General features: G+C 37.1%; 4 protein-coding genes and 1 non-coding gene across 5 annotated transcripts; 4 read left to right on the plus strand and 1 right to left on the minus strand.

Moving 5' to 3' along the window:
• Nucleotides 1-15,996: 15,996 nt before the first annotated feature.
• On the minus strand, nucleotides 15,997-16,944 carry OR5A1 (olfactory receptor family 5 subfamily A member 1). Its single transcript, XM_010956347.2, has one exon. The coding sequence runs from the start codon at nucleotides 16,942-16,944 to the stop codon at nucleotides 15,997-15,999; it is 948 nt and encodes a 315-aa protein (XP_010954649.1).
• A 2,982-nt stretch (nucleotides 16,945-19,926) lies between these two features.
• Nucleotides 19,927-32,322, plus strand: OR5A2 (olfactory receptor family 5 subfamily A member 2). Its single transcript, XM_010956346.3, is given in 5 exon segments — nucleotides 19,927-19,971; nucleotides 20,869-20,910; nucleotides 28,606-28,669; nucleotides 31,354-31,756; nucleotides 31,758-32,322. Coding segments are annotated over 5 exon segments (1,119 nt in total).
• A 2,830-nt stretch (nucleotides 32,323-35,152) lies between these two features.
• On the plus strand, nucleotides 35,153-48,646 carry LOC105070166 (olfactory receptor 5AN6-like). The gene is made up of 2 exons (XM_010956482.3): nucleotides 35,153-35,376; nucleotides 47,692-48,646. The coding sequence occupies exons 1-2, from the start codon at nucleotides 35,153-35,155 to the stop codon at nucleotides 48,644-48,646; spliced, it is 1,179 nt and encodes a 392-aa protein (XP_010954784.3).
• TRNAG-ACC (transfer RNA glycine (anticodon ACC)) lies at nucleotides 36,409-36,481 on the plus strand. Its single transcript has one exon. It is a non-coding gene; the product is annotated as a tRNA-Gly (tRNA).
• A 16,957-nt stretch (nucleotides 48,647-65,603) lies between the features above and the next one.
• Nucleotides 65,604-66,542, plus strand: LOC105070066 (olfactory receptor 5AN1-like). The gene has a single exon (XM_010956345.2). The coding sequence runs from the start codon at nucleotides 65,604-65,606 to the stop codon at nucleotides 66,540-66,542; it is 939 nt and encodes a 312-aa protein (XP_010954647.1).
• Nucleotides 66,543-72,089: the final 5,547 nt, after the last annotated feature.

Here is a 72,089-nt window from a genome sequence, read left to right on the forward strand (position 1 = left end):
TTTTATACAGGGGAGACCGAAGCTTAAAGCAGTTAGCGACTCGCTCACATTTGTGTATTTGCCAAGTTAATAAGTGGAAAATCAAGGATTCAAACCTGGGCAAAATTTCTGACTTGACAAGGACCCTTTCCCTGATCAAATTTCAGTTAGGCTCTTCTGAGCTCTCTTCTCAACCAGGTCTCGACCTTGGCCTTCCTTGTCTTTCATTGCAGAGGTCAGTTTTAGCAAGAGTCTTGCTAAATCAGGTTAGCCAGAAGCCCTTACTTTTGATTTCTGATCAAACTCCTTATTCCTGCCTTTGATATCCAACCACTTGTGTCTAAGTCTTTGGCTTAACTTTAGCAAAAATCCTTCTAAAGCAAGAATCCCCCCAACCTTGATATCTCCTCTTGGTAATTTTCCATCCACTGACCCCCTCACTCTGTTCACTGGCTATAAATCCTCACTCGTCCTTGTTGTATTTGGAATTGAGCTCAGTCTCTCTCCTCTACTGCAATAGTTTTGACCCTCAAGTCATGAATAAAATCTGTCTTGCCATTTTTAACAAGAGCCCAGTGAATAATTTTTTCTCTGAGTCTCCAGAGGTTTTTCCACTGTAGCACTCTGTCAGATCAGAGAGTCTGGGGCTTACTTTGGTTTATCAGAATTACAATGAGTAGATAAGGCTTAGTCAGTTAAGTCGCCTGCCTCCTCAATCCTCTTTTCCCTTAAAGGAAGAGACGAATCAGGCCCTCATAAGAACTCCCTGTACGTGGAGACACTTGGGCCTCATTTGGGCCCATGGGCTCCTGGTAGCGTGTGCAGCTGCAGTCATTGTCCAGAGCACATGAAAGTATCACAGACAAACTGATGATTAAAGCTTCAGGATCTCGGATGTGGCTTACCCCAACTCTCCCCACTTTAAAGGGGAACAGAGAAGAGTATTTATTTTTCCAGAATTAGTCTATGAATTGGTGAAAGATGGAGAATTAAAGAAAATTTCAAGTATTTTGGTGATTTTTTAATATTTTGGTCATGAGAACATGTAAGAGCTATGCAATATTTTTCACTATAGTCACACTGCTGTTCTACTGCGGATCTCCAGGACTTACTCATCCTGCACAACTGGACTTTGTACTCCTTGACCAATATCTGCCCCTTGCCCCATACTCCCAACCTCTGGCAATCACCATTCTACTCTTCTTCTGTAAGTGGAGGACATTTGTTAAGTGAAACAAGCCAGACACAGAAGGACAAATACTGCATGATCTCATTTATATGTAGCATCTAAAACAGTCAAACTCACAGAAAGATAGAGAATTTTGACCAGGTTTATTGAATTAAATTCCAACAACTTTCTCCTACTACTATATTACAGAAAAATAGTTTTTTTTTTTTTCAAATTAGATATCTGGTCACCAGAGTGCAAACTCCCTTTAATAAGAATATCTCTATGTCCAAGAATTCTCATCAACCAGATAATTTTAAAAAATTCAAATAGTTAAGGTGGTCAAAATCCAGTTCAACAATAGAAGGTAGACAGTTTTGTATTTGGAGCAATGGAATTAATATTTGAAGAAAATAGGATGAGAAAGAAGAGGTAAACTGGATAAAAAAAAGGACAGATCATTTTCTGTGAAGCAAAAGCATAGTAAAGCATCTTGCAAACAACCTATTTCTTGATGTTTCTTTTTTCAGCTCTGTTACAGTTGGGTGCATTTTATGGTTTAATCTGAGGAGTTAGGACATACAGAAAGCCTCCTAAATAAAAAGGTTTTCTTGATTTTCCTAGATTCCTAATGTTCTCACCATTAGAACAATTTAATTCCTGTGGAAAAGTGAATTTCCTTTAAGGGTTTAAAAAAAAATGTGATCCAATGGGAATCTCACTTAATAGCCTGGCATTCAGTGGCACATTACCTAGAACTGATTCCCATACAGTCTTTTTTTTTTTTTAAACTGCCACCTAGCAAATGACAGAAAGCTATGCAAATGGTACCCTATATTCGGACTTAAGTTACTGCCTTTTATCAAGGGTGTCTACAAAGAAGACCTTACCTCAGGACTGTATTGAGGGCAAGATTTATTCAGTTCCCCTTATTTGAGACCACAAGAGAAATGTTTATCCAAGACCCATGTGTTAAGGGACAGCTCCCCTGGGAAACCAGTAAGATTCCTCTTCTTAGGTAATGAGGACTACGTACTGGGCCATATCGCTTTGTTTTGTCCTTCATACACTCCAAAGTATAGATGTGGCTCAACTTCTTACTCCGTATTTTTTCAAGTGTTGTCTCGTAACAGTTTCTTACCTACATATTATTGCTTATTGTATGTGTTTTGTAGTTTTTGCTGTATGACCTTCCTGATCTTTTGTGGAATGTGATGGGTAAATACATTGGTAACTAAGGTAGAGACTGGTTTTCACAGGTATATGTCAATCAGGCAGGTCAAGAGTAAACACTGGTCGTGAAGGCTGGAGTGGAATGGGGCACTAGCCAGGAGCGCACAGCAGCCTTGGGAGACGGGGGTTGGAAGGGGAATTTGGAAACTAGAGGTCTGTGGGTGGCTTTGGGAGTCAGGCTTGTAGAACGTGCAGGAGGGGATGGGGCCACAAGTCATACATTGCCCTCTTCAGTTTGCCTAGTTGGGCCCTAATTACTACTTTCAAATAATGCTGCTCTCAACATTTTGCAAATGCATTTTCATGTACATCTGTGAGTCCAGACATGGGTCAAACGATGTGTTAATTTTCTAAATTTAAATGATAAACAAGGTATTGTAAAGAAACAAACCCATAGACATAGAATACAAACTTGTGGTTGCCAAGGGGGCAGGGGTGGGAAGAGATAGACTGGGATTTCAAAATTGTAGAATAGATAAACAAGATTATACTGTATAGCACAGGGAAATATACACAAGATCTTACGGTAGCTCACAGAGAAAGAAATGTGACAATGAATATATATATGTTCATATATAACTGAAAAATTGTGCTCTACTCTGGAATTTGACACAACATTGTAAAATGATTATAAATCAATAAAAAATGTTAAAAAAAAAGAAACAAACCTAATTCTAATTGCGTTTGAATATTTGATTACTTTTTATAGGTAATACCATGAGCTGAAACAAATAATAGTTTTTTTAAACTTCTCAACATGGAAGGCTGGAGATTTCGACAACTTATATAATATAAATCGCAAAAATAATTTAAAATATTAGAATAAAATTTAAGTAAATTTTTAAAAAATAATTTTGGGGTAGAGAAGAACTTTGTAGGCATTGCATGGAAGATTATTAGATTTGGCTAAATAGAAATATGAAACTTCCAGATTTCAGAAGTGTTTAAAATAAGTTTAAAACTAAAAATAAATGAAAAACTTGAGGAAATATTTGTAAAAAATATAAAATAAGCTTAATTTTTTGGTATCTAGAGAGCTCTTATCATTCAGTAAGAAGTGGATACTTGAAAACAAAAATGGGTCATGATTTACAGAGAAATTTAGCTGATCAGCCCACATGTGAAAAGGTGGCCACTCATACTATCAATCAAACGAATGCAAATTAAAATAATAATAGGATGTCACTTCTCATCTAGAAGATGGGCCAGTGATGAAAAAATCCATTACTGGCATAGATATGGGGAAAGAGACACCTCTATATGTAGTTGAGAGGAATGTACACAGGGACACACTTTCTAGAGTCATTCTGGAAATATGTGTCAAAACTTAAACAGTGCAAATCCTTGGCTCAGAAATTCCACTTTGGGAATTTATGCTAAAGAATCACTAAACCAATTGCTTAATGTCATAAATACAAAGAATGTTCATCACAGTATAGAAGAAATTAGAATTTAAATTAATGTCTGATTTATAAAATTGGTTCAGTAAGTTATGGTACAATAGAATGATTCAATATTTGCAGCCATTCAAATTGATAACATAGACCTTTATTCTTAGACATGGTAAGATTCCCTATTAGTAAAAGGTTGAAGCACTGGATATATCATATAATGTTATCATTGGAAAAAAACCTACATGTCTAGAAGAAATCTGGAAAGATGTATACTGTTACCTGTGGGTAACTGGATTTTGGTAATGTTACTTTAAAGAGATAATCTATTGTTTCCAATTTAAAAAAATGACTTTAAATGGCTTCTTATCTTGCTAATACATATAAAATAGTAAACAGCAAGTTCATATTGTATAGCACTGGAAACTATATTCACTATCTTATAGTAACCTATGATGAAAAAGAATATGAAAACAAATATATGTATGTTCATGTATGACTGAAGCATTGTGCTGTACACCAGAAATTGACACAACATTGTAAACTGACTACATTTCAATAAAATAAAGAATAAAAAAATCTTGAAAATCAGAAAAAACTCATACACATACTTGACAGCTTGAAGTAGATGATTTTCCCGTTAATTTGAGATATGATGTTACAATTTTTGTATTTTTCTTTTCCCTTTCTGTAAAATTGTCCTAAGAAAGATAACTTATTAAGGGAGGAGGTATAGGAGGGAAGACAGTTCTAATTATTCTTTTGGTATATTATGGTTCCCCAGGCGTTGGCTGGAGGCTTCCAGGAGAGACTCTGGGACCAGCCAAGTTAGAGCTCTGGAAAATGAGATCAAAGATACTTACTGTTGGCTTCTCTTTTGGATTAATATGGTTCCCCCTTGCTCTCCTGGTCAATCATCATGGAAGGTTTTGGACTCTCAGGCCCGATGTCAGGTCAAGATCAAATGGTGGCCTTTCTCTCTTGTAACTTCACGGTTGTATTATGGAATCTAGAGGCAGCTTGTTCAAAAGAGCACAGCCTTTGAACTCAGGCTCGAGTATTTTAAATTTTGGCTGTGTGTCCCCAAGCAGGTTAACCTTTATGCTCCTGGAAATCTCCTTCCATGAAACGGGGGGCACAAGGCTTACTGTGCAGTGGGGTTTATTTGAGATGGCCCAGCACTGTTTTATTGCCTGTTCTTACGTGTCTGTCTGTTTCTGCTTCTTCCTCCAAATGTGAACTCCTCAAAGACTGGGACTCTGTTTTGTCACCATTGTCTCCCCAGCTCCTACCGGGCTTGTATCAGCTATCCAGTAATTCTTTGTGAATAGAGGAATGAACAAGTGGACGGCCAGTGCCTGGTGGGCAGTCGTCACCCAACAAGGGCTTGTTCTCCTTTCCTCCGTCTCCGGGGTCATCTAGACTTCCCCCTCCTGCCCCCTATTCACTTTTGTTGCTGCATAAATCAATTAAATGACAATTCACACGGGAGCCTATTGGAAGCTTCAAAGCATTATCCAACATCATCATAATGCTAAAGTCGCTATAAAATTGTATTTCTCTCCCTGCTCCCAGCTTGCTTTTAATTTCTCTCTCTCTCTCTTTTTTTTTTTTTTAAAGAAAGAGGCTGTGCCAGTTACTTTCCTATACATTGTTGGTGCTCATTAAATGTTTATAGAATGAGTTTTAATATAAAACAATAATCTCATTTGAATGTGCCTTGAGAAGCCTAATAATTTACAGGAGAGAGCAGGAGATTGTAACCAGCTTAAGGATATCAGTCCTACAAGACGTATACTTCAAGAATTGCACGTGGATAGCTTACCTTTCAGGGGCTGAGACAGAACAATAATAAAATCATAAAATTGTGTGGGTGTTAAGCTGAATTTGCCTGCAACTGTGTCTTCAGGATGCCCTCACCTACCTTTGTGTTAGAAAGGTGAGCCCGCCAGGTCCCCCATCTTCACTGTTCTGCTCTTCTCTACTTGAACACAGGCACAATCTGCACTGCTCCCTTGGACACTGGATTGGAAGCCTAATAACATAATAATGAGCATAGGGAATAGGGTCAGATATTTGTATGAAAAAGTAATTTTCACTGGAGAAGCTGGCCATTGCAGATGCAATGGGAGTTATTAAAAAGTTACTAAGCAACATATATCTACATTCGAACTTTCTGATCTAACTTTTGTTATTGCTTTCTAGTTTAATTCCACTGTGGTCTCAGAGCATACTTTATATGATTTATGAATAAAATGCCTTATGGGCCAGAATGTGGTTTGTCCTGGTGAATGTTCCATGTGGGCTTGAGAAGAATGTGTATTATGTTATTGTTGGAGGAAATACTTAATAAATATCAATTAGGTCCAGTTGATACATGGTGCTATTTAATTCAACTGTACCCTTATTGATTTTCTGCCTATTGGATCTGTCAGTTAGTGATAGATGGGTGTTGAAGTCTCCAACTATGTAGTGAATTTGTCTGTTTCTCCTTGTATTTCTGTCCATTTTTGCCTGATGTATTTTGACACTCTGTTGTAGGGTGCATACACATTGTATGTTGTTACATATTATCGGATAACTGATCCCTTTAACATTATCATTATAAAGATCTCTCCTTATCTCTGATAATTGTCCTTATTCTAAAGTCTGCTTTATCTCAAACTAACATATATGCTCCAACTTTCCTTTGGTTTATCTTTCTCCATTGCATTACTTTTAGTCTATCTCTGTCTTTATGTTTAAAGTGGGCTTCTTATAGAAAACATATAGTTGGGTCTTAAAAAAAATCCACTCTGCAGTCTCTGTCTTTTATTTTTATTTATTTATTTTTATTTTGGATACTATTTTATTGGGCTATAATTGACATGTATCATTATATTAGTTTCAGGTGTACAAAATAATTATCTGTTACTTGTATGTATTGTGAAACAATCACCACAATAAGTCTAGTTGACACCTGTCACCATACATAGTTATGATTTTGTGTATGTGTGTGTGATGAGAACACTTGTCTTTTAATTGGCATATTTAGACTAGTTACATGATCAGGTGGCTTAAAAAAACTTTTTATTGCAAACTATAGCTCACTTTCAGCCGAGCAAGACATAATTATAGACCTTACCCTGTGTAACCGTCACCCAGACCAAGAAATGAAACACTGAAAAAAATCTTAGAGTGCTACACCCTTACCACCTCCCCACCCCCACTGGAGCTAATCACAATCCTGACTTTTATGATAATCATTTGCCTTTTAAAAGTATTTTAACAACTTATGCATCTATAAACAACATAGTTACTTTTGTCTGTTTTTGAACTTTATATGCATTCGATCATACTATAGGTATTATTTTGTGTCCAGCATCTTTCACTTCAGGTCAATCCCTTTTGTTGCCTGTAGCTGTAATTTGTTCACAATTGTCACTATGTGATACTCCATTGGGTAATGTAGCCCAGTCTTTATGAACATTTATATTGTTTCTTATTTGAAGTTTTTAGGAGCAGTGCAGTTGTGTTATCCAAGTTTTCCAAGAAGCAGACAGGGTTGAACATATAAGGATATTAGTAAAGGAAGTTCCTAAGAGAAGAACTGAGGAGGGAGTCAGAAATGACTGGAACTGATGTCAGTCCCCAATGCAAGCCTGATCCTAAGTGCAGACGAGACGGAAGGAAGACTGGGTGGAAGCCAAGACGTGTTTTGGCAGAAAGGGGTGCTAAGGGAGTGTAATGGTCTAAAGTTGAGTGGGCTTTGGAGACCAACATGGTACTTGTTTCTAGCTCTAACTACCAGTTACTGATTCTGTGACTTCGGGCTACAATTATTTCAACAAGTTACTTTTGAGGCTCAGCTTCTTTTGTTCAATGGGGATGATACTGCCTACCTCAGGGGGCTGTTGAGATGCGTGGTTCAGAGAATATATCTAAAGTTTATAACACAGTTCTAGGCACAAAGTGAGTGCTCACTTAAAGGGGCATATTAATGATGGTGACTTTTGGGCATGGGTGGATTATATGTCATGGAACTCCCTGTTGACATATGCTAAATACAGAAAAATCAAGTCCACTCTGAGAGGTACAGAGGTTCAGAAGAAGGCGGTTTTAAAGGTGATGTTGTGGGGATTTAGTCTTGAGGTTGGCGAGTCAATTCAAGGGGCTCTTTTTAATAATTCTTTTACTTTGTCCTTAAAAATTCAGTTTAGAGAGTAGCCTTGAGAAAGAACATCCAAAGTTTAAGGGTAAGCTTTCCTTAGTACCATAAATTTTATTTTCTATTGGACAAGTTGGCAGCAGAAGAAAAGGAGTAGAGAATATGCTACCCTGAATGTTGCTTTCAAAACAAATCAGAGTGATTTAGTATCGTCAGGGAATTTTGGGCTAATTTGAATCTCTGAACTCTTATTGCACAAGGTGTAGAGACTCCCTGAACCTAGAGAAGGGAATTCTTTCCTTGAGACATAGGAGAAAGCCCCTGCCCTCACCATAAAACAGAGAATTCAGTTTGCACACAGAACCACACAGAGACGGAAACCTAACACAAATTACACAAACTAATATATGTATAGAATTTAATTCCCACACCTATTTTGCAAAATAGATGTGATAATTAAATATTAATCAATTTAAAATTAGTAGTCTCCCCTTGGTAGAGTTAGAGAATGAAGACATAAGAGCATAAGTGATATCCATAACTTGTCAGAGTTAGCGACTTTTGGTTCTGGGATTAAAAACTTGATCATCCAAAAAAAATGCACCTTGCAGGTGACAGGAATGATTACATCAAACAGCACCTGTGAAGTGTCTGGCACAATGCTCTGTGAATTGCAGACAGTCAGGAAACGTTAATTCTTTTATGCATATTGTTGGGGAGTGATGGAAGGTATCTTGGGACTTGATGCTTCTTCAATTAGGTGGTAATACCAAAACCCATAGAATAGGTAAGATTTTACAGGTGTGCAGGACACAGACTGTTTTACACATATTACCTTATTTAATTAGTTCTTGCCACACATTTGTGGCCAACTTTGATCTTGACCATTTGGATTGCTGGTTTGGGTTTGACAGGTGTCTTGGCTGTGAGAGTGAAATGGCATAAATTGATAGCAACGTCCTGTAACCAGAGCTGAGTCAGACTGTGATGCTCATGACGGCTGTCTGTGGGTGCGCCCTCTTCTGGGCTGGAGCTTGTCCTCCTTCAGTGCTGCCTCTCCCTTTAACTTCTCGGGTGCTTAGAGAAGTGCCTAGTTTCCCTTTTGGACCCTTACTGTACAAATGACTGTAAAACTTAACGAGTGACCTCTTTTAAAAGGGAAAGTTTGGCATTTTGAAAGAGGACAAGACAAACTAACAGATGAGTTTCAGAGTCTGAGGCATTGGGATGCAAATAAGGGAAAGTTCAGAAGTTAGGGACCTCCTTGGTCCCTAAAATATACGTCACTTCGTATTTCTTTGAGGAGAGGTTGAGAGCAAGCAAACTCCTTGGAAACTTTTTCTTTTTAAATCTTTCTTCCTGGGGGCAAAGTTTCAAACATGGGTCAGGATGTCCATCAGAAGATGTCATCAGAGGAGTGGAAGCAGACAGGGGAGAATTTGGGTTGAGTTTATAGAAAGGCAGAAACACTAGAGAAAAGCTAAAGAAGTTCCTGCATCTGGCTCAGCCTTACAGTTCCTGGGGGCTCATAAATAAGACTGGATGGGACACACACACACACACACACACACGCATACACACACAGAGACACAGAGACACAGACACACACACGCATGAACACACACACACACACATGCACACACATATAGACACACACGCAGACACAGACACACACACATGCACACACAAACACACAAACAGAGGAGACACCAGTTGACTGTGGGCACCCTCTCCGTCCCTCCCTTCCTGACAGTCTGGTCCCCAGATACCTTGTATTTTGTTTTATTCTGCTTTGGATACAGTCTAATCAGGCACATGTAGCTCCGTCGGGTCCCCAAGTTGCTCTCTAATGAGAGAGAGAACTTCAAGCTTAGTCATCCATCCTCCCAGGGCAGGAAGTTCGTGTTTGTGGGTAGATACCTGAAGTGAGACAATGAAAGGAGACTGAAGAGAGACTGTAACCTCTAAGAGTCTCTTTTCTAGTGCCTGTTAACATCCACAGCTTTGGAGAGTAGACAAGGGATTTTCAAAGTCTATGGTTAGGGGTGCATTTGGGGAGCTGGTTCTCTCCATCCTTGCAGACGAATCATTACATTGAGTGTCTCTGTGAAGGAAAGATTTGCAAAATCCAAAATCCACAGCTTCATAAATTAATCGCTCTCTGGGGTGTAAGGGATTTATCCTCATTTAACTTTTCTAAAAGCAGAGGTAGTTAATCTCCAACCCAGTGGTCAGACCCTGAGATTCCCTAGGGTTGATCTAACTTGGGATTTTCTTTTGTGGTCGATGAGGAAAACACATAGGAGGGTCTGGAAGATACAACAAAGGATAAGTATCTGATCATTTAAAATCCTGCACTCTTCACCTCTGAATAACCCGTTAGCATAGAGAACCTCATTGCTTCAATTGTTTGCCAAGTGTTGCACTGGGCATTTTGCATATGTTAACATACTGAATCCTGCAAACAAACCACTTACAGATGATTTGATGGACACTAGCACTCATAAATTAGGGACACTTGGAATCACAGTCCTCAGATCATGAGCGCATACCCTCTACACAGCACACAGGCGAACTTTCCCTCAGGTGAGGGAGCAAAAAATTCACAGACTTTTCCTATAATAATCTAGTTTCATTTTATTTAATAAAAATTATTAAAAAAAAACCATATAGTATTATTTAGGGCATGAGTGGAGAGTATCTTTTCTAATGAGGAATCACATGCATATAAAAAACAATAGAGGAGGGTGCAGTTGTGTTATCACAAGCATCAGTTATAAGATAAATAAGTACAGGGAATGTAACATACAATATAATGACCGTAGTTAACACTGATGTATGGTGCATTTCAAAGAGGCTTAGAGAGTAGATCCTAAAAGTTGTCATCATGCAAAACTCTACATTTTTTTTCTTGTATCTATTTGAGATGATGGATGTTAACTAAACTTATTGTGGTGATCATTTCACAGTATATATAAGTCAAGTCAATATATGCTGTACGTCTTAAACATACAGTGCTGTATGTCAATTACATCTCAATTAAACTGAAACAAAAAGCAACGGAGGATGACAGACTCATAAAAATCTTCTTATTGGTTAGAGGCACCATTAATATTTTGTATATAAATATAAAATTGAATCAAAATACAATTTTATGATATTTTAAATTAAAATTTAATGTAAGAATTATGTAAATTAAATATTTAATATACATTTTAATTTAACATAAATTTAAAAATTTTAATTCACTTGCTTCATGAACAGAACATAGTTGTGGACTTCTATTAAATAGTTAAAATAAACAGTGAAAAGGTAGAGAAGGTTGATTTTGCTTTTAAATTTTTAATATTACTTTTCTAATGGAGGTCCTGGGGATTGAACCCAGGACCTCCTACATGCTGAGCTATACCCTCCCCCTAGAGAAGGCTGATTCTTGATTCATGTTATGACCAATGAAGGGAAAGAAAGGAATTTAGGTTAGAAAACAAGGTATGAATGTCAAAGGCTACAAGGATGTTTCCATTTTTAGTATCATGTATAGCACTGAGATGAACATACTTGGACACATATGCATATGCTACATTCTTAGCAGGACAAGAGCTAAGGCTTAAGCATGTACATTTAATGATTTTTGATGCATGTTGCCAAACTGACCTTCAGAAAGATGGTACAATTTATATTTTCAACAATTGTACATGAAGCAGCCTATTTTCCTGTATCTGAGCATTCAGTAGCATTCAATATTATTGCTACTTTGAACATTTGCCTTTTTAATAGAAAAAATTTCTCACTGTTCCATTTTCATTTCTTTGACTCTTAGTACAGTTGAGTATTTTCTCATCAGATTATTAGCTGTTATTATCTTTTTGTGTGTGTGAATTGCTTGATTATAACTGTGCCCATTTTTTTCTATTGGTTTATCTTTTCCAAATTTTGTTGGTAAGATGTGTGTGTGTGTGTATATGTATGTATATGTATACTATTGTCTACCATATGAGGTGTGCATATTTCCCTTGGTTAAACTTCTGTCCTTTAATTTTCCTTATGTTTTGTTTTCCAGGCAGATTTTTAACACTATTGCAGTTAAACTTGTCCTTTTTTTTCTTTGTGGTTTTGCTTTCCGCATTAAGTTTAGAAAAATCTTTTCTATTCCAAGGCTACACATATATTTGTCTATATTTTCTAATTGCCATGAAGCATTTTAACTTTTTAAAAAGCATATAACTGTTCACTTACTTGCAACTTGCTTTATTTTGTGCAGTGCATGTGTATTTGAAGTCACTTTGAAATATTTTGAAACAAGGAAGGGTAAAAGGAAAAAACCTTTTAAACTTTGCTTAAGAAGTTTATTTAAATGTGTTCTAGAAAGTGTTTCTGGCAAAACTGAGTTTGTGTATATTTTATAAAATCACTTTATTAACCAAGTTGCCAGCCTCTAATTTCTGAGGAGAAAGAGCTAAATTTTAGAGACAGAAGACTTCTTAGAGAGAGAAAGCTGATCTTTGCAGAGAATTTTGTTCTGGAAACAGTGGATTCATGTGATGCAATGGTCTCTTTTTCCTTGCTCAATCATTAGAGGGAAAGGAGGCAGAAGAAACCTCAGGGTGGGCTCACACATGTCTTCAGGCACAAACTGGGTTAGATCTCTCAGGTTAGGGAAATGGGTGCTTTGATGTCAGATGAAGCAAGACCATTAAAGCCAGAAATATGGTAATCTGCTTTTCACTGCAATTAACAATTCTGCGTGGGTTTTAAATAAATTATGCCTAGAGCTAGGAAAGATGGAAAGCCATTGAGGTTTGATGTATAGGGTGTTTTGTTTGTATGAATTCTCTGGTATTTGCTTTCTTTTTATCTATCTCTAACTGTCTATTATATCTGCAATGGAAAGTACTTATGCATTTTTGAATGTTATGATTAGCCATTTAATTAAAAGCTCCCTTACATTTATTTTTAGAGTATAGCAGATGGGAAAAGAGGTCTAACATTTTTCAGTCTCTCTTTTATTGAAACAAATCTATAAAAAGCCTTGTTAGCCATACCCCAAAGCGATATATAAACACTGTGCTCAACAAAAGCCAGAATTACTACGAACAGTGAACAGTTCATTTGTTAAACATATTTATTATGTGTCTACTACGTGCCAGACACTGTCTTAGGTTCTGGAAGAACAGCAGTGAACAAGAGTCACTCTGAGTCCTTAAGGAAGTGATAGTCGAGTGTAAGGTACAAGCTACATAATGAGAAGTCACAAACAGTAATGTTAGTGCATCAGCTGGGTAGATCATGATGGTTTGGGCTTGGGGAAGGGGTGGGCAGATCTTTATGGAGGAAGTGCTGTCTGAGCAGAGACCTGAAGTATGAGAAGCCATCAGGTAAGAGTATGGATGGAGGGAAGAGGATACTTCTTGTGCAAAGAGCTTGAGGGAAAAAAGTCAAGGGACAGCATGCTGCCCAGATCCCATAGTCCTGGGGCAGACGTAGTGAGGAGTGGGGGGGTTGGAGAGATACAGCAAAAAAAGCAAAAGGGACTTTGAAGTGCCTGTTAAAAAGTTTAACTTGGAGGCAATGGGAAACTCATGAATGTTCTTGAGAGCTGGCCTCACAAACTCAAATCAATAAAGTGACAACTAGTGTGAAAAGAGCTAAGTAGGCTGAATAGTTACTCCCCCCACCCCCCAAATGCCTATGTCCTAATTTCATGAACCTGCAAATAGATTACCTCTCAGGCAAGAGGGACTTTTCAGATGTGAGTCATGAGCCTTGAAATGAAGAGATGACCCTGGATTTTCAGGGTGGGTCCAATCCAGTCACAAGAGTCTTTTAAAAGTAGAGAACGTTTCTCAGCTGAGGGTAGATGTGACATCGCTGGCTTTGAAGATGGAGAGAGGGGGCTGTGAACCCAGGAATGTGGGTGGTTTCTAGAAGCTGGAAAAGACAAGGAAATGGATTCTATCCTAGAGCCTCCAGAAAGCAACACAGCCCGGCTGATAACTTGGTTTCAGCCCAGTGAGACCCCTACTAAACTTCTAATCTGCAGAACTGTGAGACTGTGAGATATTAAATTTATATGGTTTTAAGCCACTTACTTTGTGGTAATTGGTTGCCGCAGTGATAGTGAACTCATAAGCTCAGAGTCTTTAGATGGAACTGTGCAGAGGCCACTGTATTTTGTTTCTATGCGAAGCTCTCTTACGAGGTGAGGTGGAGGATCTTTGGTATATAAGCTGAGATGGGTTGGCAAATAAGGCAGATGAGGAAGAGCAAAGAGGTGTGTGTGTGTGTGTGTGTGTGTGTGTGTGTGTGTGTTTTAACTTAAAGAAGGAGAAGAAAGTAAAATGTGTTGATATCAAATAATTCATAGATTTCTTTTATGGTAAACTCATTCCATAATTTTTATAAACTGAATCACTTTCTTTAGGAGAAAAAATAATTTTACCTCATCAAACTTATTTATTTGGATGGGAATATGCCAGACTTCAAGCAGGTCAATTCAAAACTTCAAAGGAATAATCTAGCCTTCTGTCTCCTGCTGTGCTTGGTCAGTCTGTCCCCCCCATTAGATCTCACATCTGCAATAATCCCAAAGGCTTCCTCATATTATAGTCGTACAGCTGAGGAAACATAAAAATAGAAGTGTCCTGAACATAGCATCCATCATCCATTCTGATTATCAGAACTTCCAATACAGTGCCAGGTAGGTCCTAATATTCATAAAGGTAATCAGCAAAGGAATTTCAGAAAAAGTTACCCATTGGGTAATCCCATTGGGTATTATTTGTATGGGTCATTTTAAGTTTGCTTGACTTGAATGGGAATAAATTTAGGAGACTGAAGAACCCAAGAGACCTGAGACAGAGATCTTTTCTCCACTGTGCATCGTTTATGCTCTTCCAGATATGAAAGAAATAGTTAATTCATTTATATGAACAATGAAGTAAAGTCAAGTCCATATCCGATGTCTAACAGAAGGAAGAGAACATAGCTACAAAGGAATGAGAGAGGGCTTTATCAGCAGAAATGGTTGTCCTGGACAACTCCACTATAAGTGCCCTCCATGAAGGAGTAATGGCAGCCTGGGATATTCCTCCCTGAGATAAGGACAAATAATATTTAATGTGGGGCGGCAAGGGATAATCCATTCAGGTAAAGAAACAAGGAGCAATAGGTTCAAATAGAAGAGAGCAAGAGGAACTCAGAGTGTGATGATCAAAAGGCACTCAGAGATGTGAACTGGAGTAAAGGAATGGCATGGTTGAAATCAGGGAGGTAAAAAAAAGTAGGCAGTTCAGGTGACAGAGACTGGGAAGAGAACAGTATTGCTGTGATACCGTTGGACTCAAGTTTTCCAGGTCCCTCCAGGGGTGAGGTAGACATGGAGGCAAAGGGTAATGTCCTTCAGTATTTGTTTAACACATTATCCAGTAGCCATCATGGGAGGCCAACAGGGACAGCTCGGACGCTTAACGGAGTAGGCATCTGGGTTTGCAATTTACCTCAGCTGCACACAGTGCATCTTTTTGAATTCTTCCATATGCTAGTAATAAGCTCTTTGCACCTGGACAACTTCAGGCCTGTTTATTGTTGAGTATGGAAAGCAGCATTTGGGCAGAGCATGGGCTCTGGAGTCAGGAAGACCTGGGTCTGAATGGGAGCTCTGCCCCTTGCTTCCTGCATGACCCCAGGCAAGTCAGTTTTCCTTGCTGGGACCTTGTTTCCTCATCTGGAACATAGGGATAGTGCTACGTGCATCATAGCACTGCAGTCAGTATTTACTTAAATAACTTTTGTGCCTGGTACATATTAAGCACCCAATAAAAGGTGGTGGTTGTAATGCCAGTTGTGAGAATGTTATCCTGCGAAGTTTTTTTCTGAAGTAATCTCTCCCTGCTTTCGACTATCCATGGTGGGATCAGTAGACAGATGACCGTGAGGAATGGTGAGAGAATCCGGCAGGAGGAGCCTCCATTTTCAAAATGCACGCAGAACGTATCACTTACCTAAGCCAGAGGTGGAGGTAAATGCCTTGGTTCATTGAAGCCTCCAGGAGTTTGGAGAAATATGTTTTCAATCACGAGCTAGGAAAACACTTTCTTTTTCTCCAACACCTTCCACAGGGCATCTTTGATCTCTTTGTTCCTCAAACTGTAAATGAGCGGGTTCAGCATGGGGATCACCAGTGAATAGAACACAGAGACCACCTTGTCTCTGCCAAGCGAGTAGCTGGAGCTGGGTCTTAGGTACATGAAAAGGGCCGTCCCAAACAAGAGAGTCACCACCATCAGGTGTGAGGCACACGTGTTGAAGGCTTTCCTTCGGCCTTCCACTGAGCGGATCTTCAAGACGGCAGCCACTATGTAACTGTAGGAGATGAGGAGGATGAGGAAAGACGTGCCCCCAACGGAGACCACCACGAGGAAACTCACCACCTGACTGAGGAAAGTGTCAGAGCAAGAAAGTGCCAGGACTGGTGGGAGGTCACAGAAGAAATGGTTGATGACATTGGGTCCACAGAAGTGGAGCTGAAATATGGAGCTGGCCTGGACCAGGGAGCTCAGGAAGCCACCAACATAGGCCCCAACCACCATGCGTGTACAGAGGCCCTGGGACATGACCGCAGTGTAGAGCAGGGGGCTGGAGATGGCTGCGTATCGGTCGTATGCCATAGCAGTCAGGAGGAAGCATTCAGTTAGACCCATGCCGACAAAGAAAAAAAACTGAGCAGCACAGCCGAAGAATGATATGGTCTTCTGTTCCCGGAAGAAGTCGGTGAACATCTTGGGAGCCACGGCGGAAGAGTAGCAAATGTCGATGAAGGACAGGTTGCTGAGGAAGAAGTACATTGGTGTGTGTAGACGGATGTCACCTCTGATCAGAAAGATGAGGGCCAGGTTCCAGGTCAAGGTCACGAGATAGACACCCAGGAAGAGCACAAAGAGAGGGGCCTGGAGTTCCGGGTGGTCTGCAAATCCCAGGAGGATGAACATGGTCACTGACGAGCTGTTCCAGGCTTTAGTGGTGGGCATGTTTCCCGTGGACCACAAGGACAAGATGCAGACCTGGCATAATAATGATAACCCACAGTACAGGTGATGTCAAGAAATAATTACTAAATGCGTGGGAGGGAGGGCAGTGTGTTATGGAGGGTTACACCTTTATGCAAAGATTCTCTCTTCCTCTCAGAAGGTAAATGTCTTAAATATTTGCTTTCTAAACGCAGGATGGTGTGGTTGATCTGAGCTTAAACTTTGGATTCAGACTCCCTGTGGTCAACTCCTGTCTCCACCCTTTAGTAGCTGTGTCACTTTGGATGAGATATCTAACATCTCTAGGGTTCAATCTCCTTATCTTTAAAAAGGGTGACAACACCTATTCACTTTTTAAGTTTTAAGAATTAAATAAGGCAAAGTGTATAAGGTGACTGGCACATAGTAAGTCTGCAGTGAAAGTTATTATTCAGACAGTTTTGTGTGTCCCAGGTGAGTCACATTATGCCCTGAAATAATTATGTGTCTAATTTTATTTCAAGTTTCCGTATTGGAATGGAGAAACCAGCAGAGACCGGGTTCAGTCAGGTAGCTGTGAAATAATCAGTCAGGCATTTCGAATATTCTTAATCTATAGGATTAGGCCCGATCTGCATAGAAATGCCTTCATTGTCGAATATTAGACCTGAGTATACCAATGTGGTTGCGGTTTCAAATTTGTCTTCAGTCTGAGCTGTCAAAGCTTATTTATTAAGAATGTGGAGTCTGGATTTGGGCTGCCTGGATTCAATTCCCAGCTTTGTCACTTAATAGATGTGTGATCTTTGGAAGGTCACTTGAACTCTCTATGACTCCCTGTGAAATTAGAGATAATAATAGCACTTTGTTCTTAGGATCTAGCTATCATATCTATCACCTCTATCAATTAGCTATCTGTCTGTCTGTCTGTCTGTCTATATCTATCTATCTATCTACCTACCTACCTACCTAATTATCTACCATCTTCCCAACCTCCTTTAGGACATTCCTGGCCCACAGTAAGCACTCTACAAGTGTTTGTTGTTGCTATTGTTTAAAACCTAAATTACAAACTATCCTAAATCAAATTCTTAGAATTTTTGGTATATGAAGCATCTTTGACGATCAGGGACTGGATTCCACTCAATCTGCATCTGTAAGGATTCCCATCATCACCTCTCACGTCCACACTGTTTCAGTGCACGTAGCTCAGAGGAGAACTCTGCCGTCAGTAGCTCTCTGAAGCTGAGGTCCTGTCCCTGCAGGAGGCACTAGGAAGAGTGTGGTCAGAGGGCTTGGTGGCTCATGGTGAATGACTCGTAAACATTTGGAATATATCTTGATCCTTCTTCAGTTCTTGACCCCCAAATTGGGAAGTCAACAAAATTAAGTGTCTTTTAAGCTATGTTTTCAGCCTATTCTATCTACTTCTTAAAATATAGTAAATCCAACAAATTTTACTTTATTTTTCAGAAAGAAAATGTTATTTTATGAATTTAAAGCAATATGTGAGAACTGTAAAATGATTTGATCAGCAGACAACTGTGAAATATTAAGCCTAAAAATCACATGCAGTTCCTGCTTGATGTACAAAAAAACCCTGAAACTGGAAATTATGATGTTCCACCTCCTGAAATGAAGACTTAACATTTTGGTGTACCCCTTTCATGTGCAGGTATATGTGTATACGTGTGGGTGTTTGCATCATGGTACACATACTCTCTATAACTTACATATATGATAGAAACCATCCCAAGTTAGTAACTTGACGATTTGCAAAGTAACACTTTCTGTGTTTGTTTTGAATTTTTCTTGCTCAATTTAGGTGTGCTATCTCAATTTAATATCCCCAGTTTTTCATAAATCAATCCATATTTACTCACTGCTAGTCAAGTTCTCTTTGACTTTCTTAACTTTCTTCTCCGAACTTGCACAGAGAGAGGCCCTTGGAATTGGGGCTCATCCCTTCCCTCTTAATAGCGCCTGCTACAGATTTTTCAGCATTAAAACCCTCAAATTTGGATAGTGAGACAACATGAACCTTGTTTTAGCTGTAACCATGCCATCATTTGTGCAGGGTTTAGGAGGTCTCTTACAATCCCAATCTTACGAATATGGCTTTAAGTTTTATCCTATGTTCAGAGGTTATGTACCTGTTTGTGAAAGGTGTGTAGACTTCCTAGAATCAGGAGAAGATTCTTTCCCCTGGAAGAAAAGAAAAGGACCTGTAGCAAAATTTGGAGTAATCTGCTGCGGGCGTAGAGCCATGAGAAAGTGGATCTAAGCAAAAACAGCTCTGCTGGAGCCTTCGTCCCACTCTGTGCTGGTCAGCTATTTAATAAGGTAGGAACCCGAGGTCCGCGGCGTGGTTCAGGTTATTTGGAGCACCTATTCAGGCAAGCAGAAAGGGGAGTGGGATCAGGTAGTGGTTATGGTTCTGGACAGGTTTTAGGACAAGACTGGTTTTAATCTTGACTCTGCCACTTGCCAGTGGTGGGATGTTGGGCAACTCATTTAGCTGCTCTGAGTCTCAATTTCTCCATTTTCAAAATGCGGATAACAGTGACTACTTAACAGAGTTGTTTGAGGATCTCTTAAGGTAATGTGTGAAATGTTCATGGGTTTGAGATGCGGTATTTGCTTAATACATTGGGACTGTGATTGCTATCAGCAGTGAATATTCCTTAAAGAATTATTTATGGAACTCAGCTTTTTTTTTGGGAAACACTTCCTCATCATGTGATAGGTTAAATGTGCTTATCTTATGGAAATAAAGAGTTCACTGATGGACCACATAGGTTTATAAAAAGTATCCAGGGGTAAAGTTGAAAAATTTAATAATCTGGGGGTTTGATGTGCCAGCTGGAAGTCTGTTCTGAATGTTGCCACTAGAAGGGAAAATTTTCATATCTAAGAATGAAACGTCCCATCCCCAGGAGCAGACAGTGAAGCTGGGCAAGTTGAAACAAGAAGAAATGCTTCTCCAGGGTTTTATTCTCACATATGGATGCCCTGAATGTAATTCCAGAACGTTACCTGGAAGGTATCGTAAGGGTTGTGTGAAGCAGTTTACATGGCTGAACTCTGCTCACAAAGAGGTGCTTCTTCCCTTAAGAGAGGAAGGGAATCTCCATCATTCTTGCAGAAAACTCCAGGAGGCTCAGTTTGGTCTGAATCTGGAATCCCTATGATCCCATGGTATATGTGTAATCAACACCAGCCCTGTTTTACAGAGCTGAAGAAAGAGTTTGGGGGGACTGGATTCATAGATACTGGAGCTGCGTCTTTGTGAATAACACTAGCCTTCAAGGCTGTGGTGAAGATACAATGACACAGTAAAATTAAACACCTGGCACCTGGAAGACACTCAGAATTGATGGGACCTGGTAGAGTTGATTTATCAACCAAGTCATCTTTTATGACACAGCTTCAAGAAAGTGTTAAAATTTATAACCAAATATGCCTCATCTGAGCTTAACAGTTGCTGTTGGGGATGCAAGAAAAATGGAATAGTAACAAGGAAAGCCTCAGCCAAACTGTGGTTTTCTGTGATTTTCCTGATTTCACAGTACCTCGTGCTTTCACTGGGCAAGAGCCCAGTGCCTTTAAGGTCTTGCTCTTTTACGTCTATCAGCAGAATGTGCAAATGATTTCAAGTGAAAGTCACAAATGAATTAAAATGAAATGTACAAATGAAGTCAAAAGGTGCCAAGACTTAAATCCAAGAATTAAGATTCAGATGGAAAAATTCAAGCCATCAGTCAGAAAAAAGAAGGATTTCAGACATTAGAGGTCTCTGCAGTATTTGGAAAATCTGCTATGTACAGTCTGCCTCAATTACAGCCCTTCCAAATTGCTTTCATATCACTTACTTGTAATTGGGGCCATGTTCAAGGACACAGCAATTCCTTCAGAAATTTGACATCTTCTTGATTCTTTTCCTAGTTGCAAGATCTCACCATGGTTCAAGAGTCCATCAAAGGAGCAGTAAGGTAGAACCAAGATTGGGGCTGAATTTGGTGAAGGACAGGTAGAACTGAGAGGCATATGGGTAAAAACTGAAAGCCAGGGAACTTTTTCGTCATCTACACAGGTTTCTAGATCTAGGGTGCTCTATAAAATAATATTAATAGGGATGTGGAACAAAAAGTAAAAGACGAGTGACTGCACTCAGCCTTCCCTCTTGTTCTGCCTGTCATCTTGCTAGTGCATGTGTGGGGTTCTGCTTTTTAAGGCGTATAATCATGCTTCAGTACCTGCCTCCAGTCCCCAAGGCACTAACAAGTTTCAAGAGCAAGCTTGAGGCTGGTTTGTTCACCAAAGATAAAAATATCCACTTGTCACATAGGATGTGTGTTTGTGGGCAGAAAAGTAGAGGGAAAAGATATCCAGGGAGAGGAGGAAGAAGATATAATCTTTACGAAGCTCTTCCGGTATCAACTAATATCTGCATTTGGGGTGATTTTGGAAATATTTAAAAGCTGGGGTTGGGGCTGAATTTGAGAGTTTTCTTCTTTCTCCTTGGAGATGTTTTATTACACTTCCCCTTGAGGGTCTTTTTTTTCTTTTTTTCAAAGGGAATGGAATGTATCACCTAAACTTCACAGATTTGTAGTTAATTGATCTCTGGGGTAGTATGGAGAACACATATTCATATAAATGCTCTGAAGACCATGCTTATTAAGCTCTATCCCAATGGCCAGCTCCTCTGATCCCACAAGGCTAATCAAGATCTCTTCTGATTGTGCATGGTGAGCAAACTCAGGACAGCAGTGGAACACGTAGGCTGAGATACACACTCAGTAGGAGAAAACAAGGTTGCATACATATTTGTACATGTGATGGGTACACACAGTGTTTACACTTACTCTTTCCAGTCCTTCATAGAACTTCTTTGGCTTGAAGTACGTTAAAGAGTTGGAAACTCAATCTTATTATGCTCCTACTATGTGCTAAGCTATGTGCAAACTGTACTGGGCGGTTCATGTGTGTTAACTCACTAGATCCTCCAAACTTCCCCTTGAAGAGGAGGAAACTGAAATTTGGAGAAGTTAGATAAATTGCTAAAAATTTTATAGCTTGTAAAGGATTGGTTCCATATTTGAACCCATCAGAACGTGACATAAAACCCTGCATATGAATATATGATATATGCATATATTTTGGAACTCAGTTGCACATATATGTGTTGTTATGGTCAATCATACCCCTCAATTCATAAATCCATTCTCTTTCCACAGAAACCTACTATCTTCCTCCAAGAGAGAAACATTAGACACAGGGCTTTTCCCCCTAAAATTTTTCTTAACTTATTCTGATCAGAATGATGATGTAATATAAAGATGTAGGACTTTTATTTCACAGAATGCCATATCCAAATAAAAATTAATTTGAGACCAGACACCCAACCAAAGGGAAGCCATTAATTCACGTGTTTGTGGATGGTGGGAGAAAATAAAAAGTTTGATTCACCGTATTTCTGAAACTGAGAATTTTGAACTTTGATCTTTTAAAAAATAGCTACAGTAAAGAGTGGAAGATTGCTCCTAGACCCATGGCCAATTAAGGGAAGAAAGTTACCTAACCAGGCAGGGAAGGAATAGCTAGTCACAGGATGCCCAATTCACTTGGACCCTGCTTCTTTTAGCCTACAACTGATAAAAGGAGAGATACTCCACTATAGCAAAGGCCTAATTGCTTGTGTTAATAATAACCATGTTTTGGTGGAGCCATCTGTGACTGTCTCAAAGGGTGAGAGTCTATGAGTTCTAAAAAGGGTGGATCTGAGGTTTAGAAGGACCAAGAGAAATGCCTTTTTAACATAAGAGCACCAGTGAGCCGCTAGGAGTCAGCAGTACCCAGAGGAGCTTGTAGAGCATCACAAGGAGTCAAGAGGCAATCTGTCAGTGTCAAGCAGTTGTAAGGGAATCTCATGGTGATTTTCTCAGCGGCGTTAACCAAGAGGGCAGTGGCCACAATGGCACTAAGGCAATGGTCATATCCCTGTGCACAGGGTCCAGGTGCTGGCTATGACACCCTGTGGGTCAATGGTGGTTCCTGTGTGTTTAAGTGAGTACCCCAAGGTTCATTCCCTTCCTTTCTGTATTCAAAATAGGAAAAAAGGAATTTGATAATTGGGGGGCCCAAGGGCAGTTGGGTTCATCAAACTTTCCTTTAAGGTCTTGAAAATCACGTTGTCCTGTTCTTCCCATAAAACTGGCTTGAGGTTGTCACTGTTTACTAAAATGTACAGAAAGTTTTGCCTATGTTTGTTTAAACTTAGGTTTGGCCACGAGACAGAAGCTTGGCATCCAATTTCAGCAATAACCAAATAGCCCTGGCTATTATCACTTAGTCTTTGCTTCTGGGAAACTTAGGACACCATGAAGTCTATCTGGATCTAAGAGTAGCCCTTCTTCTGAGATAGCAGATGACCTAAATTTTGGGCAAATTGCAACTTTGGTGATCTTACGTCCCTTTGTGGCTGAAAGCGTTAGCAAGTGGATGCTGTCTTCCTGCAAGGAGGCTTGAGAAGGAGAGCACAGAAACAAATCATCCACACACTGTAACAAAGTAGAACCTCCAGGGAACTTCGTGGCGTCTAGATCAGCCTTCAGGATACGGGAGAGAGAAGGACTCTCAGTAAAACCCTGAGAACGTTGCTGAACGGGTGAATTGTTTTTCTTCCCAAGTGAGGGCAAAAAGCTATTGGCTAGCTTCATCAATCGAGACACTAAAGGATGCTCAGAATACATTAATTAGAGAAAACAATTTGCTTCTGGTGGGAATGGATGTTAGTAACGTATGAGTAGAGAATAGGGAAAGCAGGGTGTTGAGCGATAGCAATGTTGTTTATTGCCCAGAGATCCTGGACAAACCTCCACTCTTGACTGTTAAATTTTTTCACTGGTAAAATGAGTGTTACAGGGGCTGGTGCAAGGGATAATGAGGCCTTGAACCTTGTAATCTTCTAGTATGGGCTTCATGCCTTGAAGGACGTTTTTGCTTATAGGGTATTGATTAATTCTGAGAAAAGGCTTTGAAGAATCTATTTGAATCTTGATGGGAGGTGCACTGTGAATTTTGCCAACATCCATTGGAGATGTGCCCATAAGGAAGATGACAGTTGATTCAAAAGAGACAAATGATTAGTGTTTCCAGAATCAGTGCTACTATCCCAGATGGAAACAAATAAAAGATGTCAAAGGGTCATTTAACTTGTCTGATTGGTTACTTTGATCACTGTCATTAAATTCTACAGTTATTTCCTCCTTTTGGGAGAAAGAATTTCGAGCATCATCCTTCTTTAGGGAGTCTCAGCCTAATAAATGGTGGGGTGGATAAACTAAGGAGAAGAAGGTATGTGTCTCTCAAAGGGCATAAAGGAAAGGAAATAGGTTCAGAGACAGGAATCTCTTGAGGTTCATTAGAGATCCTCATGGTTTTACTACCCCAAGGCAGTGGCTGCTTTATTTTTTTAATTTTTAAATTTTTATATTGAAGTATAGTCAAGTTAGACTGTTGTGTTTGTTTCTGTTGTACAGCATAGTGATTCAGATGTCTGTATCTATCTATATCTACATATATTCCTTTTTGTATTCTTTTCCATTATAAGCTATAACAAGATGTTGAATGTTGTTCCCCGTGCTATGCCATAAGACCTTGTTGTTTATCTATTTTATATATAGTAGTTTGTATATGTTAATCCTAAACTGCCAATGTATCCCTCTCTCCATCTCCTCTCCTCACTTTGGTAACCATGTTTGTTTTCTATATCTGTGAGTCTGTTTCTGTTTTGTAAATAAGTTCATTTGTGTCATTTTTTTAAAGATTCCACACACAAGTGATATCATGTGCTGTTTTCTTTCTCTTTCTGGCTTATTTCGTTTAGTATGACAATCTCCAGGTCCATCCATGTTGCTGCAAATGGTGTTATTTTATTCTTTTTCATGCCAGAGTAGTATTCCATTCTATCTATCTATCTATCTATCTATCTATCTATCTATCTATCTATCTTCTTTATCCAGTCAGAACTTCTTTATCCAGTCATCTGTTGATGGACATTTAGGTTGTTTCCATGTTTTGGCTATTGTAAATAGTGCCACTATGAACATTGGGGTGAATGTATCTTTTTGAATTAGAGTTTCCTCGGGGTTGCTTTATAGTAGTGAGGTTGAGCACCAAGAATGTGGCTCTGGTGTCAGTTAGAACTTGAAAAGATACATCCCCAATCTGGAGACAAGTTTTTCCAAGCTGATTAAGAGGGAGGATTGGGAAGAAGCATGGCAATTCCTTGGAGCTTCAGCATTGAGAATTGGAAGGATGTTAGAAAGATTGGTTAAAGGACTGGATATACCTACAGAGATTAAATTTATAACAACATTTGCTCCCAATGTCCTAGAAGGGTTTTGGTTTCATTTAGGAGCCTTCATCTGCTGGAGTTGAAGACTAAGAATTTTGGCAGTCTTCCTTCGAGATGACTCATCTAGAGGATGAGAAAGCTGGTTTGCCAGATTAACTAAATCTGGAGTGGATGTATTTTCCCATTCCATCCATTTACTAGAAGGGAAAGGTTCTGGTTCAGCTCATTAGTAACCACAGATTTAAAAGCTACCTGGGTGGAATTGATACCTGAAGGAAGACCAGAGTTTTCTTTAAAAATAATCTGACGTTGATTGTAATAGTCATGCACAGGTTCATATTTTTATGTGCAAGCTGGATTTCATTCCAATCAACAGGTTGTTAATTAAAATTTTTGCTTCAACTTTCATTGTATCAATGGTTAAGGACATTTAAACTTTATTTTCAAGTCAACACATAATTTCCCAATGATTCCTTTTGAGTTTGTCTTCAAAGAGTGTCTAATTATTTTTTAATTCAAGTGTTTTCCAGAAGTATAATGTTCACATGGTTCATAAATAGTGTCCACAATAATATTAAGCTCAGAACAATAAAAAAAGACATAGGTGATTGTTTACAAAAAAATCACTATGCCAAGATTTTCTAAAAATGAGTCTTAAAAACTATATCCAACATTGTAAGTTTGAAATAAAACTTTAATTCAATATACTTACCCTAGTTAACAAGAATAAATCATATGGAAACTAACAAAAAAACTATGTCCAAATTAGTTGGCATTTTAAATAAAACATATAATTAGCTGATATTTAATGAAAACATATATAGTTAACTGGGAACAATAATAATATAGATTACTATGCATTTCTAATAAATCGGTACAAGAATATTATAGCTGAAAGTGTTTCTTCTGAGAATAATGGGAATTTAAAAATCAAAATTTTAACCTGTCCCATGTAACTAGTTCTTATATAATGGTTTTCATAGATGTTGTATATCATCTGATCCTCACATAACCTGACGATACTGATATAGTTTTGGAGCATCTCACAGATGAAGGAAGACCTTATATGAGATCAGCTGAAGTTCACAAAGCCACACAGATGAAAATAGACAGGATTCAAACCTATGACGTGAGTTAACATTACCAATTTTTTTAAACCTATGATGCCCGTTCTTCTAGACTCTCCTTCCTTATGTCATGATGCTTCTTTTTGAGAAGTAAAAAAAATCTGATTTGTTTAAAATGGTACTATGAATGTGAACTTGCAGCTTACCTGTTCTCAATTGCATCATCCTTATCAAAATATGTTTATTAGCATTATTCACTATTTACAATATGGTTGGTAAGTTGCCCATCGCCCCGGTTTCTGTTCTCTCCTCTGCTTTCTTTCCCAGAATTGAACTGCATAATAGTATTGAGTTCAGGTTCTTGAGGAGCTCTTGTTACAGTGCTAAGAGTGTGATGGGCATGTAATGTGTTTGAGGAAGATCAAAAGCTGAGTTCTCATGTGGATTTTAGTCCTCAGTCATCTTTTAAAACTGACCCTACAATTTAGGCATACTTCCACCAGGTGGCAGCAACATTCCATAGGGGGTCTAACCTAGTAGGCGTCTGTGAAAATAATGTTTTTTTAAAAATACAGTTATCTGAGTTGTAACCATGTTATTTGGGTGATTAAGGTCTTCTACTTTAGCTTTTTTTGTTTCAGAATGAAAAACTGAGGTCCAGAGAGGTCAAGAGCCTAATCTACCACTGTAGGTTGGGAATTGGAACTTAGTTTCTACAACTTCTATCTTAGGACTTCTCTCTTGCAAATACGTATATTTAAAGGATCTCTAAAACCTCTAAATGTACTTTAATCTTATACCTTATTTTGGAATGTTTGGTGAAAAGACTTTGAATCTGTGTAAGGTTAATGTTTTTACTCATCGCCCTTGGAAGGAATACAAACTGAGATAATTTTCAAACTCTAATTTGAGAATCAAGATTGTGTTTTAATTCCAAATACCTCTGGGTTTTTCTCTAGGCTTTGCCTTGAAGCAATTAAAGTAACCTTAATAAAACAGGTATGCTAAAATGTTAAACAAACATGAAAGCAAATCATATTTTAGGAGAAGTTGTCAGCAAACAAACTCTAAGATGCATAGAATCGTAGTGAGATAAATTTTGGGTGGAAGTTCAGAGAAATGTCTCTTAAATATTTGTAATTTTATATGGAGTTTATTTGCTTTTGTACTTTTTGATGTTCACTTGAATGGCGTTAAATTCTTAAACTTAATCATATTTGAAATTTGATATTTTAAAGTAAGGCTATGAAACATTTATGGTTATATCCAGGAGAGTTAAAAATAAGGTAACTATTTTTATAGAATAAGTTGACAGATGCATTGAGTGTCCTCACTCTACATTTTCCTGTCCAATGCAGACATTGCTAATTTATAATTTGCTTTTTATTCTTGAGCTTCTCAGTATGACTTTGTAGATAATCGTTATCACTATAATCAGAGTTGGCACGACAGATGACATCTATTACCATTCTATCAGCCTTCTCTAATCCCCTCAAAATGTATAGAGCATAATGAAGGGGTTATTTTCTAAGTTATCCCAGATCTTAACTCAGTATCAAAACTCGTTCAAAGTTAGTTGGGCTTGACTCTCCCAGCCTCAGGATCTCCTGGACCAGTTTATCCCCAAGCCTGGGGAAGAATGCTTCTCTTGGTAAGAACTTCTTGCCTTCTCTCCTTTGCAGTCTATTTTGGGAGTCATTTACTTTCTTCTTTCAGCCATCTCCATTGCTAAATTTCTTCCTCCGAATTCACCTATTACCATGTGTGTCAAGAATCTCAGTAATTATGTTCCTTCATATAGAAGATATTTCTGTCAGTTAATTTTTATTTTCAGACTGAAGATTGCTAACTTGATCGCCATGAAACAGATTAACTCCTTCTGTGTAAACTTTATTTCCATAGAAAAAGTTTCAAAAACCAGGAAATCATGGTCTCAAAATTTCAGACTTTCAGAGTTGAGGGGGGTCTTTAGAGAGTGAAGCCCAGCAGGGGTGGGGAGATGCTACTGACTCATCTGTAGAGACACATCCAGGTCTTGGCAATGCTGGGCACAGCACCCACCACATTAAAGAGTCAAGGAAGGAACTGTTTTCATTACAATGAAAATGAGTCACAGTAAAAAGTCAGATAGAAAGGAAAGAGCTCTTGTTCATGACCCTAGAGACAGTGAATGATGTTGTTAGTTAACGTTCATTGAGTGGTTTTTTTCACTAGGCTCTATGCTAAGGCTTTCTTATTTATGTCTCATTTCAGGATCACGACAACCTGTTTGAGATAAGTATTATTACACCGGCTTCACAAGTGAGGAAATCGATAGGTAAGAGATTTAAAAACTCGGTACATGTTTATATGAACAAAATGACAGAGCTAGAATTCAAACCCAACTCTCTCAGTTGGAAATTCATGTTTTTAAACACCATATTTTAGTATAAACTTAGGCCTGTTTGTGTGTGGTTTACTGCCAGCGAAGGGTCTCTTACAGTGGAAGGCTGCCCATCCACACAAAAGGAAGTCTTCCTGGACCTAGATCTGGGAAGGCTCACGGAGAATAAGGCAGAGGGCTGTAAATAAGACTCTGGCGTGGGTGGCTGGCCCTGTTCCCCATCACCCCAGAGAACAATCAGCGCTCAGAAAAATGTTTGTCTGTAATGACTGCTGGGCTTTTCCTTTGGACCCAGGAGTGCGCGACAAGGCAGCCACATGGAGGGAGAGCATGGCTACCCCTCCCCATTACAATAATGAACTCTCAAAGGCCATTTGAGACTTGGTAATAAAGGGGGTCTAGAAGCAGACATTACTATTTGTGTGAGGCCAAAGTATACAAAAAAATTTGATGGAACCAGAAACCAGACATAGAGCAGCGGGAAACACAGATGAATTAAAATTTCCAAAGATGTTGTTGGAGCAAAGCAACCAATAATTCTTCTTTAGCATCAGAACTCAGGACACTTCTGCATGAAATAATTCAGTAAATTTGCCTTCTTTCCTTCCACATCATTCATCCAACAAATGACAATTATAAATGTACAGCCTTTCCCATATTTTATCTGTGAAAGGGGCAGAGTACCTCTACCCACCTCCAGAGAGGATTAAATGAGTTAATATTAATCAAGTCCTTAGAACAGTGCCTGGTACTCAATAAACCCTAATAAGTGCTTGTGATTATATTACATATTACATAGTATATAATTAGCATTGAGCACTCACTATAAGCCAAACACTCTGCTAAGTTCTGTGGATAAGCAGTGAAGAAAATTCATTCATTAAACAAATATTTACTGTGCCAACATCACAGACACTCTTCTAGGGACTCAGGATAGATAAATAAACAGGACAGATAAAACACCCCGCCTGCCTTTGAGTAGCTTACATTCTGGTAGGGAAGATTTCGTTAAGATGAGAAACACCAAACTCATCCAATTTCCTCTTTGGTGGGATTAATAGATTGATGTCATAGTGGAGAGTTGTCTTGGCTCTTCTTGGTTTTGGCTGATCCATCAGTGACTGATTGTGGGGAGATTTAAAATGTTTAGAAAACACAAAGCTAGGAGCACTATTTATTTGAACAACTTTATAGACAGATCTTTAACATATAGAAATGGCATATGTTTAAGATGTACAATTTGTTGTTTTTTATATATATGCATATGTTGTGAAAAATCACAATCGAGGTAAATAACTTATCTATCACCTCTACATAGTTACGTGTGTGTGTGTGTGTGTGTGTGTGTGTGTGTGTGTGTGTGTGTGTGTATTGAGAAGATTTAAGATCTATCTTCTTAGAAAACTTTCAAGTATACAGTAATGTTAACTATTGTCACCATGATGTTCAGTAGATCTCCAGAACTTATTTATCCTGAATAACTGGAACTTTGCACCCTTTAACCAGCATCTCCCTTCCTCTTCCCCACCTCATCCGAGCTCCTGGCAACCACCATTCTACTCTCGGCTTTTGTAAGTTTGACTTCTTAAGATTCCACGTATAAGTGAGATCATGTGGAATTTGTTCTTCTGTGTCTGGCTTATTTCACTTTGCATAGTGTCTTTTGTGTTCATCCATATTGTTGCAAAAGACAAGGTTTTCTTCTTTATCACGGTGAATAATATTCCACTATTTATCTATCTATCCATCTACCATCTATCTATTTCAAATTTTCTTTATCCATTCATCCATCAATGGACATTAAGTTGTTTCCATATCTTGACTATAGTGAATTATAATGAACATGGTTAGTCCAAATTTTAATCTTTTAATGCATTTTATGCAGTGACTTATATAAAAACTTACTATATAATTAGAAAAATTCTAAGCATGTATGTATATGTGTATTATACGTATATATATATATATATATATATATATATATATAAAAATATAAATAAAAACATATATTTTCCCTCTTTAGTTTTACTACCTAAAAGAATAGGCTGTTTTTATTATGGGTTGAATTTTCTCCCTCAAAATGGAATATGTAAAATATTATACCCCGTTGTATTTAGCTCCTTAAAAAAAACTAGCCCCTTTTTTGTATTCTTATACCAAAGATATATAAAAGATAAGACATTCCTAACTTTATTGTTAACTTGAGCTTACATTTTCAAGCCTGGATGTCTAAAAAGCCATAAGAGACCCAAGTCCAAGGAGCCTTGAGACTCATCTGATTCAACCCTCCTATTTTTCAGTTGGGGAAATGAGAATCCCACGAAGTGAAATGACTTCTCCACAGCTCCCAGGGAGTTAGGAGTGGAGCTGTGGGCAAAATTCGGATTACTGGCTTCTAGTCATTCTCTGTTCTATCAGACTAATTCTCTTCTAGTCAACAAGTTATATAGCATACGGTTTTATAGTGCCAAGAGATTATCGCAGGTTGTCTTCCTCCAAGAAGACCTTGCCTAGCAGGTGGCTAAATTTGGTGTTAACTGTATGATCTTCTAGGAAATACCCACTCATTTAATAACAAAGTCTAACTGATCACAGGATTGCTTCTTCCCCTTATGCAGGAAGCAAGTCTACGGCTGAAGGCAGGAACAATACAATTGTGACAAAATTCATCCTCCTGGGATTTTCAGATCATTCTCAAATGAAGATGTTCCTTTTTGTTTTACTTCTGGGGATTTACCTCCTGACACTAGCCTGGAACCTGAGCCTCATCGCCCTCATCAGGATGGACTCCCACCTGCACACGCCCATGTACTTCTTCCTCAGTAACCTGTCCTTCCTGGATATCTGCTATGTGTCCTCCACAACACCCAAGATGCTCTCTGACATCATCACAGCGCAGAAAACCATTTCCTTTGTTGGCTGTGCCACACAGTACTTTGTCTTCTGTGCAATGGGGTTGACAGAATGCTTTCTTTTGGCAGCCATGGCATACGACCGGTATGCTGCAATCTGCAACCCAGTTCTACGCAGCCCTCATATCCCATTCACTTTGTTTGAAGATGGTGGCTGGGGCCTATGCAGGTGGATTCCTCAGTGCTTTGGTAGAAACCTACTCCGTCTATCAGCATGATTTCTGTGGGCCCAACACGATCAACCACTTCTTCTGTGACCTTCCTCCGGTCCTGGTTCTGTCATGCTCTGATACCTTCACCAGCCAGGTGGTGAACTTCCTCGTGGGTGTTGCTGTTGGGGTGGCGTCTGTCCTTGTGATCCTCATCTCCTATGGTTACATTGTTGCTGCTGTGCTGAGTATCAGCTCAGCTAAAGGTAGGACCAAGGCCTTCAGTACCTGTGCCTCTCACCTGACTGCTGTGACCCTCTTCTACGGTTCGGGTCTCTTTGTGTACATGCGACCTAGTTCCAGCTACTCCCTGGACCAGGACAAGGTGGTGTCCATATTCTATGCTCTGGTGATCCCGATGGTGAATCCCATCATCTACAGTCTGAGGAATACGGAGATTAAAGATGCCATGAGGAAAGCTGTGGAAAGGGATTGTTTGCTTTCTCATGCGCATTGATTTTTCTGACCCTGGTATAATGGTTACGGTGAAGCTGTGAGCTGGGTCACCTGTTCAGACTTTCATGTCATGCACAACAATTTGTGCTGACCAGGCTTTTTTTTTTTTTTTTTTTTTCCTTTTCAAATATTCCTTTAACCAGTTTCCAATTGGTTGTGGGAAAACAGTTTGGCCATTATTAGTTTCTAGAATGAATAGTATTGCATAGCTTGAGATTATAAATGCTCCTTTTAGTAGAAACTTCACCATGACAAAGACTGATTAACCTGGAGCATGGCAGTAAGAGTTTGTGTCTGTAGGAGGAAAATATTGAAAAAAATGTTAGTCCAGCATTCAGGGTGGAGATTCTTAAGGTAGGTCAGGAATATACAGCATTATAATCTAAAAAGGGGCATACTTCTTCTAAAACAGTTGCCTTTCCTTCTAATGAGGTTATATTATGATAATTTATCACCATCTGAGCCAAAGAAATAGAAGACATTTTCTTACTTTGGTAGAAAACTTGACCTCCGTAATAATAGCTTTGACACATTGGAAAGTGAGTTTGCAAAGACTGGTTAAGAGTATTTGTTAAGTATTCTTAAGTCATCAGACCCGTAATTATTAACCTCATCTCTGCCATTTTGCAAGTATGTGGCCTTAGGTAAGTTATTTACAAACTCCATTTTTCTCATGTGTAAAAATGAGAATAATACTTCTATCTACCTCAGAATTGATGCAACAATTAAGTGAGAGTATGCATGAAAAAGGGCTTAGCCTAGTGCTTGGTATATTGTAATATTTAATAAATACTAGCTCATATTATCAGTCAATTAGTCAATATCATTAGACAGTTTTATATAAATCAGGAGAAATCCAGGTTAACGTGCTAAAAAGAGACAGAGGAAATAACTTCATAGTGTCTACTCAAATTGGGATGTAATAGCATGCCTATAACAATGTCTCACCCCCGCTTTCTTTTGTGTACAGGAAGCAGTCCTTAGGGAAACAGAAATAACTCAAATTCATAGAAGTGGCCACGTGTAGAAATGCTACCATTGTCCTAAGTCTGTCAGCTACCTGGACACATTGCCTTTTCCTTATTGCCATTTTCCTTCCAACTTTCTTCACGTGTGCTCCAGTTCACTGAACTCCTATCCTTCAACTTACCTTTGGTAGCTAATCTTAAATTCCCCTAATGCCAGAAGTCGTTGGAAAATGAATGAATGAATGAATGAATGAATAAATAAGCCTCATGCTCTGGATTTATGTGGACTGTCACTGGTCTATTATTATATCTATTTTTTTTTTTTTTTGATGAGCAAAGACTCTGACTATAAGGTCTTTGTAAGAATCTCTTTTGTTCGGCCACATATAGGTTTGCTACTTATGGAAATTTTCTCTTTTCATTGAGAAGATATAAGGCGTTTTTGCTGGTTGCTCAGCTACCCAGGAGAAAGTAATGCTCATTCACTAATTCTCCTGAAATCTAGTGCTTAAGATGGGGATTGGTACAAAGCCCGAATAAAGCAAAAATGATCTGGGGCTTCTAATCAGCCACAGGTTAAATAAAACTTCCCAAACAAGCGCATTTATTATGGAGCATATGAACAGGCATGCATTAAGCAGAATATTTTTGGCACTAAAAGAATCAGGTAATTTATAGCCATTTGAAACAGGACAGGGTACAGCTGTCTCCAGGGGGTGGCTAGCTAGCTGGGGACGAATTCACTTTAGTAAAATTACCACAATCCTGGGCATGGTGCTCATTTCGCGACCTCTGAGAATCTTTTCCAGATGGACAGAAGCTAACCAAGCTCAGCATAGCTAGCTGCAGAAGCCAGAATGCCATTTTTAGTTTTCCGTGAAGAACAAAGCCGCCAAGCTTGTACTTGTGCCAGTGGCACAATTCTTCGTCCTGTTGAAGAAACCACATGGAAAGGCAAGTTGTGATCAAAAGTCTATTTGGAAAGAAAGGAATCAAAGCAAAGTGGATGATGTGTGTCAGCGCCTGAGATGCCCGGACACGGAGTCCAGACAGGCTGAGCCCCTGCGCCAGGGCACTACTAAGTTTTCTCTGCAAGCATTCATTTCCCTCTCTTCTAAGTGACCATTTTTCTTTTTAATCAATATATTATTTACAGATTGATTAATTGACAGGTTTTCCTTCTTTTGATACAAGAAATATTTTGTCTCTAAAATGCCTCTTTTATACATTTTAATTATTTATTATGACTTGTTTTATGGTTTCATTTTTAGCATCTTCAGAAACCTGATTATTGTCCACCTACATTCCCCTAATTTTTTGGGTGGGTATATATGATGACATACACACACACACTCATTCACATACTCCCCAATTAGTGACTGATGCATTAAGTGAGCTCTGATGAGATTTTAAACTTTTTTCTAAAGATTAATGGTCTCATGTTTCTAGTCTTAAATCTAGGCAAACCTAGAACTTGCCTATTCTGATCATTCACGCAATTAAGGAAACATTTCCATTTCACTTCCCTGTGTCCAGATAACTGATTTGGGTCTCCCTGACCTACAACTGGGCAGGGAGAGTCTGACTGTCTTGCATGGAAAGAGAGAAACCACGTATCCCAGCATTCTCCCATTAGCTTGATCAACAATTACCTTCCCTGAACTCTTGGTGTGTCTCCTTGTTGTAACATCTCTTAAGTGACTGGGGAAGAAACACCAACTGCTTGTATCAGACCTTTGCTGCCTTTATTCTGTCCTCACTCTTCATGCTTCCCACTCCCTTTCTAACACTGGCCAAAATCTCCTATGAGCAATGCTGCTTATGAATCTGCCCAGGGGCAAGTAAAGAAATAGTCAGTGGGCTGTTGCAGTCATGGCTTGGAACTGTTATAAACGGGATGTGGCAGCATCTTCCATCAGTGTTGCCAGACTAGATGGCTGGCACCATCTGGTTGGAAGACAGGCAGACCACACACTTTGGTGGGACCACAGTCTAGAAATAAATCAGGCATCTGGGATCCAGAGAGACCTCATGGAAGAACAGAGGTTTCATCTCTCTCAGAACAAAGCTCTCCTGAGGGAGAATCACGATACCAGGTTAGATTTATTCAACATAAATAGCAAAGCTGGCGTCTGTAAAGGGTTTTGTTGATATTGTGTGGTATATTCGTGTTATTCTAATAAAACCTCTTATGCAAAGGGAGGCTGGGTTATTTTCATCTTAAGAAATCCTTAAGAAGCAAGACTGATCCATATGGACCCGAGGAAGGAAGTGCTTATATCAAACACACACAGAAACACATAGTTCATTTTCTAACAATTATAAACTGAAGAAGTAACCTGGCAGGGGTCATCTCACCCTTCATCTTGACCCCCAGTCTAGAATACAACTGGAAATGAGACTCTATCTGGGGTTGAGATGCAGCTGGGAGGTGTCCTGGAGCCTAATCAAGAAGAGGTGGATTCTGAGAAGTCCTGCATCTCCACACACCTCCCAGTCCAATTTTCCGTCTATTTCCTGTTATACATACTATTTATAATTTGCTGTATTATCTACATTGTCTGTTTGGATGACACTTTTTTTTTTCTTACAGTCTCTCTCTTTTCTTTTTTTCCACCAGAAGGCAAAGCAAATATTCCTTCTCTGTTTAACACTTTTGGTGTCTGTGGCTTTCAGATCTCTGAAGGTTCTGGGATTGTTTCTTATCATAGATGCCATCCCTGATAGTTTTTCAACAGAAGACCATACACGAGATTTTCCTGCTTCAGCCAATTAACATCTTTGATGAAGATGCTAGCCTTCTTTATTCATTTGATTCAGTTTTATTGAACAATTAGTTAGGTGTAACTTGCTGTTACTTCCTTATCCTTTTTTCTCCTTTTGGTATTTAGTATGTGTCCTTTTTAAAAATTTTATTTTTAATTGAAATATATTTGACATATAATACTGTGTTACTTTTATTTTTTTAATTGAAGTATAGTCAGTTACAATGTGTCAATTTCTGGTGTACAGCATGTCGCAGTCATGCATATACATAAATTCATTTTCATATTCTTTTTCATTGTGAGATTGCCACAAATTCAAGTGAGGCTTAGAATAAAGCAAAATTTAAAAAGAACAGAATTGAGGGTGGGTATAGCTCAGTGGTAGAGCACATGCTTACCATGAATGAGATCCTGGGTTCAATCCCCAGTACTTCCATTAAAAAAAAAAAAAAACAGGCAAGGGTGCTCTGAGGATTTTGATTTCAAGACAGCATTTCCCCTTCTCCTCACAAATACCTTAGGGGAAACTGAAATAACAATCGGAGGGGAAACTTCTAAGGCCCTTGTAGACATGGTGGGGCGACATTATCTGTTCTTAACCCTATCCTTATTCATTGCCTCTCCCTCAGAGTAAACAATCAATTCAAATGGTAGGAGTTTCAAATTTTCCCATGCAGGTTTCAAAATCAGAGCCAATAGCTCTTCCGCTTAGAACTATCACAGCGAGACGTATATTCCTTTTGATGAAATGTAGTCCAACTCATTTGATTGGATGAGACTTTTCTGGAGTCATATAACACTTATGTCACCTTTTCACCTAAAGATGAAATGATTTTATGTTTAGAAGATATAGAGGCAGATTAGAACATAAGTGGTTATGAAATGAAAATTCAGACACATTAGGAAGAAATTAATGGTTTACTATTACAAATGCCTAAGGAATTGTGGTCTTCTTCTTCCTCAGAGATTGGGAAAGTTAAAATGGCTGCTCCTATTAGAGTAACTGTTGGTAATTCCAAGCTATCCAATATTGGAAGATCCACTAAGGCCAGAGGCATTAAGTGGAATAAGACCTATTAGTTAGGAATTCCTTAAGAAAAGACATAATTCCTCGTACCAGTCCTTGCATTACTCCCACTTTACCTGTAAGAAAGCCAAACGGAAAAGGCTAAAGGGTTTCTCAAGCCCTGAGAGCTATAAATAACATCGTGAGCCCTCGCCATCGTGTGGTTCCTAATCCTCACACTCTGGTCTTGGCCATTCCAGGGGACACTGTTATTCCTGTTATTTCTCAGTAATAGACCTGTGTCATGAATTCTTTACTATTCCAGTAGAAAAAGAAGCCAATACCGCTTTGCCTGTACACGAGAAGGCCATTAGCATACCTGCATGGTTATGCCCCAGCACTATGCTGAAAGACCTACTTATTTTTTCTCAGATACTTAAAGCTGACTTGGCTGATGTATACTTTCCTAATGGCTCTGCTTTAATTCAATATGTGGATGATTTACTTTTGTGTTCTAGAACTGAACAGGACTGCCAAGGAGACACTATCCATCTGTTGCAACAATCAGCATCTAAGAGGCATAAGGTGTCCAAAGACAAACTACAGTTCTGCTTACCAACTGAGAAATACTTAGGTCATTTAGTATCTAAGGAAGGATTGTTGATTGACTCTGAAAGAATCAGGGAATCCCAGCTTTCTCACTTCCCCAAACAAAGAAACGACTAAGAGGATTTCTAGGTCTAACTGGATGTTGTAGGCTGTGGGTACCTAGTTTTTCCCTCTTTCCCAACCTCTCTATGCATTTTTAAGTCTGACCAACTAGACCTAATTGAATGGATGATAGAAAGAGAAGAGGCCAAAATGCTTTAAAATCTGCATTAGCTCAGGGTCCAGCATAGGCCATCCTAATTATAAATGACCATTTTTCCTTTTTTTTTTAAACTGAAGATAGAGGATACACTCTGGTATATTAAACTGAGGCAATGTGACCAGCGTTGACCCACAGGACATTACAGTCAATAGTTAGATTTGCTGGCAAAAGGGCTCTCACTGTGTATGAGGGTTATTTCAGAGGACAGCTCTCTTATGAAAAGCCACTACTGAGGAACCTGTAGTGTGTTCCTCTCTGACCGTTTATGTTCCTCACTCAGTTGAACCACTCTGAAATTCTCATCATACTCAACACTATTCTGTGAGTAGATTGACCTCTTGCAAAATATTGTTACTCTTTTCACCCACTACCACTTTACCACTGGCCATTTTCTTACTCCTAGGACTGACTTACAAGAAGTTCCCATTGATAATGCTGATCTAATTTGCTTTACAGATGGATCCTATTTAAAGGATGTGCAGGGACATTATCCAGCTGGGTATGCAATAACTTCAGTGGTAGAAATAACTGAAAAGTGCTTATTTACCAGAACCAAATCAGCCCAACAAGTAGAATAGATTGCATTCATTAGGGCTTGTCAGTTAGCCAAGGATCAAATAGCAAATATTTATACTGACAGCCACTATGCCTTTGGAGTGGCTCATGATTTTGAGATGCTGTGGAAACAGAGGATTTCTCACCTCTTTTTGGTCAGCTTATAAAGAATGGACAGCTAATCTTAAAACTATTAGACTCCAATCAATTGACAAAACAGCTGGCTATCATTAAAATACCTGGACATTCTAAATCTGACTTAATAGAAACCAAAACTATTGCCTTGAATCTTGCCCCCTGCCCACCTTTGAGAATGTCTTCTGCTCAAACATAACTCTGATGAAAATATTAAGAAATTTCTTTTGCAGGCTCAAGAACTAGCTTCAGAGGATGAAAAGCAGGCCCGGGGGAAAAAGGGGGGATTTTCTGACTCCATCTCATAAATGTGTTTTGGATCAAATAAAAGGCTTAAAGTACCTGTAAGTGCCCAATTACCCTTATTCCAACATGTACATTCCCTGACCCATTGGGCACCTGAAAAATGATATTATGGGGAAAACAATATATCTGGAAACCTTCTCCCACTGTAGCTCATAAGGTTTATGACTGATGTTCTGTCTGTCTTAAATATAATCCTGCTAAACCCTTTCATGGCTCTCAAGGCCACTTTCCCATTCCTAAGGGACCCTTTGAAGTTTGGCAACTGGAATTTATCTAGGTGCCTTCCTCTCAAGGCTACAAATTCATCCTGGCAATGATATGCATGTTTTCAAACTGGGTGAGGGAATTTTCTTGCAGAAGAGCAACAGTCTGAACTGTAGGCAAATTAATATTGGAAAGAATAATTCAAGTTTGAGGAATTCCTCCTGAGTTGCATAGCAACTGGGGAATCCATTTTGCTGGACAGATTATTAAATCCATTTGTAATAGGGAAGAACTAATCTGACTCCATATTCCCTCCTCTTTGTAGTATAAATGGAGTCTGAATTCTGACTTGGGGAAGATGGTTCTCTAGCACATCAGTCCCCCATCTTCTCAGTCGGCCGGCTTTCCAAATAGAGTTGTTATTCCTTGTCCCAACACCTCATCTCCCAATTTGATGGCTTGCCCTGCATTGAGCAGAATGAGTTTCTACTTGGTAACAGTAAGATTTGGTTGATAATGCAGTATTTTTACTGTGCCTATCACCCTGAATCTTCACTATTACTGGAAAGGATGAATAGCACAATTAAAACACAATTGGCTATAATTTCGGAGGCTTTTAATCTTCCATGACCCAAAGCTCTTCCCTTGGTACTCCTCAACCTTAGGTCACTTTGGTAAATATCAATTGTCTCCTCTTGAAATAATTACTGGGTTAACTATGCATCTAAATGAGGTATGTATGAACCAGCACTTCTTAAAGGTGATATTTTAAGTTATTGTCAAGGATTCATCAAAAACCTTAAAGACAATGAAAAATTAGTAACTAATTCCTTCCCCAGCTCCTTGGTGATGAAGACTTTAAGGACCACAGTTTATAGCCTGGGGATTCTGTCTATCAGAAAAGACATCAAATAAAGGACTTACAACCACGTTGGAAAGGACCATATCAGGTATTGTAAGCAAATCCCTGTGCTGCAGAACTTAAAGGAGTAAGCTTTTGAATTCACATTTCTCACTTTAAAAAGGCCTCCTCTCCTGAATGGACTGCAACTCCTATTTCTGACACTGGCTTTGACTAACTAAGAAAGGCCCCACCAAGCCAGGATGAGAATAAAATGGCAGCAGTGTTAGACAGCTAACCCAAGAGTCTGGACCAGGCCTGTAAGGCCTATCTTACTAGCTCAAACTGTCTGTATATGAAAATATCTGTATCTCTATCCTAATTGCAAGTTATCATTCTATTTCTAGCTATGTCTTTCCCCCAGTGTTTAGGATGGAAAGAAATCTTTTTAGCAAAACTGTCACAACGTATAGGTACTGGGGCCAGTTTAACTGATTGTTGTATTGGTCATCAAATTCCTTGGTCAATACAAGGCCAATTTAACCCCCTTGGAATTCCTGTCACTGACTTTTCAGGTGTCCATACTCAGATCTTTCAGGTTCAAATTCCCCAGCATATTAATATATGTCCATCCTTTGTCTGACACTGTCTTCAATTCTAAGAGACTGGACACAACTTACCCTAAGACCCTTTTGCTCCGTCCCTTGCTCAACAGATGTTTAAAAGAGAAAAATACAAGTCACTTGTGCCAGCCACTCCCCCACGTCAAATATCATACAGGTAGTTTTTGGAAAGCCTGCAAGAGAAACGACCCATGGTTTAATATTGTGTTAACAAGACTTCCAATTAACAAAGCTATGAACAAAAGCACTCTGGGAGTAATCACTTGTACTCACCCAGATTGTGTCTTGGAACCTACTCACCTTCCCAAGGGCGAGCTCATAAATGTCTTAATAGCTGGCAAGTAGAAGATTTATGCTTATTGGAAAGTTATGTTACCCCATTGTCTATATACAGAGAGGCAGATGGACCTCCTTTTCCTCCCCATTATGGAGTCAAGAGAACTATGCTATGAGGATACCAAAGTACGTGGTGGTGAAAATCTTTTAGGAATATTGGTTCCTATTGGAGGAATACATGTAACCAGGGATGTGCTTAGAAATCTATCAGCAACCATCGGTGAAATGGCTGAAGAAACTGCAAAAAGGATTGCAGCACAACAGAAGTCCCTAAATTCCTTAGCCCAAGTAGTATTAAATAACAGAATTGCCATAGATTTTCTACTGGCCAAACAAGGAAGCATTTGTGCTATTGTTGACACTACTTGTTGCATTCACATCAACACTTCTGGAGAGGTTGTGACACACCTAGAAAAAATTTGTCAAAAAACAAATTGGTTACAAGATGTAAGAAAGACTGACCCATCAAATGACCTGTTTAGATGGTTCCCCTTAGGATTAGGCAAATTTTTTTTGCTCTGCTTTACAGACAATTATTATTTTCATAATGTGCTTTATTATCCTTTTCCTAGCTATCAAATTACTCATAACATTGTATCACTGCTTGCTGTTAAGTCTACTGCTGAAAGCATACATGCAATGATTGTACAACAAACTGAGATGTTGATCAAATGTATAATCTAGGAAACTTTTCTCCATTGATATATTTCATGCTTATTTACTGATAAGAAAGAAAGTAATGCTTAGAGGAATTTAAACTGCCAATCACATCTATAGTTCTATATACGATAATGGACATGCACAATGCACATATAAGATACAGTTAGCATAAGTCCTATTGGACATCCTTGAATTAACCTCAATTCCCTGCCAAGCATCCTACTGGCATAATACTCTAAAAACAAAAGAAAGAACTGGGCTATTAAGACCCAGCATCAAGGGACATGATGAATCCAGGACAGATAAGCAACTAATTTGTCTTTGAAGGACCAAATAATTGATCACCTAATGCTTTCTAATGAAAGAGTTATGATCAAAAGGGGGAAGATTATGAGGGAAAATCATAAATACTTCTATGGCAAGGCAGCCAAACTAAGACATAAAGGAAAAATAAATGATATATCCCTTTTGTGGTAGGTCTTTCCCAACGTGCATCTATATTATACATTAACCAAGCCTCCTCAAGGCAGGAAGATGAAATCAATCTTTGAGAAAAAATTGTCCCTTTATTCAGAAGCCAGCATTGTAATTTTAACATTAATATTTCTTTTTCATCTTATAGAAGGGGTTGCATTGACCAAAGGCTTGTTGTGCCCATGCATAACTTATCAAAAAAAATATTTGATGAACTTTGTGTATAATGCTAACCTGTCAATATGACATGCAAAATTCTTTGTCTCAAAAATGTATAAAACTGCATCTCCAATACCTGATCAATGGAACAGTTCTCAGAGCTTCTGAGAATCTGTTCCTCAGGTTATAATCCTCAGTCTGGCTTGAATAAAATTCTCTTTCCTTTCTTCTTAGCTTGATTGTTACTTGATTTTCTGTTGATTCATTCTTGCCTTGATTTCCTCACTTATGCATAGGAAATAATGCCATGTCTGCCTCACAGTCCTGCTGTGATAATTGATTTAGATCAGGTAGTTGAGAAAATGTATGTATGCATTTATCTAAAATGAAAGTTCTTTGTAAACAGGGACATGTCCATATGTCTAGTATATTGTTATCAGACTATTTTACCAAATAGCTATATTATCTTAGGTAAATCTCTTAGCTTCACAGGCTTCAGGTCCTCACTGGAAATGGAATGTATTGGACTAGATGGTCATCATGTCCCATTCAGCTTAAATTACTCCAAGTTGTTAAAAAAGAAGCTATAATCATGGGATCATGGTAGATCCAAAGGGAAGAGAGAATTGAATCAGAAGAGACATGATAAAGTGGGGCATGAAATTAGCAGGGACAAAAGCTCCATGACAACCATGACTCCAGAGGGCAAGTACCTGGAGAGTTTTTCCATCAATTATCTTTTTAATTTTTTTTCCACTTTTGCTTTTAGTAACACATTTAAGAGGATTTCCAGTGTGGACATCTCTTTGGCTGTGAGTACACAGTCAATTTCATGGCCAAAAGTTCCCATGGTGGAGAGCAGTAGGGCACAACTGGAAAATCCTTTTGGAAAAGAAATATACAATTTCAATCTTTGTCTGGAACTCTGTCCTTCTGGGGAACTGGGTCAAGGTGAGAGCAAGATTTATAGAGAACAGTGGATTCTATGCTATCACTATAGCCATGTGATTCTTTTAGTAGGAGCTTCCTGGAGCAAAATTTATGGTCCACAGTCTCTCCCATTTTTCAATCCTTCCCTCTCCCTTATGTCTCTCTCCTCCACATAGGGCTCTTCCTTGGGTTCTCTTTCTCCATTCTCCGATGCTCTAACCTTCAGGCAAAAGATTAATCTGCAACCTAAATTTTCTGGTATTACTGTGGGGTGAGGTGTAGATATTGATTCTCAGTTCTGGAATTTCTTAAGAATATTATCTTAAAAAAATTGAAATACAGTCAGTTTGCAATGTTGCATCAATTTCTGATGTACAGCATCATGGTTCAGTCATATATATATACATACATATATTTCTTTTCATATTCTTTTTCGTTATAGATTACTACAAGATATTGAATATAGTTCCTTGTGCTATACAGTTGAAACTTGTTTAAAAGATATTATCTTTAACTCTGCTATTTTCTGATTTTTTTTACCTGTAAAATGAGGGTAAAGGATCATATAGTATCAAGTGAGGTAATGTTTGCAAAGCCTAATACATTTAAAAGTTAATTGAGTGCCAAAGCAAAAATAATAATTTACTGAATTTCAAAGGAATTAACTATGATAAAAACATGTTTGTCTATGTTTCCTATCTTAATTTATCCTAAGGACACTTTTAAATTTAATTTGTTCCCTTGAGGATCTGTTTTTATATAATAATAATTATTTTGATTTCCTTTTAATATATGTCCCTTTTGGGTTGACATGCCTCTAAATGAGATCTGAATCTACACCTACCTAGAGACAATGATGCCTGACTATCTATAGGGTCAATGATATCTCGGGAAATTCCCCAAATTAATCCATAAAACTGTAGCATCCTTGGTATTCCTATTCATGGGTATAGCTGTCATTTGTGAACCTGGGCTATCTTTCATTTGTGTTTCATTTTCAGTTTCTTTCATCAAGGTCTTGTAGTTTTCATTGTATGGATCTTTTCCTTCCTTGGTTTAAAAATACTTCTTAAGCATTTTGTTATTTTTGATTCTAATCTGAATGGGATAGCTTTAAAAGTTTTTTTTTAAAAGTTGTTTTATTGTTATTTTATAGAAATGCAACTGATTTCTGAATGTTGATTTTATATCCTGCAGCTTTACTGAATTCAGTGATTACTTCTTACACTTTTGGGTTAAGTCTTTAGAGTTTTCTACATATAAGGTCATATCATCTGCAAACAATGAGAATTTTACGTCTTTGTTTCCAATTTGGATGTTTTTTTACTTTATTATCTTGCCCAGTTGCTCTAGCTAAGACTTTCAGCACTCTATTGAAAAGAATTGTGAGCATTAGCATCCTTATTTTCCTCTTGCTCTTAGAGGAAAAACTTTCAAATTTTCACCATTGAGTTAGCTGTGGATTTGTTTTATGTGGATTTTATTACATTGCAATATGTTCTTTCTATATCCATTTTGTTGACGGTTTTAATCATGAAAGAGTGTTGTATTTTGTCAACTGTTTTTTCTGTATCTGTTGAAATTATCATATGATGTTTACCTTTCATTATATTAATGTAGTGTATCACAGGTATTGTTTTTTTTTTTTTTTGTATGTTGAACCATCCTTGCATCTCAGAAATAATATTCACTTAACCCTGGTGTATGATCCTTTAATGTGCTGTTGAATTTGATTTGCTAATATTTTGTTGAAAAAATTTACATCTCTATATTTCAGGCATATTGGTTATAGTTTTCTTCTGGGGTTCTTATCTGGTTTTAATATCAGGGTAATGCTGTCCTTATAAAATGAGATTGAAAGCATTTTCTCATGTTCAGTTTTTTGGAAGAGTTTGAGAAGCAATGGCATTAAACCTTCTTTAACTGTTTGACAGAATTCACCAGAAAAGTCACCTGGTTTTGGAGTTTTCTGTCTTTGGAGGTTTTTGATTACTGATTCAATCCCTTACTCTTTATTCTATTCAGACTTTTTTTTCCCCTGATTCAATATTTTTAGGTCATATATTTCTAGGAGATTGTCCATTTCTTCCAAGTTATCCAATTGGTCAGTATATAATTGTTCATAGTAGTCTCTTATGAACTTATGTATTTCTGTAGTAGATCTTGTAATGTTTCCTCCTTCATTTCTGATTTTATATGAGTCTTCTGTCTTTTTTTTCTAGTCTAGATAAGGTTTTATCAATTTTGTTTACCTTTTCAAAAATCAGTTCTTAGAGACTTACTGATTTTTTAAAAATTGTTTTTCTTGTCTCTATTTTATTTATTTCCACTTAGATTTGTTATCCTCCCCCCACTTTTTTTGTGTGTATGCTAATTTTGAACTTAGGTCATTATTTTTTTTTCTATTTCCTTGAGGTGTAAATTTTGGATGTTATTTGAGAGTTTTCTATATTCTTAATATACGTATTTATTGATATAAACTTCCCTCTCAGAACTGCTTTGGTAGCATTCCATTGGCTTTGATGTACTATGTTTTTCTTTTCAGTTGTTTAGAGATATTTTGATTTCCTTTTTGACTTCTCATTTGACCCATTGATTTGTCAGGAGTGTGCTGTTTAGTTTCCACATGCTTGTAGATTTCCCCACTTTCCTCTTGCTCATTTCTAGTTTCATCCATATTGTGGTTGGAAAAGATACTTGGTATGATTTTAATATTAAATTTCATAATACTTATTCTGTGTGCTAGCATATGATCTACCTGGAAGTGTTCTTATGCACTTGAGAAAAATGTGTATTCTGATGCTATTGGATGGAATGCTCCTCAATTTTTCTGTTTGCCCTATTTAGTGTAGTGTATGGCTCAGGTCCAGCATTTCCTTGTTGATTTTCTCTCTGAATGATGCATCCACTCCTAAATTTGGGATGGTAAATGCATAGTCTGTCTTGCTACCATTTCCCCTTCCATATTGATGGCAAACATCTTGACTTTCTTTTCTAATTAATCACTTCATTCCTCTGAATCCTCAAAGTAGTGTACCATGAAGTAGTGACTGATCTGATTTTTGGAAATGAACCATTTAACCTTTCTTCTCAGGGTGTAACCTTTGCATCTATGGGGATTTCCCAATTTACACATTTTTGCTATGAGGGATTAGGAAGTAGTTGGGGAAATGGAAGACATTTTGGAGGCTAATGTTGACAAATATGTGTAGTTCATTGACATAGTTTATTCCATAAATGTCACAGCCTTTCTCTTGGGAAATCTCCAAGACTTTTACATTTTTTCCATAAACACAGTTCCCAGGCTACACTTGATGGCTGTTTTCTACCTTTGAAGGCTTCCTCTGATATTTTTTTGTAGTCTGAGTTTATCTGAATAAAAATGTGTTGGTGTTGGGAGGTGTTCTAATGACCATCTACAAAGAATAACACCTATAGCATCTTGAAGAGAGCATTCAGTGTCTGGTGCAACAATATTATTTTGTTTAATTACTATTTGGCCTGAAGACTCAGTGCTTGCCTACTCTGGACTTGTTCCAATGAGATGTGAAAAGGGCTTCTAAAAACACTGCCTCAGTTTCTTAACACTCATACCTATTGCTTAGCATCCTAACCCTATCATGAGTTCAAACCATACTTTTCTAAAGAGAAAATGAATAGATCCTGGGGGGAATCGAGAATCTAACAAAATCATATACAATGGTTTTAAGTGGTATCAATTTGCAGGGTAGAGAGCCCAGAGTTTCCAACAGGTTCCAAAGTATCACTGACTCAAAGAAAATCAAGAATGACTGAGATACTTTAACTTGTAAGTATCTATAACTTGAGGAAAGAAAAAAAAATCTGCACCTGCAAGGAAGGGAGCATAATGGCTTTTAAAACCTTGTCTTATCTAACTTTCCAGGAGCCTTGGTAGAGTCATTAAGCTGGTGAAGACACATTTCCAAGCTGCTTCATGGTGTGTGACTCTTCCCATCATCCCATTACATTATTTTTTAATCTCACAAGGCTTTATGAAAGCAGAAAGGTAGTTACAGAATTGCCCACCATCCCTGATTACAGACTAACTAACTCAAGGAGATTTTCGAGAACACCTACTCCATCATCATCATTTTACATATGAGGCCTAGTGAGATTCAGGGGCTTCTTCAAATACTGAGTTAATATCAGAGTCATGCCTAACCAGGATCATTCTTTTCACCACATAGAGAGATGACAAAATTTCGTAATTTGGTCTATTTTAAATTCTAATAAATTTCTAAAATATGGAATGGAAAAGCATAAAATCATGTATTTAATGGGATATGTACTAATGTCGTGCATTTACTGTCTTCTTTCCCCAAATGGAGAGTTACAATATTTATCCAAGAGAAGTTTTCAGTTGAGGTTGGTGATTATACGCAAAAGGCATAGTTTAACTTGACATTGATGATTCAATATTATATATTTAGTCACGCGTGAATGAAAAAATGAAGAGTATTTCTTTTGTTTGTAGAATAAAAGCATTCCCTTCTCTCACTTTTTCTCACCGGCTTGCACCAAACAGGTCCATGGAAGTCAGTAGGAATCATACCTCTGTGGCTATGTTTGTTCTCCTGGGACTCTCAGATGAAAAAAGGCTGCAGCTCATCCTCTTCTCAATCTTCCTAGGGATCTACCTCGTGACCCTAATCTGGAACCTGGGTCTTATCATCCTAATCAAGATGGACTCCCACCTCCACACACTTATGTACTTCTTCTTCAGTTTCCTGTCTTTTATTGACATCAGCTATTCTTCTTCTGTCAGCCCAAGGATACTTTCAGATTTCTTAAAAGTTGAAAAAAAGATTTCCTTCATTGCCTGTGCCACCCAGTATTTTGTTGGGTGCTGGATGGGTCTGTCTGAGTGCTGCCTCTTGGCTGTCATGGCCTGTGACAGATATGTTGCTATTGGTAGCCCTTTGCAGTACTCAGCCATCATGTCTCCTGGCCTCTGTCAGAAGATGATTGCTGGGGCTTTTGGGAGTGGTTTCCTTGGTAGCTTAGTTGTAACAATCTCCTGCTTTCATCTCTACTACTGTGGGCCAAATCTCATTCAACATTTCTTCTGTGATGTACCTCAGATTATTTCCTTGTCTTGCTCCAATCCCTTCACCAGCCAAATGATGCTTTCTCTAGTATCTATTATTTTTGGATTCTGTTCTTTGCTTGTTATCATCTTATCCTATGGTTTCGTTGCAGTTTCTATCCTGAAAATATCTTCTATCAAAGGTAGTGCCAAAGCGTTCAGTACTTGTGCCTCCCACTTGGCAATTGTGACACTCTTCTTTGGCACAGGCCTCTCTGTGTACCTGCTTCCCAGCTCTAGCCACCTCAAGAAGGAGGACAAGGTGCTTTCTGTGTTCTATGTTATCCTTATCCCCATGTTAAACCCTCTTATATACAGTCTGAGGAACAAGGAGATCAAAGAGGCCCTCAAGACAATGATAAAGAAGGCAACACATTTATCTCTGTATCAGTAAGATTTGGGCTGATATTATTAGCCTTATAAGGAAGACAGGGGTGTGAGTATGTAAGTGACAGTTAGTGAGTCACAAGAACAGCTAAGTAGAGAGGTAAGTGAAAACCTAGCTTCCTTAATTTTTGGTGCCATTTTGTTTATTTTGTAATTTTCATTTTATCCTTTCTTTATTTTGTTGAAATGTAGTCGATGTACAATATTTTATATGTTTCAGATGCATGGCATAATGATCCACAATTTTAAAACTTGTCATTCAACTAACAGTTACTGTACAATCTTAGCTATATCTGTGTTCTGCATTGTATCTTTGTAGTTTATTTATTTAATACCTAGTAGTTTGTCTGTCCAAATCCCTTACCCCTACCTTCTTCCCTCTACTCACTGGTAACCACTAGTTTGTTCTCTGTACCTGTGAATCTATTTCTGATTTGTTCTATTCACCAAATTTATTTTTTAGATTCCACATATAGGAGATATCATACAATACCTGCGTTTCCATATGACTTATTTCACTAACCATAAGACCCTCCAAGTCCATCCGTGTTGTTGCAAATGGCAAAAATTTCATTCTTTTTTTGGGTTGAGTAATATTCTATTGTTTATATATGTATATATACATTTATATATCACATATTCTTTATCCACTCATTTGTTGATGGACACTTATGTTGCTTCCATATCTTGGTAATTTTAAGTAATACTGCTATGAACATTTTGGTTCATCCATTTTTTGAAATAGTGTTTTCATTTTTTGGGATATATTCTCAGAGGTAGAATTGCTGAGTCATATAGTAGTTATATTTTTAGTTTTTTGATAAATCTCCACAGTGTTTTCAATAGTGGCTGCTGGTGCCATTATGTTTAGCTGCCACCACCAAGTGATCTGAAGCAGTGCCACCTACATTGAATTCAGTTTAAAAAGTCTGTTTCCATCATTAGACCCAGTTAGACAAAACATTATGTGTTGAGAATAGAGGTTCTGATTGATATTATATGTAGTGAAATGACAAGAACCCAGGAAGCCTCACACACTATCTTTTTCTTCACTGATTTTCTCTCTTCATTTTTCAAATAAAGCACTTATTTACATATCAATCAAAATAAAATAATGTATAAAATTAAATATATGAAAATTAAAAATAGTTTTTAAATGGACATTATAAATCTTGAGCAGAGGGCATATGTATGTGAGAAACACACACACACACACGCCCAGAAAAAGAGAAATGGGAAGAGAGAGAGAGAGAATAGACGGGAAGAGGAAGAAAGAAAAGGAAAGGAGATGACAGGAGACAACAGGAGTGGAGAGGATCAGAGATTGGTCTACTTTTATTCCCAAATTAGCTTGTTCTTCCATCTTAGTCCTTCAGTCTTTTTGTAAGGTGAATTGTGAAAAAGAGATAGGAGAAAGCAATGGTAGAAAGAAAGGACAATTTTAAGGTCAAGAGTAGAAGGGATGCTCAGAGTCTAGAAAAAAGTCAAGTCATTAATTACTGAGCATGGATGCAACTGGAGGACACTTCATGGAAGCTTCCTAGAGACAGGCAAGGCCTCAGAAATGAAGGCTGTCATGATGTGTGTAGGGTGGTGGGACCTGAGTCCCAGAGAGCTGAGTCTCCCAGGGGATCTAGGACCTTAGGTTTGAGCAGGGAGGAGAAGAACCACCAGACTTGGGTTTACCATGGAGACTCAGAATCTAACCAAGAGAATTAAAAAATAATTTTAAAAAGATTGTATTTTTTTCAAATAGGAGTTCATAGGAGTTAAGTTTCACACATATAACATTAATATTTAAACTACATTTTATACTTCATATAGTTATATTGCATAGATGTCATTTTTTTTTCTATTAACACACGAAGTTGTCAGGTGAAAAATTTTTTCTTTTAAAGTCAGAATGATTGGGCATATTGAGATCTACCATGTTCTTCCTAGTGGAGCAGCAACACATATTTAATGCCACAAAGTGTGATTTATGACCAGAAAAATGTCCTCATTGCTTGGTCATGGTGTCCAAATTCTATACTTTTGGCCTTAGTTCTGTAAAATTGCCTTAACAATCTGTTCAACTTAAAGGATTAAATTATTATAGTTTTTATCAGGGCAATACATAACTACTAACATACTAGCAAGAGTTTAATTATATAATTAACTCATTGCCCACTCACCTCTTTCTTTCAGATTAGCTGAAGTAGATCCAACCAAGAATGGGACGTTTCTAAAGCATCTTTACAGCCATATTAATGGCAGGGTAGAGCCCTATTTAAAAAAAAAAAATAATGAGAACGTTTGTAAGATGATCTTAATTAATTATTTTTAAAGAAGAAATGGTAATACAGCATAATATGTTGGAAAAAACTCCAACTTAGAACACATAAATTATACCTGGTATTAATAGAAGGCAAGGTGTGGATTACATACTCTGATAATAGCTTAATAAGGGTCCTCAAATTTAATTATACTATTAGTCTTATTTTAGAGGTGATAATACTGAGGCTTAGAGAAGTTAATTTACTCAAGATCACAGAATCATCAAGTGCAAGAGATGGTATTCGACTCAGATTTGCTAATACCAATGCCCAAGGTTGTAACCACAATAAGTTGTGGCTCTTTCATGAATAGTTTTATTATATTCCTTATTGCCTTGGTTTCATCACCTTATGCACAGGAAATAATGGCATGTCTGCCGCACACTGCTGCTGTGATGATTCAGTCAGGTCAGGTATTTAAGAAACTGTATGTATGTGTATAACTAAATAAAGATGCTTTGGAGACTGGCAGCCAAGATGGTGGAGTAGATGGAGCTGGATCTCACCTCCTGTCACAGAGACACCAAGATCACAACTAATTGCAGAGCAGCTGTCAATAAAAAAGACTGGAAACTACCAGAAGAGATCTTCTATGGCTAAAAGTTTAAAGAAGAAATCATGATGAAACTGGTAGGAAGGGCAAACTTGTGATATAATCAGGTCACATACCCTTCAGGTGGGCAACTCACAAACTGGAGAATAATTATATTACAGATGTTCTCCCATAAGAGTGAGAGTTCTGAGTTCCATGTCAGGCTCCTGAACCCCAGAGGTCTGGCACCACGAAGAGGAGCCCCCAGAGTGTTGGGCTTTGAAGGCCAGTGAAGACTTGATTACAGGAGCTCTGTGGGACTGGGGGAAACAGAGAGTTTATATTTAAGGGTTTCACAGAAGATCTCATGCTCATTAGGACCAAGGGCAAAAGTAGTAATTTCATAGGAAACTGGGCCAGATCTACCAGCTAGCCTTGAGGGTCAACTGGGGAGGTGAAGGGTGGCTGTGGCTCAACTTTGGGACATAGACATGATGGTAGACATTAGGATATTCATCAGAAGGAACTCTTCTGGAAGGTTGACATCTTGCTTGGATTTTAGCACTGAGACTTGGGCCCACCCAACAGCCTTAGACTCTAGTACTGGGACACCTCAAGCCAAACTACTAAATAGATGGGGACATATCCCAATCTGTCAGCAGACAGACTGCCTAAAACTGACCCTATAGCTGCCTCCTGGCACACTCTTAGATACGGCCCTGGACAGGCCAGAGGGCCAGGAATCAGCTCCACCTACCAGTGGAGGCACCAACCCTCCAGCCAGGAAGCCTGCACAAGCCTCTACAGCCTTCTCACCCACCAGAGTGGCAGACACCAGAAGCTAGAAAACTTCCTTCTTGCAATCTGCAAAACAAGTCCACAAACACTGGCCAAAATCTATCCTGGGGCCATCTGGCCACAGGCCTTTGGGTGAAGAGAGGGGAGTGCACTGTTGGGACACAAAGGACATCTCTTACAGAGGGCCACTTCTCCAAGATTGAGAAACTTAACTAATGAGCCACACACAAAAACTACAAATAGAAATTTAAACAAAATGAGGTGGCAGAGGAGTACCTTCCAGACAAAGGGACAAGATAAAATCCCCAAAGAAGAACCAAGTGATGTGGAAATAGGCAATCTACCTGAGAAATACTTCAGAGTTATGACCATAAGAATGATAAAAAATCTCAGAAGTAAAATTGATAAATAGAACAAGAAGATAGAAGTTGTTAGCAAAGAGATAGAAAAAATAGAGAACAGCCAAACAGAGGTAAAGAATATAAAGCTGAAATGAAAACTACACCAGAAGGACCGACAAAGGCTTGATCTCTAGACTATATAAGCAGCTCATGTGACTTAATAAGAAAAAAAAAAACAACCCAATCCAAAAATGGGCAGAAGACCTAAACAAGCAATTCTCCAAGGAAGAAATACAAATGATCAATAGGCACATGAAAAAATGCTCAATATCACTAATTATCAGAGAAATGCAGATCAAAACCACAATGAGATATCACCTCACACCAGTCAGAATGGCCATCATTCAAAAATCAACAAATGACAAATGCTGGAGAGGCTGTGGAGAAAAGGGGACCTTCCTACACTGCTGGTGGGAATGCTGTTTGGTGCAGCCACTGTGGAAAACAATATGGAGATTCCTCAAAAGACTAGGAATAGACTTACCATATGACCCAGGAATCCTGCTCCTGAGCATATATCCAGAAGGAACCCTACTTCAAAATGACACCTGCACCCCTATGTTCATAGCAGCACTATTTACAATAGCCAAGACATGGAAACAGCCTAAATGTCCATCAACAGATGACTGGATAAAGAAGATGTGGTATATTTATATGATGGAATACTATTCAGCCATAAAACCCGACAACGTAACGCCATTTGCAGCAACATGGATGCTCCTGGAGAATGTCATTCTAAGTGAAGTAAGCCAGAAAGACAAAGAAAAATACCATATGAGATCGCTCATATGTGGAATCTAAAAACAAACAAACAAACAAAGCATAAATACAAAACAGAAACAGACTTATAGACATAGAATACAAACTTGTGGTTGCCAAGGGGCAGAGGGTGGGAAGGGATAGACGGGATTTCAAAATATAGACTAGATAAACAAGATTATACTGTATAGCACAGGGAAATATATACAAGATCTTATGATAGCTCACAGAGAAAAAAATGTGACAATGAATATGTATATGTTCATGTATAACTGAAAAATTGTGCTGTACACTGGAGTTTGACACAACATTGTAAAATGATTATAAATCAATAAAAAAAAGTTTAAAAAAAATCCCTACACCAGAAGGAACCAATAGTAGACTAAAGGAGGCAGAATAACAAATCAGTGAGCTGGAAAACAGAGTAGTGGAAATCAATGGCACAGGAGAGAAAAAAGAAAAAAACATGAAGAGAAACAAAGATAGTTTAAGAGACCCCCTGGGACTATATGAAGTGCACTAACATCTGCATTATAGGGGTCCCAGAAGGAGAAGAAAGGAGGCTAAATAATATGCTACTAAACAACAAGTGGATCATTGAAGAAATCATAGAGGAAATAAAAAAACACTTAGAGACAAACGAAAATGAAAACACAATGATCCAAAACCTCTAGGATACAGCAAAAGCAATTCTAAGATGGAAGCTTATAGCAATACAAGCTTACCTCAGGAAACAAGAACAATCTTGAATAAAAAACCTAACCTTACGCCTAAAGCAATTAGAAGAAGAAGAACAAACAAAATTCAAAGTTAGTAGAAGGAAAGAAATAATAAAAATTAGAGCAGAAATAAATGAAATAGAGACTAAAAAACAATAGAAAATATCAATGAAATTATAAGCTGATTCCTTGAAAAGATAAACAAAATTGATAAACCTTTAGCCAGACTCATCAAGAAGAAAAGGGAGAGGGCCCAAATTAATAAGATCAGAAATTAAAAAGGGGAAATTACAACTGACACCACAGAAATACAAATGACCATAAGAGGCTACTGTGAGGAACTATACACCAACAACGTGGACAACCTAGAAGGACTGGACAATTTCTTTGAAAGGTACAATCTCTTGAGAGTGAATAAGGAAGAAATAGAAAATTTGAACAAACCAATTGCCAACACTGACATTGAATCAGTAATTTAAAAACTCCCAACAAACAAAAGTCCAGGACCAGATGGCTTCACAGGTGAAATCTACCAAACATTTACAAAAGAGTTAACATCTATCCCTCTGAAACTATTCCAAAGGAAGTTGCAGAGGAATGGACACTTCTGAACTCATTCTATGAGACCACATCTCCTGATATCAAGGCCAGGAAAAGATATCACAAAAAAAGAAAATTACAGGCCAATATTTCTTATGAATAGAGATGCAAAAATCCTCAACAAAAACTAGAAAATTGACTCCAACAATGCATTAAAAGGATCATATACCATGATCAAGTGGGATGTATCCCTGGGATGCAAGGATTTTTCAGTATCCACAAACCAATTAATGTGATACACCACATTAACAAATTGAAGAATAAAAAGAATGTGATCATCCCAATAGATGTAGAAAAAACTTTTGATAAAATTCAACATCTATTTATGATAAAAACTCTCCAGAATGTGGGAATAGATGGAACATACCTCAACATAATAAAGGCTATATATGACAGATCTACAGCTATAATTATATTCAATGGTGAAAAGCTGAAAACTTTTCCTCTAAAATAAGGAATAAGACAAGGATGCCCACTCTCACAACTTTTATTTAACATAGATTTGGAAGTCCTAGCCACTGCAATCAGAGAAGAAAAAGAAACAAAAGAATCCAAATTGGAAACAAAGAAGTAAAACTGTCCTCTTTGCGATGACATGAAACTGTACAGAGAAAATCCTAAAGATGCTACCAGAAAACTACTAGGGCTCATCAATGAATTTGGTAAAGCTGTAGGATACAAAATTAATAACAGAAATCAGTTGCATTTCTATACACCAACAACAAAATATCAGAAAAAGAAATTAAGGAAACAATCCCATTCACCGTCACATCCAAAATAATAAAATACCTAGGAATAAACCTACCTAAGGAGGCAAAAGACCTGTACTCTGAAAACTATAAAACACTCATGAAAGAAATTGAAGATGACATAAACAAATAGAAAGATATATCATGCTCTTGGATTGGAAGAATCAATATTGTTAAAATGACCATACTAACCAAGGCAATATACATATTCAATGCAATCCCTATCAAATTACCAATGACATTTTTCACAGAGCTGGAACAAAAAATGTTAAAATTTGTATGGAAACACAAAAGACCCCAAATAGCCAAAATAATCTTGAAAAACAATGGAGCTGGAAGAATCATGCTCCCTGACTTCAGACTATAACACAAAGCTGCAGTAATCAAAATAGTACAGTACTGGCACAAAAACAGACACGTAGATCAATGGAACAGTATAGAAAGTCCAGAAATAAACCCATGCACTTATGGTCAATTAATATGTGACAAAAGAAGCAAGAATATACAATGGAGAAAAGACAGTCCCTTCAATAAGTGGTGCTGGGAAAACTGAACAGCTACCTGTAAAAGACTGAAATTAGAACATTCTCTAACACCACATACAAAAACAAGCTCAAAATGGATTAAAGACTTAATTGTAAGACCAGATACCATAAAACTAGAGGAAAACAGGCAGAACACTCGTGGACATAAATTACAGCAATATGTGTTTTGAACCAGCTCCTGGAGTAATGGAAATAAAAGCAAAAATAAACAAATGAGATCTAATTAAACTTAAAAGCTTTTGCACAGCTAAGGATATCATCAACAAAATGAAAAAACAACCTACAGAACTGGAGAACATATTTGCAAATTATGCAACTGACAAACGCTTAATTTCCAAAATATGCAAGTATCTCATACAGCTTAATATCAAAAAAAACAAGCAACTCAATCCAAAAATGGGCAGAAGACCTAAATATACATCTCTCCAAGGAAGATATACAGATAGCCAACAAGTACATGAAAAGATGCTCAATATCACTAATTGTTAGAGAAATGCAAATCAAAACTATACGAGGTATCACCTCACACTAGTCAGAATGGTGATTGTCAAAAAGTCTACGAATAATAAATGCTGGAGAGGGTGTGGAGAAAAAGCAACCCTCTTACACTGTTGGTGGGAATGTAAATTGGTACAGCCACTATGGAGGACAGTATAGCGGTTCCTTAAAAATCTGAAAATAGTCTTACCACATGATCCAGCATTCCTACTCCTGGGCATACAACCAGAGAAAAGTATAATTCAAAAAGACACATGCACCCCAATATTCACAGCAGCACTATTTACAATAGCCAAGACATGGAAACAACCCAAATGTCCATTGATAGTTGATTGGATAAAGAAGATGTGGTGTATATATACAATGGAATACTACTTAGTCATAAAAATAAAATAATGCCATTTTCAGCAACATATATGGACCTGAAGATTGTCATTCTAAGTGAAGTAAGCCAGAAAAAGAAAGAAAAATGGCGTATGATGTTACTTATATATGTGGAATCTTAAAAAAAGGGCACAAATGAACTACTTATTATTTATAACTTAGATGGTTGACTTCTTGAATATGTATAAGCACATTTGACTGTCCTTTATGATTGGATTACCACATTCTGTTGATTCTTATTTTGTGGTTGGCTTTATTCCTTTGATAACTATGTAAGTTTGAAAAGCTAAAGCTCTAAACTGTTCTTAGAAACAATGAACAGTACATATATGTAAATTTAAAATATGTGCAGTGTGTTGTATATATGTATTTACATGAAATATATTGTATATGTACATTCAAATTGTATCAATTTCACCTAATAAAACTGAAAAATGAAAAAAGAAAAATAGTGCTTATCATAAGGATATATAAGGTCTAGAATATTACAACTATTAACTGACACGCAGTCAAGAACCAAAAAAATCTCTAGGAACCAATTTGTCTGTCTCCCAGGTTGTCTCACCTCTGGCTTTCAATTTGCTGAGTTCTATCTCACTAGACCAATGGCTTAACATTTCCTTTCATCTTTTTCATGATCACTGTGGCTTTGACATGATAGATCACCCATAAACTCTACATCTCTTTTCCCCATGTGTTCCAGACTCTACTTTCTAACTTCTCCATGTGCATCCTCACAGCTTAGGTCCCCACTACTACCTATCTCATGTCCTCAACATTTCCTACTTCAATACAACTGTGCCCTATTTAGCACTAGAGATAATATTCCTGGAAATGGGAGCGCTGAATCAGCACATTATAGCTTTGTCCCTAAGAGTGTTTATTCATAATTACAACTAACATACCATTAAACATGTTTTGAATGGTATTTTACATTCTCTTTATTTTTGAGAATTATTCTAATGGTAGCTTTAATATAGAGAGTATAAAAAAAGTTTGTAGGAATGATCTTAAGTAGATATTTTAAGTGAAATATTAGTAATTCAGAGTAATATTTTGGAAGGAACTCCAATTAGGAACACATTAATTACACCTACTATTAATGGAAAGCATGCTGTGTAATACACACTCTGAATAATTTAAAGCAGTATCTAATTTGATTCTACCGTCAGCTCCATTTTATAGGTGACACTACTAAAGCTTAGATAGGTGAATCTGTCTGAGGTCACACGATCATCAAGCAGAAGAGCTGGAACTCAACCTAGATGGGGTAATACAAATGCCCGTGGCATAACCAGGGAAAATCATGGCCCTGTCAGGAATTAGTTTTATTGTGTTCCTGATTACCTCAATTTCCTCACTTATGCATGGGAAATGATCCCATGTGTGCCTCACAGGGATTCTGTGAAGATTGATTCAGGTCACATATTTGAGGGAATGTATGTATGTATATATCTAAATGGAAGTGCTTTGTAAAAAGTGAAGTGTCCATATCTGTTTTATTGTTATCAAGCTATTTTACTGGCTAGCTGTGTCATTTTGGGCAAATCCCTTAGTTCCGCTGGCTTCAGGTGCTCATCTGGAAGTTGAAGGTATTAGGCTAGATTATCACCATATCTCTTCTGGCTCAAATGACTCCAAGTTCATTAAAAGAAAAGCTACAATCATGAGGTCATGTTAGGCCCAAGGGGAAGTGAGAATTGAATCAGAAGGGACATGGCAGAGAACATGAAATTAGCAGTAACAAAAACTCTGTGACAACCATAACTCCACAGAGCAAGTATCTGGAGAGTTTTCTCCCTCTAATTGTCTTTTAAAAAAATCTCTGCCCTTAGTGACACATCTAAGAGGACCCCTGGTGTGGACATCTCTGGCTGCAAGTACACAGCCAATTTCATGGTCAAAAGTTCCCGCGTTGGAGAGCAATAGGGCCCAACTGGAAAATTCCTTTGGAAAAGAAATAAGCAATTTTGAGCTTTGTTAAGAACTTTGTCTTTCTGGAGATCTGAGCCAAGGTGAGAAGGCAAGATTTACCAAGAACAGTGGATTCCCTGCTATCTCTAGGGTCACTGATCATTTCAGTAAGACTTTCAGGGAGCAAGATTCATGGTGCTCAGTCTCTTCCATTCTTCAACTCTTTCCTCTCCCTTATGTCTGCATCCTCCACTTAGGGCTCTCCCTTGGCTCTTTTTCCTTACCCCAATTCTCTGAATTTCAGGGAAAACACTAATCTGTAACATATATATCAGATATGACTCTGGGGTGAGGGATAGAAGTTGGGTTGAAGTTTTGCAGTTTCTTAAGGATATGATCTTGAAATCTGTTACCTTCTGATTTTTCATCTGTAAAATGAGGGTGAAGGATTATCTAGATCAAATGAGATAATATAATGCCTAACATATTATAAAAGTTAATTGAATGTTGAATCAAAAATAATAATTTAATAAATTTCAGGGTAATTAACTATTGTCAAAATATGTTTATCTTGTTTCCTATCTTTATTCCTTCCAAGAACACTTTTAATTTGTTTCCTTAAGGATCTGTATTTATTTTGATTATTTTGATTAATTTGATTTCTATTTTAATACATAACTTTGGTTAATAATTTCTGAAACAAAGGCCAGCCTCATTTCTCCATTATGATATGACAAAATACTTAAGTACAATTCCACTGGCCTTTGGAAATACTTCAAATAGCTCTTCATTATCATCTCTGGAGTACCTGGGGGTCTGGAGACACTAGGGTGGGTGGCACAGAGTCAAGCACAGGTAGTGTTTGTCTAATTGTCCCTTTTAACCTTTTACTTGTATTGTTCTTTATCATCCAGCAACATTCCTGGCTTTTTGTAACCTGATTTTGTACCCTGCATTCCCTTACAAATGATAATGTCCTTAGTAGATCAGATTTGGAAAGGGTTTTCATAAACTCTTATGCCTCAACCATGTCTTGGGAAGTGTCATTAGCCCCATTGATAAGTGAGGCAACTGAAGCACAGAGAGGTTAATAACTTGCTAACAGTCACACTGCCAGTAAGTAAAAGTCAGGAAAGCCTGAAAGTCTATTCTCTTTGTCATTCTCTCTGTCACTTTTCCTCTTCCTGTCCCTCTTTTTCTCTCTCTGTGTTATTAAGGATTAGAGATTTATACATCTTAACTTGCCCTTATTATAAATATAGAAGTTGAAGAAAATTGGAAAACAACAGATGAGTATAAAGATGAAAATCAAAATCATATCAGTCATTATTATGGCATTTATAATTAGCACACATGTTTTGCGTGTGTGTGTGTGTGAGAGAGAGAGAGAGAGAGAGACAGATTATATAAAGTAAAACTTTCCTTCAGAAAGGATGAATCATTTGTATACTCATCAGCACTATGTATACTTGCCCATCCCTTCCTGACTTACGCTTTTTATATTAAAGACATTCCCACATTGTCTTTTTTAATATTTTGTGACTATTTCTCATTTCATCCAGTGCATTTCAAAATTATTTTATATAAGTGGGTTTTAAACCATAAGCAAGTTTTAAATGATTTTTTGCTTATAGTTTTTGGTTTATTCTTATATTTTGGAAATTTGTTTTTCATCTCAAGAGCATATAAATTCATAACTATTAATTTCCCTCATGCTTTTTACTTATAGTGAGCCAGGTCTCACAAAACATTTGTGTAAGATCTTTCTATGAAGTTAAAATAACTAACTTTGTCATATATTAAATTCTTACCAATATTTAAATTTATTTAAAATTTCTGTTTGCCGTCTTGATATATGCTCTTTTCTACAAGAATAATAAAATATCAATGTTTATAATACTTTCTGATATCTGAAAGTTCAAGTCCTTCCTAATTATTATTATTATTTTCTAAATTTTCTTGGCTGTTACGAATTATTTACCCTTTTATCTCAAAGGAAGACAGTTTGGTTATACAGCATAGTCAAAAGGTATTATCTATTATGAATCTGTTAGCTCTAACATGCTGACTGCATCATCAAAAATAGGGAATATACCTTTGTAGTATATAAGGGTTGAAATCTTTACTTTGACTCTTTCTTAGCATCATGGCTCATCACAGCTTTATGCTCATCATTTGACCCAAGTATATTTGAACGCAAGCTAACTAAAGTGAAAATAATTTATGTAGTTAGTATCTTCATGGCTCCAAGGAGGTTGGCATACCCCTAAGTGAGATATGAATCTACACCTGTCTAGAAGCAATGATGCCTGACTGTCTAGAGGGCCAATGATGTCTCAGAAATTTCTCCAGATTAACCCGTGAAACCCTAGCACCCTGAGCATTTCTGTTCATGGTACAGCTGTCAATCATGATTATCTCTACGCAATTAGTGATAGTAATAGTAAACTGCTATTGAACAATTGCTAAATTTGTGGTGAGAATTTGCATAAATTTCCTCATAACCCTCCATTTAACCTTATAGCTCAAGGGCTTTTGTCCTCACTTTGTTATGAATAAATCTGACCTAGTGTGTTTAAGCCACTGGGATAAGTTCATAGAGTGAGAGTGTATCAGAACGAAAACTCTGTTTTTTCCAGTTTTACTGAGATCTAATTGACGTATAAAATTGTATATGTTTAAGGTATATAATCTTAATAATTTGATATATGTATACAAGGCGAAATAATTACCATCATAAGATTAGTTAATAACCATCATCTCTCACATAGATAGTTTTATTCCTTGTGCTTAGAATTTTTTAGATCTACTGTCTTAGCAACTTTCAAATATGCAATACAACATTGTTAACTGAAGCCATCATGTTGTACGTTACATTCCCAGAACTTTTTTATCTTCTAACTGGAAGTTTATGCCTTTTGACCACCTTCACCCAATTTCTCCATCTCTCACCTTCTGCCTCTGGCAACCACAATCTGATCTTTGTTTCTATGAGTTTTTTGTTTTTTTCTAGATTCCACATATAGTGAGATCATTCAGTAATTATCTTTCTCTGTCTGACGGATCTCTGCATAATGCCCTCAAGCTCTATCTAGGTTGTTGCAATTGCCAAGATTTTCTTATTTTTTATGCTTGAATAATTTATACTCATTATTTTATGAGTTATTCATTATATATATCCATTCATCTGTCAATGAACAATTAGGTTGTTTCAATGTCTTGACTATTGTAAATAATGCTGCAGAGAACATGGGGCATATGTATCTCTTAGGGACAGTGACTTCATTTCCTTTGGGTATATGCCAAGAAGTGGAATTGTTGAATCATTTGTAGTTCTTTTTTAAATTTTTTGAAAAAATTCTACTCTGCTTTCCATTGTGGCTTTATCAAGTTACATCAGCTTAGCAGTGCACAAGGGTTCTTTTTTCTCTACATACTTACCAGTGTTTGCTCTCTCTTGTCTTTTTTTTTTTTTTGTAGTTGATTTACAATGTTGTATTAGTTTCAGGTGTACATCATAGTGATTCAGTATTTTTACAGATTATACTTTATCAAGAATTATTACAAGATAATGGCTGTAATTCCCTGTGATATATAATATATCCTTGTTGCTTATCTACTTTATACATAGTAATTGTCTCTTAATCCTTTACCCCTAATATGTCTCCTCTTTCCCTCTCCCCTTTGGATATCAATAGTTTGTTTTCTTTTTTTTAATTAATGGTTTGGATTTTTAAATTATTGAAGTATAGTTCATTTATAATATTGTGTTAGTTTTAGATGCACAGCAGAGTGATTCGGCAATGTATTTTTTCAAGTTGTGTGTGTGTTTTTTTTATTTCTGGGCTCTCTATTCTATTCTAGTGACCAATGTATCTATTTCCATGCCAGTACCACACTGCTTTGACTACTGTAGTTTTGTAGTATTATCTGAAGTCTGAGAGTTTAGTACCTCCAGCTTTGTTCTTTTTTCTCAAGATTGCTTTGGCAAATTGGTGTCTTTTATGGTTGCATATAAAATTTAGGGTTATTCTAGTTCTGTGAAAAATGTTGTGGATATTTTGATAGGGATGTATTAAATCTGTAGATTGCTTTGGGTGGTATGGCCATTTTAACAATATTAATTATTCCAATCCAAGAGCATTGAATAACTTTCCATTTCATTGTAACTTCCATTTCCTTAGTCAATGTTTTATAGTTTTCAGAGTGTAGGTTTTTCACCTCCCTGGTTAAGTTTATTCCAATGTATTTTATTCTTTTTAATGTGATTTTAAATGGAATTTTTTTCACTTTCTGTCTCTGATAGTCCATTATTAATGTATAGAAAAACAACAGATTTCTGTATATTAATTTTATATCCTGCAACTTTGCTAAATTCATTTATTAGTTCTAACAGTTTTTGGGTGGACATTTCAGGGTATTCTGTATAAAGTATTATGCCACCTGCAAATAGTGACAATTTTAACCCTTCCATTGTAATTTTGATGCCTTTTAAATTTTTTTTCTTGTCTTATTACTGTGCAAGGACTTCCAATACTATGTTAAATGAACGTGGCAAGAGTGGGCATCCTCGTCTTGTTCCTGAATTTAGAGGAAATGCTTTCACCTTTTCACATCTGTGTATGTTAGCTTTGGGTTTGTCATAAATGGCCCTTATTATATTGAAGTACATTCCTCCTATACCCAGTTTGATGAATTTTTTTTAAATCATGAATGGATATTGTATTTTGTCAAATGCTTTTCCTGCACCTATTGAGATAATCATGCAATTTTTATTCTTCCTTTTAAAAATGTGGATTTATCACATTGATTTCTGAACGTTGAACCATTTTTGTGCCCCTGTAATAAATCTGACTTGATCATGGTGTATGATCCTTTATATATATTGTTGGTTTGGTTTGCTAATATTGAGAATTTTTTGCATCTATATTCATTGAAGCTATCGGCCTGTAATTTTCTTTTTTTGTAGTGCCTTTTTATGATTTTGGTATCATGTTGATAATGGCCTAATAGAGTGAATTTGGGAATGTTCCTTCCTCTTCAATTATTTTGAACAGTTTGGGAAGGATAGGTATTAACTTTTCTTTATATGTTTGGCAGAATTCCCCTGTGAATCCATGTGGCCCTGGAATTTTGTTTGGTTGAAGTTTATTACAAATTCAATTTTACTTCTAGTGATCAGTCTGTTCAAATTACCTATTTCTTATTGATTCAGGGTTGGCTGTTTGTATGTTTCTCAAAACATGTCTTCTTGGTTTCCAATTTGTTGGCATATAACTTCATAGTACTTTCATATTTCAAACACTTCATAGTATTTTCATTTTTGTATGTCTGTGGTATTGGCTGTTACTTCTCCTCTTTCACTTCTTATTTTGTATATTTGAGTGCTCTCTCTTTTCTTCATGATGAGCCTGGCTATTGGTTGACCAATTTTGTTTATCTTTCAAAAAAATTAGACCTTGGTTTCACTGATCTTTTCAATTTTTTAATTGCTGCTTTATTTATATCCTCTGTGATTTTTATTATTTCCTTCTTTCTGCTAACTTTAGGTTTTATATATTCTTGTTTTTCTAATTATTTAAGGAGGTGAGTTAGGTTGTTTATTTGAGATTTTCTTGTTTCCTAATGAAGGCCTGAAATGCTATTAACTTCCCTTTCATAGATGCATCCCATTGATTTTGGAATGTTGTTCTTCCATTTTCACTTGTCTGGAGGAATTTTCTGATTTCCTCTTTGACTTTATCATTGACCTAGTGGGTTTTTTTAATTGAGGTATAGTTGATGTACAATGTTACATAATTTTCAGGTGTGCAACATAGTTATTCATGATTTTTAAAGGTCATAATCCATTTATAATTATTATAAAATATTGCTATATTCCCTGTGCTATACAAAATATCCTTATAGCCTATTTATTTTATACATAGTAGTTTGTAATTCTCTCCCTCTACCTTGCCCCTCCTTTCTTCCTTCTCCACACTGGTAACCACTAGTTTGTTCTCTATATTGGTGAGTCTGTTCTTCAATTATATTTATTTATTTGATTTTTAGATTTCACACATGAGTGATATTATAGAGTATTTGTCTTTATCTGACTTATTTCACTGATCGTAATACCACCAATGTCCATCCATGTTTTTGCAAATAAGCACACATTCTGTGTTCCACCAAAACATTATCAGGATTGTAAATCATGAGGTAAAATTCCAGGCTATTTAGGAGATATTGTATTGAATATATTTATAAAAAAATTTGAGAAGTTATGACAGGGTAATTTTTCTTATGGGTGAAAGAAGAAAACTTAAAAATTCATCTAGATGGCCATTTGGGAGAGAATAACTATATCACACTTATTCTGAAAGGATAGCACTTATGTTTTATTATTATAAAGCTGCAGTTCTATATTCAATTATCAGAGGCCTCTTAAAGACCTATTATTTTAATCAGTGATATTTTCCATTAGATATGATAATCTCAGCATTACTATTGCTTTACTTCAAAGTTTTCAATCAACTTTTTAAATACATCTTTTAATTTTCATGATACCTCATGAAATAACTGAAAAGGCACTAACTGACACTTTGAGATCAAAAGCCGGGGTTTTTCACCAGGACAGTGAAGCATTTTCCCCTTTCCAGTATTAAGTGAAGGAGAAATATGGCACTAACGAAAATTTTAAAGCTTACCATTTCACCTGAGTCAGCAATGCATTCTCTTATCTCCTATTTTGATTTTAGGGGCACCAAGCCAATGATTAGGGGAGGAAATATTACAGAGATCACCTATTTCGTCCTTTTGGGATTCTCAGATTTTCCCAGAATCACAGTAGTACTCTTTGTTGTATTCCTGGTGATCTACATTATGACGCTGACTTGGAACCTGTCCCTCATCATTTTAATAAGAATAGATTCCCATCTCCACACACCCATGTACTTCTTCCTCAGTCATCTGTCCTTCATAGATATCTGCTATGTGACCTCCACAGCACCCAAGATGCTCTACGACTTCTTCCAGGAGCAGAAAATTATCACCTTCGTGGGTTGTGTTGTTCAATACTTTGTATTTTCAACCATGGGACTGAGTGAGTCTTGTCTCATGACAGCCATGGCTTATGACCGATATGCTGCCATTTGTAATCCACTTCTCTATTCATCAGTCATATCACCCACTCTCTGTGTTCAGATGGTGCTGGGATCCTATATGGCTGGACTCTCTGCTTCCATATCCCAATTGTGTGCCATGCTTCAGCTCCACTTCTGTGGGCCTAATGTCATCAACCACTTCTTCTGTGACATGCCCCAGCTGTTAGTCCTGTCCTGCACTGACACTTTCTCTTTACAGCTCTTGACTGCAATATTAACAATGCTCTTTGGGATAATAAATGTCCTAGTTATCATGATATCCTATGTCTACATTGTCATCTCCATCATGAAGATCACTTCAGCAAAAGGCAGGTCCAAGGCTTTCAACACCTGTGCTTCCCACCTGATAGCAGTTTCCCTCTTCTATACCTCAAGCATATTTGTCTATTTGAGTTCAAGCACTGGTGGTTCCTCCAGCTTTGATAGATTTGCATCGGTCTTCTACACTGTGGTGATTCCCATGTTAAACCCTTTGATATACAGTCTGAGGAACAAAGAAATCAAAGATGCCTTGAAGAGGTTGCAAAAGAAGAGAGGGTATTGTTGAGGTCACAGATTCTGAGATTTCTAACAGATTTGTCCTTTCAGAATCATCTTAACACACAACAATATTCATACAAATGGAGTATAATAAAATCCAAAATGCCTTTGGACAATGAAGGCTTAATTCGACACAGATAACATGCCAAAATGGACCCACAGCTGAATCAAGCCACACAAACACAATGTTTCTGAGTCCTAGAGTTACATTATTTTCATTCTACATGAGATGTATCCTCATCATATATTAATATATTCTCAAGTATTTGTGAAACATCAAGATTTAGAACATTGTTGCTTTTTGTTTGTTTGTTTGTTTTTTGGTTCTGAGATGGATCCCTGTTCAATCTCAGGCTTCTGACTCTAGAGGAGGGATAACTTACAGGGAAATCTTGTGTCCCAAATATTGTGTTGCTGCTTAATCCAGACATGGTGGTGACTGATGTTCATTTTGTGTTTCTAACAAGAGTGAGAATGAACAAAAAGAGAATATATCTTTGCACAGAAAAAAAGCTATACAATTGGCCAGGCCGTGCCTCCCATGCAGACCAATAAGATAGCTTATATTTGTGTAAGTCATTTTCAGTGGTAATTATCTAATAAGTTTTGGGTGACATCCTAGTTTCCACCAGCTGTAGTCTAAAGAAGAGGAGGTGGTTTGAATTATGAAGAGGAATAGAATGAAGCATGTGGTCTTTCAGAGCCATTTACTTATGAGTCTGATGATGTAGTTTCTTGCATCTGGTGTTCAGTGGGGATTTCTGATGGGGATGATATTCAAAATCAATGTTACAGTTAATAGCAATTTTTGATATGATGGGACTCAAACCTCTCTCCCATTAAATTTGGAAAATATCCCCTTGGTTGGCATAGCTAATGATCCCAAATAATTTCTGCTATTTCAAGAATCTGAACACATTTAGTTTAATGAGAATTGTGTGGGAATTCCTGGTAATAATAAAGTTACTGAATTTCCAATATTGCAGAGTAAGCACTGAAAAAAATGGCACACATTCTTTTCTATTGTCTAGGTTCAACATTTTTTGTCCTAGAAATTTATGCTGTGTGGGCTGATATAATGGTTGGAGTAGAATGGTTAGAGTTACTTTAAAGCTAATTTTTTTTCCAGGAAACCTCAAGGGGCAGTAGAGGAAACAGACTGTGGTATAGGTAGGGTTTTAATTCTGGCAAATTTTTGTTGTCTGAAGGAGAACTTAAGGTGTGGTCCTTGTGTTTCGTTTAAAAATAGGAACAAGATATGTACTGACTGTTGATTTTTCAGATATCCAATATCTCAACAAACCAATATAAAATAAACATCATTAATTTACATATTTTCTTTGGAAACTCATTGGATTCTTAACGTTTTGGGGTGTCAGTTTCAATGGTCACATGAATTATTCTGTTTAACAACCATCAGTGGAGAGGTATTTGAAGCCTTGCCAAATTTTCTATGAGTTTGCACATGGACAAGATTAAAAGAAGGGTAATTATTGAACCTCTGGGAGAGTATGTGAGGGATTACCTCATATCAAGTAAATCATGCAATATAAATAAAGATGTATGTCTCCTCTCAGACTCATCCAGAGGCAGGTCATTTATTCAAGCATTGCTCTTTAAAAATGTGTAAGATTTGTGACAAATCTCTCTCTAAAGGGCTATGAGAGCTCCAGTAGGAGGCAGACCTCTGCTAGTTGTTTGTAATATGGTGGTGTTGATTATAATCACTATTCTGTGCATGAGACCTCCGGAACTTCCTCATCTTCTAGATGCAAGTTTCTGCCCTTTAAATTCATCTCCCCAATTCTCCTGGCCCTCATCCCCTGGTAACCATGATTCTAATTTCTGTTTATATGAGTTCGGCTTTTTAGATTTCACATGTTTGTGATGTTATACAGTCTTTTCCAGTCTGGGTTATCTTACTTAGCATAATGCCCTCAAGTTCCATCCATATCATCAGAAATGACAAAATTTCCTTCACTAACAAGATTGAATAATATTATATTGTCTGTATATCCCATGCAGTTCACCTACTAATGGGCCCTAAGTTTGTTTCAATATCTTGGCTTTGTGATTAGTGCTGTAATAAACATGGAAATGCATACCATTTAGATATCCTGTTTTTACTTACATTGGATATATACCTGTAAGTGGAATTGCTTGATCATATGGTTGATCTATTTTTAATTTTTTGAGGACTCCCCATACTGTTTTCTGTAGTAGCTGAATCAATTTATATTCCCACCAACAGTGTAAATAAAAGTGTTGCCTTAACTCCACACCCTCACCAATATTTGTGCTTCTCTTTTTCCTTGATGATAGCCATTCTAACAACTATGAGGTGATAGCATATTTTGGTTCTGATTTTCATTTCCCTGATGATTTGTGATGCAGAAAACCTTTTCATGTACCTGTTGGCCATCTGGATGGTTTCTTGGAAAAAATATCTATTTAGTTCAGTTCCTCTTTTTTTTTTTTTAACTGAAGCATAGTTGATTTATAATGTTGTGTTAGTTTCAGGTGTACAGCAAATTGATCCAATTATATATATATTCTTCTTCAGATTCTTTTCCATTAGAGGTTATTACAAGATATTGAATGTAGTTCTCCGTGCTATACAGTAGGTCCTTGTTTATTTTATATATAGTACTGTGTATATGTTAATCCCTAATTCCTAATTTATCCTTCCCCCCTACAACCCCTTTCTCCTTTGGTAACCATAGTTCCGTTTTCTATGTTTGTTGAGTCTATTTCTGGTTTGTAAATAAGTTCATTTGTATCTTTCTTTTTAGATTTCACATATAAGTGATATCATGTGATATTTATCTTTTTCTATCTGATTTATTTCACTTAATATGATAATCTCTAGATCCATCCATGTTCCTGCAAATGGCATTATTTCATTCTTTTTTATGCCTGAGTAATATTCCATTGTGTATATACATATCACATCTTTTTTATCCATTTATCTGTAGATGGACATTTAGGTTGCTTTCATGTATTGGCCTTTATAAGTAGTGCTGCTATGAACATTAATGTGTATGTATCTTTTAGAGTTATATTTTTATCTGGATACGTGCCTGGAAGTGGAATTGCTGGATTATATGGTAACTCTGTTTTTAGTTTTTTAAGGAAACTCCATACTGTTCTCCATAATGGTTGCACCAATTTATATTCCCACCAATGGTGAAGGAAGTTTCCTTTATCTCCACACGCTCTCCAGAATTTATTATTTGTAGGCTTTTTAATGATGGCCATTCTGACTGTGTGAAGTGATACCTCATTGTAGTTTTGATTTGCATTCCTCTAATAAGTAGCAATGTTGAGCATCTTTCCATGTGCCTGTTGGCCATCTGAATGTCTTCTTTGGAGAACTGTCTATTTAGATCTTTCGCCCATTTTTTTCCTGAGTGGTATTTTTTTTGGTGTTGAGCTATGTGAGCTGCTTGCATATTTTGGAAATTAATGCTTTGTTGGTTGCATCATTTGCAAATATTTTCTCCCATTTTTTCATTTTGTATGGTTTCCTTTGCAGGGTAAAGGTTTTAGGTTTAATTACATCCCATTTGTTTATTTTGTTTTTGTTTGCATTACTCTAGGAGATGGATCCAAAAAAATATTACCATGATTTATGTCAGAGAGGGTTCTGCCTATGTTTTCCTCTACGAGTTTTATAGTGTCTGGTCTTACATTTAGGTCTTTCTTCCATTTTGAGTTTATTTTTGTATATAGTGTTAGAGATTGTTCTGATTTTATTCTTTTACATGTAGCTGTCCAGCTTTCCCAGCACTACTTATTGAAGAGACTATATTTTCTTCATTGTATATTCTTACCTCCTTTGTCATAGATTAATTGACCATAAGTGCGTGGATTTATTTCTGAGCTCTCCATCCTGTTCCCTTAATCTATGTGTCTGTTTTTGGGCCAGTACCATACTTTTTTGATTACTGTAGCTTTGTAGTATAGTCTGATGTCAGGGAGTGTCATTCCTCTAGCTCTGTTTTTATTCTCAAGATTGCTTTTGCTATTTGGGTTCTTTTGGTGCTTCCATAGAAATTTAAACACTTGTTCCAGTTCTATGAAAAATGTCATTAGTAATTTGATAGGGATTGCATCAAATACATAGATGACTTTGTGTAGTATGGGTATTTGAATACTATTAATTATTGATTCATGAACATGGAATATCTTTGCATTTGTTTGTGTCTTCTTTAATTTCTTTCATCAGTGTGTTCTAGTTTTTATAGCAAAGATCATTCTCCTCCTTGGTTAAATTTATTCCTAAGTATTTTATTATTTTAAATATTATTTTGAATGGGATATTCTTCTTTACTTAAAAATTTTTGTTGTTGTTTTTGTTAGGGTATAGAAATATGACTGGTTTCTGTATGTTGACTTTATGTCATGCAGCTTCACTGATTTTTTAAATTAGTTCCAACCGGTTTATGGTTGAGTCTTTAGGATTTTCTATATACAAGAATATATGGTCTACATAAATGGCAATTTTTCTTCTGTCTTTCTTTTTTTTGAATGTCTTTTGTTCCTTTATCTTGCCTGATTGTTCTAGCTAGGACTCTAGTACTCTGTTGAGTAAGAGGGGTGAGAGTGGGTACTCTTTCTCTTGATCTTAGAGAAAAAGATTGCAACCTTTCATTGTTGTGTATGAGAGTAGCTGAGGCTTTTCATATATGTTGAGGTTATACTCAGTTTGAGGATTTTAATCATGAAATGATGTTGCATTTTGTCAAATGCTTTTTCTGCATCTATTGAGATGATCGTATGATTTTATCTTTCATTCTATTAATGTGGAGTATCATATTTATCGTTTTGTGTATGTTGACCATCCTTGCATCTCAGGGATAGTATCTACTTAATTATAGTGTATAATCCTTTAATGTGTTGTTGAATTCAATTTGCTAATATTTTTTTGAATTATTTTGCATCTATATTCATCAGGGATATTGGTCTAGAGTTTTCCTTTTTTTGTAGTATTCTTGTATGTCTTTGATATTAGGGTGATACTGGTAAAGTAAAATAAAGTTTAGGGTTATGGTTAGGGTTAATCTCTCTTGTTTTCTTAGTCTTGCTAAAGCTTTGTCAATTTGTTATCCCATCAAAAAACCATCTTTTATTTTTATTGATTTTTAAAATCACTTTTCTTATCTTTATATCACTTATTTTTATTCTGATTTTTTATCAGCTAGGTTGCAAAATTCTGTGTTTTTGAGTTTAGTTACTAGAGGATAATTTTAATTTTTTGATGATGACATGATTTCTTGATTCCTGGTGTTCACTGAAGTTTTGAGATCTGCTCTTGCATTTTAAGTATCAGACACCTTCTCAAGTCTTTACTAGTTGTCTTTAGGTGGTAAATTTTTTTTTTGTTTATCTTGCTTATATCTCCAGTTCAGTATGGATACACCTGCTTCACACTTCTTGCTCCCCTTGGTGGCCAAATTCTTAAGGATGTATGTGTTCTCTGGTTCTTAAAATTCACGAGACTGGCTCCTGAAAAATCTCTCTTTTGTTTCCCAGAAGGTGATGCTATAGCTCA

Source organism: Camelus bactrianus, chromosome 10 (assembly GCF_048773025.1).
Source record: "Camelus bactrianus isolate YW-2024 breed Bactrian camel chromosome 10, ASM4877302v1, whole genome shotgun sequence".
NCBI lineage: Eukaryota > Metazoa > Chordata > Mammalia > Artiodactyla > Camelidae > Camelus > Camelus bactrianus.

Excerpts from the sequence above, each read along its gene's own strand:
- OR5A1 (XM_010956347.2), bottom strand. The coding sequence starts at position 16,944 with ATGCCCACCACTAAAGCCTGGAACAGCTCGTCAGTGACCATGTTCATC.
- LOC105070166 (XM_010956482.3), top strand. The coding sequence starts at position 35,153 with ATGGCTTGGAACTGTTATAAACGGGATGTGGCAGCATCTTCCATCAGT. Across the intron at positions 35,377-47,691 it reads AGGGAGAATCACGATACCAG|GTCCATGGAAGTCAGTAGGA; the intron begins GTTAGATTTATT and ends TGCACCAAACAG.
- LOC105070066 (XM_010956345.2), top strand. The coding sequence starts at position 65,604 with ATGATTAGGGGAGGAAATATTACAGAGATCACCTATTTCGTCCTTTTG.